The sequence below is a fragment of the Abramis brama genome (assembly GCF_963993115.1).
Source record: "Abramis brama genome assembly, chromosome: 10".
NCBI classification, from domain to species: domain Eukaryota; kingdom Metazoa; phylum Chordata; class Actinopteri; order Cypriniformes; family Leuciscidae; genus Abramis; species Abramis brama.
Genome location: NC_139972.1, coordinates 31696007 through 31755824, shown reverse-complemented (window position 1 = coordinate 31755824; position 59818 = coordinate 31696007). Strand labels below are relative to the sequence as shown.

The 59818-nt window shown below is 39.6% G+C and overlaps 2 protein-coding genes across 2 annotated transcripts; both read left to right on the top strand.

Moving 5' to 3' along the window:
- The first annotated feature begins 32819 nt into the window (after positions 1–32819).
- On the top strand, positions 32820–42662 carry usp16 (ubiquitin specific peptidase 16). The gene is made up of 17 exons (XM_084127580.1): positions 32820–32987; positions 33299–33367; positions 33449–33627; positions 33707–33807; positions 33897–34012; positions 35086–35282; positions 35356–35445; positions 35525–35655; positions 36530–36617; positions 36769–36850; positions 37664–37809; positions 37938–38111; positions 38679–39333; positions 39912–40006; positions 40105–40191; positions 41556–41703; positions 41843–42662. The coding sequence occupies exons 2-17, from the start codon at positions 33319–33321 to the stop codon at positions 41962–41964; spliced, it is 2460 nt and encodes an 819-aa protein (XP_083983706.1). The 5' UTR covers positions 32820–32987; positions 33299–33318; the 3' UTR covers positions 41965–42662.
- Positions 42663–44168: 1506 nt separating this feature from the next.
- ccdc150 (coiled-coil domain containing 150) lies at positions 44169–59212 on the top strand (the record flags this gene model as incomplete). The annotated part of the gene is made up of 24 exons (XM_084127457.1): positions 44169–44526; positions 45817–45983; positions 46663–46779; positions 47177–47306; positions 47387–47430; positions 47502–47594; positions 47924–48031; positions 48325–48449; positions 48716–48893; positions 49831–49899; positions 50081–50173; positions 50242–50325; positions 50537–50635; positions 52626–52691; positions 52781–52905; positions 53262–53334; positions 53419–53531; positions 54192–54309; positions 54441–54599; positions 54709–54777; positions 55413–55544; positions 56735–56821; positions 57102–57239; positions 58499–59212. The coding sequence occupies 24 exons, from the start codon at positions 44169–44171 to the stop codon at positions 58631–58633; spliced, it is 2880 nt and encodes a 959-aa protein (XP_083983583.1). The 3' UTR covers positions 58634–59212.
- Positions 59213–59818: the final 606 nt, after the last annotated feature.

Here is a 59818-nt window from a genome sequence, read left to right as displayed (position 1 = left end):
AAACTTAAAATAATTTATTTCATTTCAACAAAACCAGTTATTGTAGATGTTACCACATGAAGTACATTTTGAATGAGAAACACTGAATGTTCATATTAAAATGATCAGTACACCACAGAACGAACAAGGATCAGGAACCAGCACAGAGAGAAAAAAGACTTGGACTATGCATTTGTTTACTGTAAGTCTAGTTGGTGAGTAGAGTTCCAAAATGTCACTACTGCCTTTTCAAAGACCACTTCCTGTGAACAAAATGATAATAACCTTTGATTATTTCAAATGCAGGATGGGAATTTTTTGTCATATGATACCTGATAAATGTGAAGAGAATAACAAATGGGGAAAATTTTGTGTGTTACTAATAAAATGGAAACAGCATGACAGACAGGAAAATCTAAAAACTAGACAGATAAGAGGCTGTGAAGATTTCCAGACACCCACAGATTTGGTCATGGTAAACATACTGTAGGTCTACACACACTTTAAAGGGATAGTTCACCCAAAAATGAAACTTATCCCATAATTTACAGCCATCCTAGGTGTGTATGACTTTCTTCTTTCAGCCGAACACAATCAGAGTTATATTAAAAAATATCCTGGCTCAGAGGTCAGTGGAACTAGACTCGCATACGGCCGTTGCCAGAAGCCAGTGATTATAGTTTGTAAAGTTATAAATATGGATATTTTTTCTCACAAAAACACATCGCTTCACTTCAGAAGGCCTTTAACCCACTGGAGCCATATGGATTACTTTCATGATGGATGGATGCACTTTTTTTGGCCTTTTTGGCCAAAATCTCAGTTATTCACTCCCATTATAAAGCTTGGAAGAGCCAGGATATTTTTTAATATAACTCCAATTGTGTTCAGCTGAAAAAAGAAAGACATATACACCTAGGATGGCTTGAGAGGGTGAGTAAATCATCAATCGAAAAATCATTTTTGGGTTAACGAACCCTTTAAGATACTACACAATTCAATAAAAGTCTGGAACTACATTCTTCTGAGGTTCATGTTGAACCCAAACTCATGTTTACTGTGAGGTCTTGTGCAAGTCTTGGATATGTTGGGTCATGTGTTTTTCACAGAAAGCTCTCACAAGCAGGAACTTGATGGTTGTGCTCCTAATTCCATTGTCTCAGCTGTGAGAGTGAGACACAGGCAGACCTTAATACTGAGTAACAGTGTGTAATCTGTGACAACTGGATTTTACAGTGCACTTAACAGTGCTTGCGTGTTATATACTGCCATCTAGTGATGTAACACACAATGAGGCGCAAAAGACCACTGAAAATTAAAGATTAAAATTATGAAAAAATGTACTCATTCTCAAAAAGCGAAAGGTTCTGCTAATATTCAAGGAGTCAATTTTAGAGACTTCTTGAATGAAAATAAACCCACAGTATTATGGGTGTTTAGTTTTATTATGATGAGACATCAACCATCTGTAAAAGGCATACTTTTATAATATAACAGTTTATTTAAAAATTATGAGAGTTTGACCCCATCAACTTATTTGAATGATCTGAATTTATTAAGTGTCTGAAAATCCCCTTGTCCCCATGGCATTTATAGCAAATTATTTATTTAATCATTTTGGTTTCCAGGATAAAGCATTAGTGCAAGGTAAAATGAATGTCAAAGGTGTTAAAAGCTTGTTTTATGAAAATTATGGAAAAGCACATTCTAAGGTCAAACTTCAGAGTAAGAAAAGGCTGTTCAAACGTGCATTATTACATTGTTCAATGCTTGAGTGAAAGATTATCACAACAAAAAAAAATGGATTTGATGTTATAATTTATTGATTATAGGCTACTCTATCCATCCATCCACTGACTTCTTCTAAATGACCATCAAATCGGGCATAAATTTGCCTGAAACTCCTGTAGTGTAAGCCAGGCATTAAATCTCGATTATCTTGATGGTTTAGATTATTTTATCAGATTTCCCTGTGGAGTTAGGTGTGTTAAGAGTGACCGAACCTGCTCGGAAGAACGTCGGAGCCGCCTCGATCGAGAATCGTAAATATTCAACAGCAGGTTCGGTCACTCACCTAACTCCACAGGAAAATCTGATAAAATAATCTGATCAGAAATACTTGATGTGTGGGGGGAACCCCGAGGACAAAAGTGCATGTAGCCTACTCTGTAAAGCCTGGAACACACCAAGCCGACGGTCGGCTGTCCGGCAGTTTTTGTGCGTCGGCCAACTAAGTTTTCTCAGTGTGAAAACTTGTGTTAAGTTTTTCGGCAGAAATTGGTCCACGTCGGCTTTTTTTTCCGGCCAATTCGACATGTTGAATCGGCTTTGGGCCGTCGGTGAGAGAGAGAACTTTGTTTGGCTGTTCAGCTTGGTGAACGAGTCAGTGCACGAGAATAATAGAAACGGCGAGCAAAGAAGTCAAAACGGTACCGATAGGCTGTTCTAATGTTACGTCATCTTACCTGAGCGTTCCTTGGCGAATATTTCAATAGTAACACAACTACACAGTCGGCTTTCATCAGCGCTAGTTCGTCTGCGTCAGCTTGGTGTGTTCCAGGCTTAAAATGGATATGGACATCAGAGATGGAGGATCAGCTTGTCAATTTGAGGCAATGTTCTGTCAAAAGCATTCCAAACACTATCATAGCAATTTCTTCCTGCATATCGCCATGTTTATTCTGAAGTCTCAAAAAACTCTGTTAGTGTGTGGTTGTCTTCTCGCGACACATTACATTGCAACACACAACACACTATAGGAGCAAAACTGTTAAATCTAGGATTTTTTGTCCTCATGTTTGTGGTCTCTTACATTTTGAAAGTCTTATGAGATTTTAAATATCTTTAGGTGTGGCGACAGCATTAAATGCATATCTTGGGTCTTTAGTGACCCGGGACGTCATTCACTACATTCCTCCTCATTAATTTTTTTAAGTTAGACATCAACCTTCTTAGTATTCCTCAATCAATTCATTCTAAACAATATAATAAGAAAAATTAAAGTATAAAAGAATGCCTGTTTTCCCATTCATTTTTGGTAAAAATTGCTGTGTAACAAAGTATAAATATTAACAAAGTATAAATATAAAGTATATATTTTTTCTGCACAACAATAAATGAACCTTTGATGACTGAATAAGTGCAATTAATTTAATGTCTGATACATAATGATGAAGTGACGTTTCACTCATTGTTACCGCAGGCAGAAAACAAAAGAATAGGAAGTATCATCAGCAAAACTTGAAACGGCTCAGAGATTTACTGCAGAGCAAGTACTGAACGCAATCAAATATTAGGTGTCACTGTCACTTGATGCTGGATCTGATGAAGAAGCTGTCAGCGATCAAATATTGATTTTGAAGATATTGAAATAGTTTTGAGTATATGTTTGAGATGGCGAAATGGCGAATATTAACCAGATGTTGAATATTCTGGGAAATGGGCTCTGACAAGGACAGTGATGATGGTATAAAACATCTGCTCAAACTGAACCCTTACAAGTTCCAAAAGGTAACCAAATATGCTTTATTTTTTTCTTTATTTACTCTAATATCAGGAGAGTTTTATATAATCATGACAGGTACAGATTGATAAATTTGAATAGAGTAAAATATGTCAATACAAGCATTTCAGTCAAATAGTTTATACATCAAAACCTTTTTTTTTAAGTATCCCAATTCCCTGGGAAAACGTTTCTCAACAGCACACCAGTTTAAATGTTGGACTGTTGTTTGGTCTGTCCATGAATACACATACCAAATATGCTACTATTTAGAAATAAACGCAAACAAAGTAAGCTTATTCTTTATCAGCTGTTTCATCTGCAATACTGCAAGCATTATAAAAGTGCAGTGACCCTTGCCTGATCCCGAGAGCCAGTCCTCCAGTCCAGTGTCAGAAGGTGAGTGAGGACAACTGAACAAATAGAGAACTGCTGTCATGTTATCAGTTACTTGCTAGTTAATCTATAGACTAAATAGACTTCATCTATATCTTGTGTAGAACCTGCTGCCCAGCTACACTCATGTCTGCTCAGAGAGAGAGGGGGGATTGCAAGTCCAGTTCCAGTCTTAAAAGTGCCACAGAGTATCCAGTCTTTTTGTTTTGTATCTATTTCATTTATCACGTGTGTTTTTGTTTATTACTTAATAAAAAAGTTCATGTGAGAACACGTAGGGATTCTTTTGTTTTGTCCCTTAGGGAATGGAGAGAGGGGTGGGCGGTTGGGGGTCCGCCCATTCTTTCAAGAGGCCCCAGATTACCTAGCAACAGCCCTGCTCTCTTCTCCTATGTAAGATCACCAGAGTGCTGGAGTCTATCCCAGAATCTCAGGCTGAAGAGAGGGAAACACTCTGGGCATCATTGGTGTTTACACGTTTCACAATCATTAGAGATGCGTGCTAGAGCGGCACGATTAATCATTTAGAGTTCGCAATCTCGATTCAAACACAAACAGTCTTTCCAACCACACTGTATCATTATTTCTGTGTTACAAATATTCAAATCATCACAGAAGTACTAGGATAAAAGTTCATAGTTCGGATATAAACACTGATGTTTATCGTAGCGATTAAAACACTGTTTAATAAAGAAACTTGTCACTTCAAATAAGGATTGTATCGATTACATCGTTACACCAGTAGGTGGCGACAAGTGACTGTTAAAAATGTATTGGTCACTGAATCACTCATTCGAGAGATCTGTTCACAAATGCTGATTCATCCAGTAATGAAACAAGTGAAATATTTATGAGTGAGTCATTGAATCATTCAATCAAACCGATTTTTTTGTTTAGTTGTCTATTCAGAATCATCGGAGAGTCGGGATCTCTATTTGAAATAACAACAAAAAAACGTAATTTATCCAGAATAGTGCAGCTCTAGTGCTTACGAAGCAAAGCGAATCTTACATGCTTATTATTCTTCCGTACAAACTTCGGCGCATAACTCCCCAGACAGCAACATAGTGTCGGCCCAGGTTCGGCCCACATCTGGTACACGTGGATTCCACACGGCCCAAACATGGGCCATATCTGGGTCGACACTATGTTGCATAAAAGTCCTAGCACATGACACCTCAGTCTGTGTGATCATCCCGCACCGATTGTCACAGACTGAGGTGTCATGTGCTATGACTTTTATAAACGATCGGATGTACGATGTTTGAAGAGCGGGCGAAAAATCCTATAGACTTTATTGTTTTTACTATATTTTGGATCAAATAAATGTGAGCACTAGAGCACTTTGTGAGCACTAGAAACAACTTTTTTTCTTTCATTTAAAAAATGATATGCTTTTTTTAAAAAGCTAATATTAGGCCTGTATTCCCAAGCATTCATGCATTACAAAGTGTTGTGGTCAACACTCAAAAAGGGACTTGGCAACTAATGGGTTAAGCTTTTTTCAAAGTCAAAACTGTCTCCGGGTTTATTTCCAGAAAGTGGATTAATGATAATAATAACTGTCATGGACTGCATTTCCCATCATCCTCCCTGGCACCTAACCATGCACACCTGAACTCATCTAGCCCTCATCACCAGCACTATATAGAGCTGCACACACACTCCCTCCTCAGTCATTAGCCGTTTCTCAATACCAAGTACGCAAAGTTCGGACTTGAGTCCTTGGTAGTTCGGACTTGACAAGTTCGACTCAGGAGAACAAACTCCCGAGGACGGGAGGACACAAGTCCGATAATTCTGAAATGGAACAGCGGCGTAGGCTACTTGATAGCGTCACTCAGCTCGCTCTGGCTACTCCGGTTATCTCTTTATGTATATCTAGGCTACAAATAAAACAAAATATGTTATAAACCACCACTCTGCCTCTTTTCATTTTAAAAAATCTTAAACATAATGGCCACACAAATGTGGTTCAGGCAACGCAATTGATTATCTTCATTGCATATTTATAACACGAAATATAAAGCACAACCCTGACTCTTTTTGTTTTCATTTTAAAAAATATGATAAATAAAAAACATTATAATATTGATCATTAAAACTAACATTTAGCAAAAAGAGACAGGGTTGTGTCATTTTATTTTATTATATATGTACATACAGCAAAGAGAATGTAGGTGTCAGGTTTGGCATAGACGAAGCAGACAGAATGGTAAATTAAATGCTTTAATTTGCAGAATGGATCGGTACAGCGAAACAGGTGAGTAAACAGTAAGTTGAATTTCAGATGATAGCTTAACTGAAGTGTAACCAAGTCTCTCTCTCTCTCTTGCAGATGATGAAGGAGTTCCTTAGAAGACGGAATGGTGACTGGCTGAGAAGATCGGGATCGAAGGTAGGTATACAGGTAAGTATGGCAGAGAGTCTGTGTCATGTGTAGACGAGATCAGAAAATGACTGAATGTTTGTAGCAGGTATATATGGGTGAACTGATGATGAGGTCCAGGTGACGGTGATTAGTAATCAGGTGACAATGAGCGTGTGAATGACTGAGTGGGCGGAGTGAGGGAATGAGTGGAAGGAGATGGTGATGGAATCCTGACAGTACCCCCCCTCCCGAGGTGGCTCTTGACGGCTGGGAAGAAGAGAGATGTTGCCGGCGGCGAGGTCGACCACGACCCCGGGTAGCTGGGCGGTCAGGATGGTCAGAATGGAACTGGGAGAGTAAGGCTGGATCTAGGATATCATCACGGAGCACCCAGGAACGCTCCTCTGGACCGTAGTCCTCCCAGTCCACCAGATACTCCAGACGGGGACCTCGCCGCCGGGAGTCCATGATGGATCGAACTCTGTAGATGGCCTCTTCTTCCACAGGAACGGGAGGAGGAGGCACGTCATCCGAGGTGGAATCTGAGGGAACAGAAGAGACTGGGTCAGTGAAGGGTTTGAGGAGAGAGACATGGAAGGAAGGAGAGATCTTGTACTGAGGTGGAAGGTTGAGTCTGTAGGTTACTTCGTTCAACTGCCTCTGGATGGTGAAAGGTCCAATGAATCGAGGACTCAGCTTACGGCAAGGCAGGCGGAGGCGAATGTCCCTCGTCGATAACCACACCTTCTGACCAGGTTGGTATTGGGGTGTATTGGCTCGTAGACGATCCGCTTGATCCTTGTGCCTCCGCACTGCCTGTTGTAGATGCACATGAGCTGAGTCCCATACCCCCTCGCTCTGATGGAACCAAAAGTCGACAGCTGGAACCTCCGAGGGCTCACCCGACCAAGGGAAGAGAGGTGGCTGATATCCGAGGAAGCACTGAAAGGGGGTGAGCCCGGTGGTACGCTGAGTGAGGGAATTCTGAGCGTATTCCGCCCAGGGGAGGTTCCAGCTGTCTTGGTACTGGTGGCAATAAGTTCGCAGATTACGTCCTATCTCCTGAATCTTCCGCTCAGTCTGGCCGTTGGTCTGCGGATGATATCCTGAAGAGAGGCTGACAGTGACCCAGAGGAGCTTGAAGAAGGCGTGCCACACCCGGGAGATGAATTGGGGTCCCCTGTCCGAAACGATGTCTTCTGGAATGCCGAAATTTCTGAATATATGATGAAACAATGCTTCAGCTGTTTCTAAAGCCGTGGGTAAACCAGGTAAAGGTATCAGCTTGCAGCCTTTGGAACATCTATCCACAACGACGAGCACACAGGTAAATCCACCGGATCTAGGAAGGTCAGTCATGAAGTCCACTCCGATGTGTGACCAAGGGCGTCTGGGTATAGGTAGTGGCACAATTTTACCCTCAGGTAGTTTCCTGGGAGTGTTGGTGATGGCGCAGACTGAGCAGCCACGGACGAACCTGGAGACATCTTCGGAGATGGACGGCCACCAGTACCGCTGACTGAGGAGCGAGAGGGTACGCTTGCTACCTGGATGTCCAGAGCCCGGAACTGTGTGAGCAGAGTCCAGAAGGGGAGTACGAAGATGTTGAGGTACGAAAGTACGCCCTTCTGGACCTCCCGGCGGAGCAGGATGGCGAGAATTTTCCTGAGAGATTTGCTGGTCGATGTCCCAGAGAATGGGACTGAGGATTAAGGCTGGAGGGAGGATGGTTTCAGTACTGAGGTCCTCTGAAGATGAATGATGGAGTCTGGAAAGAGCGTCTGCCTTGCAATTCTTACTTCCCAGACGGTAAGTAACAACGAAGTTGAATCGAGTGAAGAAGAGTGCCCAGCGGGCCTGGCGAGGATTCAATCTTCTTGCCTCACGAAGATATTCCAAGTTGTGATGATCTGTAATTACTTCGAACTGGTGATTTGCTCCCTCCAGTCAATGTCTCCATTCTTCTAAAGCCAGTTTTATGGCTAGCAGTTCCCGGTTGCCGATGTCGTAGTTTTGCTCCGCCGGGGATAGCTTTTTGGAAAAGGCACATGGATGGAGTCTGGGAGGCTCACCCTGCCGCTGTGACAGCACCGCTCCAACCCCAGTGGAAGATGCATCGACCTCAACGATGAAAGGAAGTTCTGGATTGGGATGGATGAGAATTGGTGCTGTCGTGAAGACTTCTTTGAGGCGATGGAAGGCTTGGATAGCTGTGGGATTCAAGGACAGAGACTTGGGTCGATTCTTTAATGAAGATGTGAGAGGAGCACTGATGAGACTGTAGTTCTTGATGAATCTTCTGTAGAAGTTTGCAAAACCGAGGAATCTTTGAAGTTCTTTGACAGATGTGGGTAATGGCCAGTCTTGGATTGTTTCCACCTTCCTCTGGTCCATCTGGATACCATGCTGATCTATGATGTAACCCAGGAACTGAACAGAGGTGATATGGAACTCACACTTCTCCAATTTCAGGTAAAGCTTGTGTTCTCTCAGTTTCTCTAGTACTTGAATGACATGACGATGGTGTTCAGCAATTGAAGATGAATAGATGAGGATATCGTCAATGTAGACAATCACAAAGCGGTTGAGGTACTCACGAAACACTTTGTTCATGTACCCTTGGAAGACCGCTGGAGCGTTGGACAGCCCGAAGGGCATAACCTGATATTCATAATGGCCAGATGGGGTGACGAACGCTGTCTTCCACTCATCTCCATGCCGTATACGGATCAAGTTGTATGCACTCCGAAGGTCCAGTTTCGAAAATATGCGAGCCCCACGCACCTGCTCCAAGGCAGCTGGGACCAGAGGAAGGGGATAACTGTATTTGACGGTTTGAGAGTTGAGATGACGATAATCGATGCAGGGCCTCAAGCCTCCGTCCTTCTTACCCACAAAGAAACTTGAAGCGGCAGGGGAGGTCGATGTGCGGATGAACTGTTGTTGTAAAGCCTCCTCCACATACTCCTCCATGGCCTTCTGCTCCGGGATGGACAGTGGATAGATACGACCTTTAGGTAGAGTGGCTCCAGGTAGCAAGTCGATTGCGCAGTCCCATGGCCGATGAGGTGGTAGTTTAGTAGCCAGTTTCTTGCTGAACACATCCTGGTACGCCTGGTACTCTACTGGAATCTCTACTTGATGCTCTACTTCAGGGCTCTCAACCGAGGTGGAACAAACAGGAACTTTGGACCTCTTCTGAGGTGTCGAAGATGAAGAAGGGATTTTCTTGATGGATGATAGACAGGACAAGTGGCAGGACTCACCCCAACGTAATACTTCACCAGATTTCCAGTGGAGCGTCGGCTGATGTTGAACTAACCAGGGGCGTCCCAGGATGAGCTCAGCGGTGGACTCCTCCAGCACCATAAAAGAAATCTCCTCTGAATGAAGACAACCAACATGCAGCGTCAGAGTAGGTGAACAGTGACGAATTCGACCTCGACCCAGCGGTTTTCCCTGGATGGTTTGTACATGGAGGTCTTGAGAATTGCGATGTTTGCGGATGTTCAATTTTTGGAGAAGCTGTGTGGAGATGAAATTCCCCGCCGATCCAGAGTCAATAAGGGCTTGCGCTGAGACACAAATACGAGAAGTTAATACATGCACAGTGGTGCGATTTAAAGCTTCAATTTTAGGTGAGACTTGAATTGTACTTACCGCTGGGCATGGAGGTCGAACAGGGCAAGAGCTGAGAAGATGATTATCAGATGCACAATAGAGACAGAGTTTATGAAGAATTCATCGTTGACGCTCTGAAACTGGACGATGGGCGGAGCCGAGATCCATAGGCTCTGGTGCTGGAGGAGTGACTGATGGAACCGTGGGCGGAGGACATACAGTGGGAGTCGGAGAATCACAGGCTGATAGTCTTTGCGAAACTCGAATGGATTTTTGAATTAATTTCTCAATTCCCAGACTGTCGTCGTAAACCACCATCAACTGACGAATGTTAGGGTTCAAACCATGACGAAAAGCTGTGATCAATGCTGCCTCATTCCAACCACTGGATGCCGCTAAAGTGCGGAATCGTAAAGAGAAAGTACTCACAGAAGATTGGCCTTGACGAAGATTGTAGAGTTGATCATGTACTGATAGATCGGCAGCTGTTTGACCGAAAACTTCTTTGAAGTGTTGTATGAAACCGGAGAGGGATTTGACGACTTCCGAATCCGAATTCCACAGAGACTGTGCCCACTGAAGTGCTTGCCCAGACAGAAGTGAAATGATGAAAGCAACACGAGCTGAATCGTTGATGAATTGATGTTCTTGCATGGAGAAATACAAAGATACCTGAAGTAGAAATCCACTGCAGTCCACCGCCTCACCGGAGAATGTCGCTGGTTGGGCCATGGGACACGCTGAGGCAGTGAACGAAGCAATGGGCGCTTGAGGAAGTGAAGCTGAAGAGGTGTGTAGATGAATGGCGATCGGATTGACAGGTGAACTCGCTGTGGATTCCGAAGGATTCTGCATGGTGGTCTGATCTTCTGTCAGGTTTGGCATAGACGAAGCATACAGAATGGTAAGCTAAATGCTTTCATTTGCAGAATGGATCGGTACAGCGAAACAGGTGAGTAAACAGTAAGTTGAATTTCAGATGATAGCTTAACTGAAGTGTAACCAAGCCTCTCTCTCTCTTTCTCTTGCAGATGATGAAGGAGTTCCTTAGAAGACGGAATGGTGACTGGCTGAGAAGATCGGGATCAAAGGTAGGTATACAGGTAAGTATAGCAGAGAGTCTGTGTCATGTGTAGACGAGATCAGACAATGACTGAATGTTTGTAGCAGGTATATACTGTATGGGTGAACTGATGATGAGGTCCAGGTGACGGTGATTAGTAATCAGGTGACAATGAGCGTGTGAATGACTGAGTGGGCGGAGTGAGGGAATGAGTGGAAGGAGATGGTGATGGAATCCTGACAGCAGGCAACATGTATAATAAAATATTTTGTATGTTTTAAATATATAAAATAAAATGACATAACCTTTTTTGTTAAATGTCAGTTTTAATGATCAATAATAGCCATTATAAAAGTATAAGTAGCCTAAAAGGTATAAGAAGTTATACAATAATAAAGCAAACGATTCAGTCAAACAAAAGTCAGCTCTCTAGGCTACAATGTTAAAGTTAAATAGACTAAATAAAGCTATAAAACTTCACTTTGCCCTCAGCTTAACGTTTTGCCAGGGAACAAATTATAGATTAATGAGACAAATAAAATAAATAAATAAATAAATCGTCCGTTAGATATACACAAGACGATTTAGATCTCATGTTAAACCACTAGACTGGAGACATCCGAGCCAGCGGCAAGTCAGCAGCACTAGCCGAGGAAAGGCTGTTCTCGGCGGGGTAGGCCTACATGAGCGCCGAGCGTCCGATTGCCTGGTTCTCACAACTCCGAAAACGTCAGATCAAATTTTCAAATAGGCGCTATCTTTATAAATAAACCAAAGATTTGAGCATTAAACAACTACATTCTCGCCTGAAATACTCTTAAAACTACATTTCGTGACACAATTACATCAGTATTTTTAAATTACGCAGGGTTTCTCCTCCGCTATTGACGCTTGCTGGTTGGTGTGAGATGCATTCTGGGATACCTTGCTGTCTCAAGTCCACACAAGTCACCTCTTGATGCATCCTCGGTAAAAGGGGCGGATCAAGAACACATCCGGGGATTTGAACTGGACTTGGCTAGATGTGAACTTTGAATTGGAACAGTACTTGGGCAGCGACTGATGACGTTTCACAAGTCCACAAGAACACAAGTACAGACAAGAACGCATATTGAGAAACATATTTTAAAATTGTCTGACCTTGTCTGATGCAACAAACTATTTACCTGCTTTATGATCCTGACTACCTTGCTAGCTACTGCTGTTACTTTATCCAAGTCTATCTCCAGCCATACCAGTCATTCTCCAGTCAACCCTCGCCTCAACGTTGTCTGTAATAAATATAGATATATAATTAAATATGTGGATGGTAGTTCTCATATCTGGCTATAATATTTTGCAAATAATTTTATGGAATTATTAAAAAATAAAGAAAACTATTTTTTTAACAATGTGAACATGCATTTTTCTGGAGATGCCTGAATGGTTTGATGAAGCATTTGACTTGCTGTAGGCACATTATAATAGACAACCACAGACCTACATTACTATGCATTGTGAAGAGTCGGTGTCAAGGTCCAGCACACTTCTGAATGGTTGGTGCCAGTTTTCATAATGCATTTCAGAATGGTAGGTGTCACTTTATAATGGTTTATGGCATTTGTCTATCATGCTAGTTGACAATATGAAGTACCTGATTGGCATGTGTCAGTTTGTGGTGGCACATACCCCTGCTGGTTTCAGCAGGTCTGTCTACATTATTTTATAATTCCAAATGACACAGCTGAACTGTAAATCCTACGGAAATAGAGAAAATCTTTTGAGTTATCAAATCAACTGTGTATTTACAATATGTATTTTTAAATACATTGTAAAAATTATTTTAAAAAAGTAACTTATAATAAATATAAACACATACAACGGGCCCCGAGGCAGATATTAAATATGGAGAAGCCTAATGGTTGTAGTAAAAATTACTCTGGGGTGTAATAAACTCTATATGTTTGAAAGCATTGTTCATTGTTCTCTGCCATTAATGTTACACCATCTACACAATGATCGGCAGACAGCGGCATGTCTCCACAACAATGTCAGTGGCACATGAAGCAATCCATTGGCGCACAGGTTTTAGTGGCACATGATACAATCCACCAGAACATGTCACAAGTTTTAGTGGTGTATGCCAATATACTACCAGATGCATCACTAAGCATTGCAGCATAAGCCAATGGCTTTTGTGAGTAAAATGCCATGCCACGTAATGTTAAAACCGCCTCTCTAAACCTACCTGTTTGAGTTTTACCTCAGTTCTGGTCATTGCATCCAATTCACTCACTGTGAACATTATTTTCTGCAAAATAAACACCTGTAACATAAACTGATCATAGACATAAGCACCTAACATAAGTACAATAAAGATTATTCTCATTGATAGACCCCTAAACATTATAAAGGCTAAAGTGTCACTAGACTATTTTAAAATGTATACATAAACATATACATATACATAAATACTTAATGTATATGTGTTGTGTATGCACAGATTAATATACAGTAAATACAATACAAGCATAAATGTCTGCACACCTTGATTACAGGCACTGTTTTAATGGCATGTGCGAACTAAGACACTGAACACGTAGCTTATACTTCTGAACCAGGGAACCTTCTGATCAGCACCAAACGTAGATCCATGTACAACAAGACTCGACGAAGAACACAAGAAACACTGGGGATTAAATACACAAAGGATACTAGGCAAACAAGACACACCTGGGAATAATCACAGAACTAATCAACTAGAAAAAATACAAAGAACTACAAAAATGGCACACAGGACAGGGAAACAGGAACAGAATCAGGGTAAAATCCAACAAAGTCCAATAAAGTCCAGGGAATACGTAACAACGTCATAAAGATTTCCAGATTGGATTACATTCCAGTTCAATTAAATGCTGATTGGATATATTGTCTATTTTGCTTACATATGAAAGCTAATGCTGTACATTTTAAAGTAAACCTTTTAATTGGGTAAAATGCCAAAACAATTTAAAACTTTTTAATTACATTTTTATTTTAAAACAGGGCCTGTTTTCCTTTTAAAAATGTACATGTACTGTACCTGACATACCCAAACGAATCGATATTGAATTGAATCAGAATTGGATTTGAATCTGTTACGATCTGCTCCGAGACTCGAAGGTAAAGATCCAAACGCAGCTTTATTTAGGGGTAATCCAAAGAACAAGCAATAGGTCATACACTGGAAGGCAGTCCAAACAAACAAACAAAACAAACAAACAAAACAGGCAGGGACCAGAGGCAAGAGAGTAATCCAGGGACCAGAGGCAAGAGAGTAATCCAGGGAACAGGGCAAGATATCCAAAAACCAAGAGACACAAAACCAGGGAAAAACACTCAGAAGTGCAGTGCAACAACATACAAAACTTCGCAGTGAGTGATGAGGTGAACCAGGCTTATATGGGGTGAACTAAACAAGAAGATGAGATACAGGTGAATGTGATAATGAGTGCTGATGAGTCCAGGCAGAGAATGATGGGAGATGTAGTCTGTGAGTGAACATGAGAGTCAGGTGTGGAGTGCCCTCTGGTGGCTCTCAAGGGCACTCCAGCTGGTTATCGTTACATAGCCCCTCCCCAAAGAGCGGCTTCCAGACGCTCCAAAACTGTCCAGGTGGGAGGTGGCCCGGAGGCGGATCCGGGGGCGGGATGGAGGGCCAGGTCCGTGGAGCGGAAGAGGACCTTGAGACTGCGGTAATACGGGAGGCCAGGACGGAGCAGGCAGTGCAGGCGACCAGGGCGGAGCAGGCGGCCAGGGCGGAGCAGGCTGTGCAGGCGGCCAGGGCGGAGACGACCCTTCAGGCGGCCAGGGAGGAGACGACCCTTCAGGCGGCCAGGGAGGAGACCATGGCACAGGAACAGACACCGGCTCAGGCACAGGAACAGACACCGGCTCAGGGACAGGAACAGACACCGGCTCAGGGACAGGAACAGACACCGGCTCAGGGACAGGAACAGACACCGGCTCAGGGACAGGAACAGACACCGGCTCAGGGACAGGAACAGACACCGGCTCAGGGACAGGAACAGACACCGGCTCAGGGACAGGAACAGACACCGGCTCAGGGACAGGAACAGACACCGGCTCAGGAACAGACACCGGCTCAGCGGCGGCCATCTTTTCCGAAGACACTGGCTCGGCGGAGACCATCTTGTCCTGAGACACTGGCTCGGCGGCGACCATCTTGTCCTGAGACACTGGCTCGGCGGTGGCCATCTTGTCCGAAGACACAGGCGTGGTTTCAGCCATCTTGTCCGAAGACACAGGCGTGGAGTCGGCCATCTTGTCCGAAGACACAGGCGTGGAGTCGGCCATCTTGTCCGAAGACACAGGCGAGGATTCGGCCATCTTGTCCGAAGACACAGGCGTGGAGTCGGCCATCTTGTCCGAAGACACAGGCGCAGAAAGAGGAAGAGGAACAGATTCAGGCTCAGTATCAGGATCAGATTCAGGCTCAGGAACAGAGTCAGTCTCGGCGGGACGAGACTCTTGACGGTCGGACGTGACGTGAAGCTCAGTCTCTGGATCGGCAGAAGTGACGTGAAGCTCAGTCTCTGGATCGGCAGAAGTGACGTGAAGCTCAGTCTCTGGATCGGCAGAAGTGACGTAAAGCTCAGTCTCTGGATCGGCAGAAGTGACGTGAAGCTCAGTCTCTGGCTCGGCAGAAGTGACGTGAACAGTCTCTGGCTCGGCAGAAGTGACGTGAACAGTCTCTGGCTCAGGATCAGCGCGCTCTGAGCTTGACGGGACCAGCGGCGAGGGCTTTGAGCTGGGTAGGACCAGCGGCGAAGAGGACTCTGAGCTGGTTAGGACCAGCGATGAAGAGGGCTTTGAGCTGGAAAGGACCAGCGATGAAGAGGGCTCTGAACTGGACGGAACCAGCGGCGAAGAGGGCTCTGAGCTGGGCAGAACCAGCGGCGAAGAGGGCTCTGAGCTGGACGGAACCAGCGGCGAAGAGGGCTCTGTGCTGGGCAGGACCAGCGGCGAAGAGGTCTCTGAGCTGGACGGAACCAGCGATGAAGAGGGCTCTGTGCTGGACGGGACCAGCAGTGAAGGCTCTGTGCTGGACGGGACCAGCGGTGAAGAAGGCTCTAGCTTGGCGAGCATGTCGCTTGCTGTCTCAGGCGCGGCGGGCATGACGCTCTCAGTCTCAGGGGTGGCGGGCATGACGCATACTGCCTTGGCTTCGGCAGATTTGGCGTGAAGTGCGGGCTCGGCTGGACTGGCGTGAATTGCAGGCTCGGCTGGACTGGCGTGAAGTGCTGGCTCGGCTGGACTGGCGTGAAGTGCTGGCTCGGCTGGACTGGCGTGAAGTGCAGACGGTGACATGGCGTGCCACGGAAGGAAGCTCTCCAGACATCTGGAGAGTGCCTCTCTCCAATCCAGACCGGAGAGATCGGGGAGCTCCCTCGGGTCGACCTCCTTAGCCCCCAGCCGGTAACACAACTTAATTGCCTCGTCCCCCAGAGAGCAAGAGGCAGCGAGAGGAACAAACCCCCAGGTGTACTGGAACAGATCGAGGCTATCCAGGGCCAAGGCCGCGATCTGTCCAGCGAACTCCCAGCTCATGCTGGGAAGATCAGGCGAGATCCGTACTGTTGGATTCCTGGAGGTCATAGCTGCTGGATCTGGGTGTGGCGAAGTTTTCTGTTACGATCTGCTCCGAGACTCGAAGGTAAAGATCCAAACGCAGCTTTATTTAGGGGTAATCCAAAGAACAAGCAATAGGTCATACACTGAAAGGCAGTCCAAACAAACAAACAAAACAAACAAACAAAACAGGCAGGGACCAGAGGCAAGAGAGTAATCCAGGGACCAGAGGCAAGAGAGTAATCCAGGGAACAGGGCAAGATATCCAAAAACCAAGAGACACAAAACCAGGGAAAAACACTCAGAAGTGCAGTGCAACAACATACAAAACTTCGCAGTGAGTGATGAGGTGAACCAGGCTTATATGGGGTGAACTAAACAAGAAGATGAGATACAGGTGAATGTGATAATGAGTGCTGATGAGTCCAGGCAGAGAATGATGGGAGATGTAGTCTGTGAGTGAACATGAGAGTCAGGTGTGGAGTGCCCTCTGGTGGCTCTCAAGGGCACTCCAGCTGGTTATCGTTACAGAATCGAATAAAGAACTTGTGACGTGAAATTTAATTGATACATGATATCTGTGTCAATACCCAAAGCCAGGTTTACAAGCTGTTTTATTGATCTTTCCATGATTGAAACATTGATTGAGCGAATAAATGAGAGATGACACATTTCAGTAAGTTGTACTGTATCTTTCTTCATACCATCTGATGTTCATTCATGTTTATTTTGTGACATAAGTACAATTTATGTCTTTGCTTTCTTCTTTTCAGCCTCTCCATGTTTCTTGAAAACTCAAATTTCTTTTCGTCTGCAATTACAAAATCAAGACGTGGATCAAAAAGCAAATTAAATTTGACCAAATAAAGAAAAAACAACAGTTCTGCTTAGTTACTAGACATTTACCAAGCTAGAGAACATACAACAAATGGATTAAGACCAAATAAATTGTGAGCAATATGTATGTGTGCATGTATATTCATTCAAATACAAGACTCATTCAGACACCAGCAAAGATTCGTTCAGTAGATTCAAAGGCAATGAAATGCTCTTCCACAGGCCACACTTGAATGCTACCGACTCGAATGCTACCGCTTATATATATATATAAACTGTAAATGATGATAGAGAAGCATACAGTACATGTAACATATCCACCTTGTTCCTGACGACCTTACTGCGTTTTGAAGTATGGGTGGCACTTCCGGTTTGGGAAACTTCCATTGAAAAAGGCTGAAACGAATCATTTCAAATCATAAGGTTGCCCTACAAATAAAGCTGATCCTCAGTTTGACTGGGTGAGCTGTCAATTTTCCTTCATGGTTTATTTTCAGACATCATGAGAATAACGTTATACTTGGTATTTTAACGTGACGTTATAACAAGAATATCTATGGCAAGAGCTCTTTTCAGTCACTACATTATTTTCCTCATGATTATTTTCTTTTTTCCCTCTGCAATCCACTGTAAAAGTATGAAAAAGGACAACATATACTGCACATTTGTGGTCTGTTCTCCCGAATTTAATTTACGATATAATCCATTAATAATTCACTGGAATGCACGAAGAATCTCTTGTTATTCTCCTCAAATCCTCACGTCTCTTTCCATGTTTGTTTTCACAGGTAAATGCAATTTATAATCTGTAAAAATGACGGAAATCACTTATGAAATAGTATCACGTAATGCTGAAGTTAATGAACATTTTTGATTAAGGCAACATAAGTTACATAATACAGATATGTATATCACTACAGTGACATTTAACCCGTCCGTTATTGCTGTGAAAAGACTTGCGCTTTTGGGGTTATTTGGTCTGTTGAAATACCTTGTTGATGCTTTTACACTTTTAAATTTCCTTTTAATGTTAATGATGGTTGAAGGGTGAGTAGATTAATGTCATCTCATTGTGACACTTTTTTAACGTATTGCGTTCATAGAGCGAGCCTTTTTCACTGATTGTTTACAGCTTAATGGAAGTTACACCCATAATTCGCACAAAGCGTCATGGGGCGTAGGAATAAGGTGGATAGAGTTTATGCTGCTCTAATTGACTCACTGCTGATATCAAGTGTTTACATTTAAATGAGCCTCAACATTCTGTCAGTCCAGCAGCTTGGGTTGATATCTGAAATCAACACAACTGTCCCTGAAGCCTCGAAGCCTGATCACACGCGTTACAAACTCTACTATTTGAGAAGTTTCATCAGTTTGGTATGTGTATCTTCAGTCATCAGCATGGAGCAGCGTCGCCTGAGAAGATCCAGGACTATCAAGTTGTATGCACTCCGAAGGTCCAGTTTCGAAAATATGCGAGCCCCACGCACCTGCTCCAAGGCAGCTGGGACCAGAGGAAGGGGATAACTGTATTTGACGGTTTGAGAGTTGAGATGACGATAATCGATGCAGGGCCTCAAGCCTCCGTCCTTCTTACCCAAAAAGAAACTTGAAGCGGCAGGGGAGGTCGATGTGCGGATGAACTGTTGTTGTAAAGCCTCCTCCACATACTCCTCCATGGCCTTCTGCTCCGGGATGGACAGTGGATAGATACGACCTTTAGGTAGAGTGGCTCCAGGTAGCAAGTCGATTGCGCAGTCCCATGGCCGATGAGGTGGTAGTTTAGTAGCCAGTTTCTTGCTGAACACATCCTGGTACGCCTGGTACTCTACTGGAATCTCTACTTGATGCTCTACTTCAGGGCTCTCAACCGAGGTGGAACAAACAGGAACTTTGGACCTCTTCTGAGGTGTCGATGATGAAGAAGGGATTTTCTTGATGGATGATAGACAGGACAAGTGGCAGGACTCACCCCAACGTAATACTTCACCAGATTTCCAGTGGAGCGTCGGCTGATGTTGAACTAACCAGGGGCATCCCAGGATGAGCTCAGCGGTGGACTCCTCCAGCACCATAAAAGAAATCTCCTCTGAATGAAGACAACCAACACGCAGCGTCAGAGTAGGTGAACAGTGACGAATTCGACCTCGACCCAGCGGTTTTCCCTGGATGGTTTGTACATGGAGGTCTTGAGAATTGCGATGTTTGCGGATGTTCAATTTTTGGAGAAGCTGTGTGGAGATAAAATTCCCCGCCGATCCAGAGTCAATAAGGGCTTGCGCTGAGACACGAATACGAGAAGTTAATACATGCACAGTGGTGCGATTTAAAGCTTCAATTTTAGGTGAGACTTGAATTGTGCTTACCACTGGGCATGGAGGTCGAACAGGGCAAGAGCTGAGAAGATGATTATCAGATGCACAATAGAGACAGAGTTTATGAAGAATTCGTCGTTGACGCTCTGAAACTGGACGATGGGCGGAGCCGAGATCCATAGGCTCTGGTGCTGGAGGAGTGACTGATGGATCCGTGGGCGGAGGACATACAGTGGGAGTCGGAGAATCACAGGCTGATAGTCTTTGCGAAACTCGAATGGATTTTTGAATTAATTTCTCAATTCCCAGACTGTCGTCGTAAACCACCATCAACTGACGAATGTTAGGGTTCAAACCATGACGAAAAGCTGTGATCAATGCTGCCTCATTCCAACCACTGGATGCCGCTAAAGTGCGGAATTGTAAAGAGAAAGTACTCACAGAAGATTGGCCTTGACGAAGATTGTAGAGTTGATCATGTACTGTTTGACCGAAAATTAGGCTTCTCCAGATATTAAATATGGAGAAGCCTAATGGTTGTAGTAAAAATTACTCTGGGGTGTAATAAACTCTATATGTTTGAAAGCATTGTTCATTGTTCTCTGCCATTAATGTTACACCATCTACACAATGATCGGCAGACAGCGGCATGTCTCCACAACAATGTCAGTGGCACATGAAGCAATGCATTGGCGCACAGGTTTTAGTGGCACATGATGCAATCCACCAGAACATGTCACAAGTTTTAGTGGTGTATGCCAATATACTACCAGATGCATCACTAAGCATTGCAGCATAAGCCAATGGCTTTTGTGAGTAAAATGCCATGCCACGTAATGTTAAAACCGCCTCTCTAAACCTACCTGTTTGAGTTTTACCTCAGTTCTGGTCATTGCATCCAATTCACTCGCTGTGAACATTATTTTCTGCAAAATAAACACCTGTAACATAAACTGATCATAGACATAAGCACCTAACATAAGTACAATAAAGATTATTCTCATTGATAGACCCCTAAATATTATAAAGGCTAAAGTGTCACTAGACTATTTTAAAATGTATACATAAACATATACATATACATAAATACTTAATGTATATGTGTTGTATGCACAGATTAATATACAGTAAATACAATACAAGCATAAATGTCTGCACACCTTGATTACAGGCACTGTTTTAATGGCATGTGCAAACTAAAGACACTGAACACGTAGCTTATACTTCTGAACCAGGGAACCTTTTGATCGGCACCAAACGTAGATCCATGTACAACAAGACTCGACGAAGAACACCAGAAACACTGGGGATTAAATACACAAAGGGTACTAGGCAAACAAGACACACCTGGGAATAATCACAGAACTAATCAACTAGAAAAAATACAAAGAACTACAAAAATGGCACACAGGACAGGGAAACAGGAACAGAAACAGGGTAAAATCCAACAAAGTCCAATAAAGTCCAGGGAATACGTAACAACGTCATAAAGATTTCCAGATTGGATTACATTCCAGTTCAATTAAATGCTGATTGGATATATTGTCTATTTTGCTTACATATGAAAGCTAATGCTGTACATTTTAAAGTAAACCTTTTAATTGGGTAAAATGCCAAAACAATTTAAAACTTTTTAATTACATTTTTATTTTAAAACAGGGCCTGTTTTCCTTTTAAAAATGTACATGTACTGTACCTGACATACCCAAACGAATCGATATTGAATTGAATCAGAATTGGATTTGAATCGAATAAAGAACTTGTGACGTGAAATTGAATTGATACATGATATCTGTGTCAATACCCAAAGCCAGGTTTACAAGCTGTTTTATTGATCTTTCCATGATTGAAACATTGATTGAGCGAATAAATGAGAGATGACACATTTCAGTAAGTTGTACTGTATCTTTCTTCATACCATCTGATGTTCATTCATGTTTATTTTGTGACATAAGTACAATTTATGTCTTTGCTTTCTTCTTTTCAGCCTCTCCATGTTTCTTGAAAACTCAAATTTCTTTTCGTCTGCAATTACAAAATCAAGACATGGATCAAAAAGCAAATTAAATTTGACCAAATAAAGAAAAAACAACAGTTCTGCTTAGTTACTAGACATTTACCAAGCTAGAGAACATACAACAAATGGATTAAGACCAAATAAATTGTGAGCAATATGTATGTGTGCATGTATATTCATTCAAATACAAGACTCATTCAGACACCAGCAAAGATTCGTTCAGTAGATTCAAAGGCAATGAAATGCTCTTCCACAGGCCACACTTGAATGCTACCGACTCGAATGCTACCGCTTATATATATATATAAACTGTAAATGAAGATGATAATGATGATAGAGAAGCATACAGTACATGTAACATATCCACCTTGTTCCTGACGACCTTACTGCGTTTTGAAGTATGGGTGGCACTTCCGGTTTGGGAAACTTCCATTGAAAAAGGCTGAAACGAATCATTTCAAATCATAAGGTTGCCCTACAAATAAAGCTGATCCTCAGTTTGACTGGGTGAGCTGTCAATTTTCCTTCATGGTTTATTTTCAGACATCATGAGAATAACGTTATACTTGGTATTTTAACGTGACGTTATAACAAGAATATCTATGGCAAGAGCTCTTTTCAGTCACTACATTATTTTCCTCATGATTATTTTCTTTTTTCCCTCTGCAATCCACTGTAAAAGTATGAAAAAGGACAACATATACTGCACATTTGTGGTCTGTTCTCCCGAATTTAATTTACGATATAATCCATTAATAATTCACTGGAATGCACGAATAATCTCTTGTTATTCTCCTCAAATCCTCACGTCTCTTTCCATGTTTGTTTTCACAGGTAAATGCAATTTATAATCTGTAAAAATGACGGAAATCACTTATGAAATAGTATCACTTAATGCTGAAGTTAATGAACATTTTTGATTAAGGCAACATAAGTTACATAATACAGATATGTATATCACTACAGTGACATTTAACCCGTCCGTTATTGCTGTGAAAAGACTTGCGCTTTTGGGGTTATTTGGTCTGTTGAAATACCTTGTTGATGCTTTTACACTTTTAAATTTCCTTTTAATGTTAATGATGGTTGAAGGGTGAGTAGATTAATGTCATCTCATTGTGACACTTTTTTAACGTATTGCGTTCATAGAGCGAGCCTTTTTCACTGATTGTTTACAGCTTAATGGAAGTTACACCCATAATTCGCACAAAGCGTCATGGGGCGTAGGAATAAGGTGGATAGAGTTTATGCTGCTCTAATTGACTCACTGCTGATATCAAGTGTTTATATTTAAATGAGCCTCAACATTCTGTCAGTCCAGCAGCTTGGGTTGATATCTGAAATCAACACAACTGTCCCTGAAGCCTCGAAGCCTGATCACACGCGTTACAAACTCTACTATTTGAGAAGTTTCATCAATTTGGTATGTGTATCTTCAGTCATCAGCATGGAGCAGCGTCGCCTGAGAAGATCCAGGACTCATCCCACACACCTAGACTAAAAACACATCTCTTTGACCTAGCATACACATAACACATTATAAACTTCTATAATTCAATGTTAGGCTGCATAGATTAGGTCAGCCATAACCCACATAGCAACATTGTGCCGGCCCAGATCTGGCCCACATCTGGCACTTGTGGAATGCGGATCTGGCCCACATGCAGCAGAGAATGACGGCCCTTGGGTGGCCCACTCCTGTTTACCAGATCTGGGCCACAAGCAGGCCATAGCAATGCCACATGTCAGCCAAGGGCAAAGAAATAAACCAGAACTGGACCTTATCTGAGCCACAAAGTCTGTGAATATTAAATATGGAGTCATTTCAGCCTTAATAAGTCTGTTAACAAGCAGAATCACTGAAGGAAAGAAGAGAACAGAAAAAAGAGACGAGCAGAATCACAAGAACTACAACTGACTTCAGACACAGTCTTAGATGAAATTCACTGAAGATAAAAGAAGACATTAAATCTGTGAAGATCTCAGCAGAGGAGGATTAAACAACTCCACAAACAGCATTACCAGCTTCACTTATTACTAACCAGACTGACTTTATTTCTGTCAGACGTCTACAAAAGTTTTATTGAGAATTAACAGAGGATTAACTCTAATGTGTTTCATTTGAAGTCACCATAACAGTGGTTAGTGTTTCCATTAGTTGGGCTCTTAACTCTTGTTATATCTATTGTCTTTTTTTGGCTGCTATGGCAGTGTGTTTGTTAAACACATTTGCAGCAGCAAAGAAAGCTAAAGTGAAACGAGATTGATGGTTTTATAATCGTCATGAAGTAACCTGTTTGACTGCTGTCTTTGGAATTTAACTTGTGTTGATCCATTAATATTTTCACATCACAAACCCTGTGTTACTGCAGCATGAGATCCAGAAATATTATAACAATCAGTTAGAAGATTTTATCAAACATGAGCACGAAAAAGCCAGTTTCGTATGACACACACAGACATCAACAATCAGTGTATGAATCTCAACAATGGTGACAATCAAAAGTACCTTACTGCAATGCATGCTGGGTACCAGCATAGTACAAAACTCCCAGCATGCATTGCAACATGAATAAATTATGCAGCTGAATTGTCCTATTATTTTGTTTAATTCTAAATATTTGCTTTTATTTTTTGCTGTTGTTTTGTTGTGATTTTTTTTCAGTGATGTTCTGAATTGATCGGTTTATCAAATATTTGTGATTGTCACCATTGTTGAGATTCATACGCTGATTGTTGATATCTGTGTGTGTCAGCATAAACTAATTTTTTGATCTCATGTTTGTTAAAAGCTTTAAACTGACTGTTATAATATTGATTATAGATCTCATGCTGTAGGAACACAGGGTTTGTGATGTGAAAATATTAATGGATCAACACAATTGTTAGATTCCGAAGACAGCAGTCAAACAGGTTACTTCATGACGATTATAAAACCATCAACAGATAATCATCATCACCTGATCTTGTTTCACTTTAGCTTTCTTTGCTGCTGCAAATGTGCTTGACAAACACACTGTCACAGCGGCCAAAAAAGACAAAAGATATAACGAGTTAAGAGCCCAACTAATGGAAACACTAACCACTGTTATGGTGACTTCAAATGAAACACAGAGTTAAACCTCTGTTCATTCTCAATAAAAACTTTTGTAGACGTCTGACAGAAATAAAGTCAGTCTGGTTAGTAATAAGTGAAGCTGGTAATGCTGTTTGTGGAGTTGTTTAATCCTCCTCTGCTGAGATCTTCACAGATTTAATGTCTTTGTTTCTCTTCAGTTGATTTCATCTAAGACTGTGTCTGAAGTCAGTTGTAGTTCTTGTGTTTCTGCTCATCTCTTTTTCTGTTCTCTTCTTTCCTTCAGTGATTCTGCTTGTTAACAGACTTATTAAGGCTGAAATGACTCCATATTTAATATACACAGACTTTGTGGCTCAGATAAGGTCCAGTTCTGGTTTATTTCTTTGCCCTTGGCTGACATGTGGCATTGCTATGGCCTGCTTGTGGCCCAGATCTGGCAAACAGGAGTGGGCCACCCAAGGGCCGTCATTCTCTGCTGCATGTGGGCCAGATCCGCATTCCAGAAGTGCCAGATGTGGGCCAGATCTGGGCCGGCACAATGTTGCTATGTGGGAACCGGGAACTCTTCCCATAAATCCTGATGTACTCGGTACATTATAAGAAGAATGGCGTCTACTAGACCAGTGGTTCTCAATTCCAGTCCTCGTGACCCACTACTCTGCACATTTTGTATGTCTCTCTTATCTGACACACTCAGTTCAGTTCATGGAGTCTCTCCTAATGAGCTGATGATCTGGTTCAGGTGTGTTAAATAAGGGAGACATACAAAATGTGCAGAGCAGTGGGTCACGAGGACTGGAATTGAGAACCACTGTACTAGACTAATATTAGTCTCTCTGTTTATCCGAGGTTTACCGCAGTCCGCCGGATCCAGGCCGTATCCAGATCTGATGAAGGACCTGCGCCTGGACACGACGACAGCGCAGTCCTGAAGTGTCAACTAGTCTCTCCCCTGTGAAGGCCTCGTTCCCTTCCCTTTACCTCTGTACAGATAAAACGTTGTCAAAATAATTCCAGTTCACATGGCTACGTGGAACGATAAATAATTCAATTTAAAAACTTTCTCCAGCTTGCTTGATGGGGCTTTGCTTGTTTTCTTTTTACTAAAACGATGAGCATCATTAACGCTGATCTTCGAAGTATCCTGGAGACAGTGAGTGTAGTAAGTAGCCATGGTAGCCATTGCCATTGCCATAACCGGAAACGACTGATATGTAATAAGTAGAATGCAAAAGTAGTTGTGCAAGTAGCGCATTGTTGTATTTATTAGATCATTTTATAATTTTGTAATAAAATATACATACTCTTCATTGAGGAAAACATCTAATGCTGTTTTATAAGAGAAGTCACGGACAATTGCACAACAGGTAGGATCCAGTTTATGGCACTTCTCATTCATTTCTATGGTCTCTGCAAACATTGAAAACAAATGTCTCAAAATAATGTGGGTGTAGCGTGTGGGACGCAACATGAAGACACGTTAAAACTCTCCCTTAAACTGTGTGAAATACATGAGGACAGAGACAGAGGAAACAACTGTGAAGGAATTTTTTAATAATCAATCATAATTTAAATGTATTTTTCTTGCAGGATTAACATTTATATGCCTCTGACAATGAAATGTCTGGATATGTGTCTGAATATAACAAAAGAGGAAATATAACCTCATGACCCTAGCAACAAACATAAGAATTATACATATGAAGAACCAATCATTGGATAAAAATGGTGTTATGGATCATGTCATTTTTGCACTTATTACTGTTGTACTCTTTTTGTCAGGGGGATACTCTCTGAAATTGGTCTGAGATCCTCCAGGCCCTGATTAAAGCATATTCAAAGGCATTGTCTGGGGTCTGTCTGATTACAGCTAGATACTAGAGATCTTTTGCTTCTATTTCCAAGTGACTGTGCTTAAGTGAAGACCTTAATCCCAAGTGAAAGTGTTCAAAACGTTGTCCGACTTGAAGCAGATGTTGAAGAGGAGACGCCTAGAAGATTATAAGTGTCAATAGGAGACGTCTCAATTTGAAGGATCTTTGGAAGCCTTCGTTACGCGTCCTTCATTCACCTCATTTTTATGGATGCTGTATCAAGTGCATCCTTCATGTCCTTGAATCAGCCACAATCATTTGCACACATTCCAATTCACGAAAAGAACTGATGGAAAATGAGTCAGCAGTGAGCTTGTCTGAGTTCAATATGAAGTTTAAGACACAAATAATGTTTTTCGAAGATTTAGGCATGCTATCTTTTGTTTTGGTGTAACTTAACACTAAACTGCCAATAATACGCCACTTGGAGACCACAGACGGCTGTCATTCACTGTACTGCATTCATTTTTAATACAAAGAATTTTTTTACAAAACTAAGTTTTAATAGTAATTTTCTGCCGTGACCATGGGGGCAGTAACGTGTGACGTAGACATGCGCACTTACTAGACCATCTCATTCTAGCGTTTAATGCTAGGAAGACTTGGAATAGGAAGGACCAGTTTAAGAAGCATCCTGATACGTGCTCCGAATCACTGGATCGAAACAAATAATTCGCAAACGCTTCGAAGCTTCATGAAGCTTGTTTCGAAAGCGCCAATCATTTCTCGAGTTCCGCAGTAATATTTACTCTGACAGACATATTTTTTATGTGTTCTATGTTTTTTATGCAATTTTATGCAAATTAATGTCGTTCCATTGATGTTTCATTTTAGCATTTTGACTAACATTATTTGAGAGAACGACACAGTCTTGTGATCCAGTTACTTTCCCCCCTATTCGCTATTCCCTATTACTCCACTAATCTAGTCCAATTGAAGGAGTGAATGAAAACGAGTGAGTGAATTCGGACACTGAGTGCGTCGGAAGGGCTGCCGCTTTTGCATAATTTGTGCTTGTTGTTTAATAATAATTTTGAACTTAGCAAACTGACAGCTCCAGTAGTAATGAAAAGATTTATCCTGAACTCTGTCATGGAAACTATGTATAAACCTTAATTAAACAATTTAATAGTCAATTAAAAAGGAATTTATATCTGTATGATATTACACTGAAAATGGCTGGATAAATGGATGATTCAGCTGTGAGCGCCATCTTCAGGTCAGACGCAGGAATTCATTCGGCACGACCGTCACAGAGTGCATTATGGGTATTTTCTAGCCGTTGAGCGTACATCGGTTGTACACTTGTTATTGCAGTGTATTGTGGGATGTATGAATGAGTGCACTCAATAATGTCCACTATGGTTTCGAGCAAAATGGCTGTTCCCTAAAATAGTGCCCTATTTAAGGGTATAGGGGGTGATTTCGGACACAGCCTTTGTGTTTGTTTGTCATTTCCATCCAGAGTCAGTGTTGGAGGACAAATTCAGATTTCAACCGTTCAGCTTCATCATGGATGACATACAAACATCCAGAGACCCAGAGATCCTACAGGGCCCCTATTATGGATTTTTGAAAATGACCTTTCATGTAGTGTGTAACATAGCTCTAAGTGAATGAAAACATCCTGCAAAGTTTTAAATCTGAAAGTGCACCGTATATAAAGTTATTGTCTTTCAAAAGTAAGAGTCGACTCTGAGTCAATTAAATGAATTGTTTTTCAAACGAGTCATAAGTCGTTTCATTGTGATGTAAAGACGAAACATTAGCATATTGTCCACCCACTTATTGCACGCAGACACCAGGGAAAACTTGAATCTCAAACCAGCAGCTGATTCCTGTGGATACTGGATAGCATCATGTCGAGAAGACGCTATGCTCTACAATGTGAAGGTAAAGCCAGTTTTTTTTTTCACTGCCCAAGGACGAGCATGTGAAGAATCAGTGGTTAAAGTTCATCTTTACCACGATATCACAGCAGTATAATCCTAAACTTTTGCTGTGTTCCCTTTATTTCACTGACGACTACTTCTCAAATCTCGGAGTTCAATGCAGGATTCACAAACTGCTTGCCTTCGAAAGAAGGTGTTCAAAAAAACTTAGTTTTGAGTTTTATATTGTGTAGGTGTCCTGCTAACTGGCTAACTCACGTTATCACTGTCTTACTGAAATACTTCTGCTAATCAGTTGTGGGCCACGATTACCTATAACTGTGTCTATTAATGCAGATTGTCTGTCGTTCTCACTACTTTGAGGAAATATTTGTTTTACCAACGTTTATGTTACATCAGATCATTCACGCTAGAGCTTGGCTAATGCATATGTTGCCGGCAAAGTGTGAAATCCCGGTATTGTATAGAATGCCTATGCAATGTATAGAATTCCTGATGTTTTTTGCCAAAAATACATTACCTAGGCATTCTATAGCATGCCAGATTACACACTTTGCCGGTAACATATGCATTGTATACATGCACTGTTATTGATACAGTTTCCACGTGTTCACCACAATATATTAGTGATAATATATTATATAATAAGTTTAGCAGAATCAGAGTTCAGCTGTGTGTCAATGAAGAGTGACGAGTCTATGGATCAGTCATTAGATTTTAAGAGTGGAGATATACAGACTGATCTCAGGTATTACATTTACATTAAAATATGTTTTATAGTATGGCATTTTTGCATATTAGAGTTATATCTGTAGTATTGTGGCCTATACAAAATATGTGAAATTGTTGTACATTGTTTATAGGTATTATTTAGTATCCCATGTTTTACCGCATACAGAGCTGCTCACATAGAGACAGATCTGTGAAAATACTCAAAAATACAATTTTTGTAATAACGCTGTGTAAATGAAAAATCATAAAGCACTCTTTAAAGTGAGTGTTTTAGTCATAAATTATTATGTAATTTGTTAAATACAGCAATTAAAAGAATCAACTTTAATCTCTTTGTTATAGTTCAGTTCATCAGAAGAGATCAGAACCAGAGTCCAGATGTGTGTCTATCAGGAGCGACGGGTCTTCAACACATTTAGATCAAACTGATGCAGTTGAAGTTTCAATGAAGTTTCAGTGTCTGTATTAAGGAACAGCAAAGCAGGGAAACCAGACTCCACTGAATGAGATCTACACAGAGCTCTACATCACAGTGGAGAGATCAGTAATGAGCGTGAGGTGAGTATCTGCTCTGAGAACAAAGTGAATAACAAACTACAAACACCTGAATTACAATTCACATTGTGTCTTAGTTCTCTACAGGTTGAGACATTGTGATATCACAGATGAAGGCTGTGTTGCTCTGGCTTCAGCTCTGAGATCAAACCCCTCACAGCTTCGAGTACTGGATCTGTCTGAGAATAAACGATATACAACATTTTAATGCAGCCAGGTTACAAATTATTTTAAGTTGAATCAGCTAGTTTGTTTTTGCTGTGTAGGGAATTCAGGAGTAAAGTTGCTCTCTGATCTGAGGGATGATTCAAATTATAGTACATAGTACATTTTTATTTAAAACTTCTAAATTAGTCCAAATTCAGTAACACGCCTCATACTGTACGTGTGTAACTCAAGAATATAAGATAATTTAGCTCCACTTTAGTCTTTGCATTTTAAATTGTGTTTAATAAGAGTTTAATTCTATATGTGACTGATCAATGAATATATGAATATTTTCTTCTCTTACAGTGTCTCTGTGTGTAAGTGATTAAGAGAGAGTTGTCTTTCATTTGCTGTTATTAGTCTATTAGCAACAATTTCTCATACTCCATTTGTGACTGTGTGTGTTTTATTGTAAGACTCTCAGTATTTGGACGTCAATCTAGTTTCCTCAGGATCAGCTGAGGGTGAATAAGGAGCTGCTACAGAGACTGAAGAGCCAGTTTCTTTTATATGTAAGGCCCATTAAAATGAGTGCTGAAAATAGATACTTTGAACTGTATCAAATTTGAAACAATGTAGATAGTGTTAACTCAATATACATGGCAAAAAATGAAAACAAAGTGACAAAAGTTAAACACTCACATTTAAGCAACAAGCCATTGACAGTGTAAAAATAGATTTATTGTGCAATACTGATAGCGTTGTTTCCTATAACAGAGTGTCTAATTACACCAAGTGCAAATAGCCCGCCTTGTTGACTGTTGTTATTTACACTAACTCTGCCCACCATTGTCTGATTGAGCCAGACAAAACTACAAACGAAATCCCGCTGACAACAGCATTAGTGGCGTTGAGTAAGACGAGTGGCGTTAACTTTTGACCCAAGTTCAAAATCCGCCTTTTTCCGAAATTGTTTTTCTCCCATTTCCCATTATTAGCTCCAGAGAGACGTTGATTTTAAATAAAAAATTAGACAATATTCGATAAGTGGAAATAAAGTGCCTAACGGATATTTAATGGTACAAATAAAGGGAGAATGTGATTCCTTTATCAATGTAGCATTTTTAGCATTTTGTTTTTACTTTAATAGGAAGAGTTTTTACAAGTTTTACTTTGAGAAAACAAGAGCCTGCTACACAAGAGATAGATGCTGTAAATGTGTCTACAAGCAGAGGGAGACAAAGCTTATGCAAATAATTTCACTGAATTTTTTTTTTCTTTTCTGTAAAATATTATTATTATTTACCTATTTTGTATAGTTATGTAGGTTTCCACCTAAATCTTCACATTCTTTTACTGTTTTTTATTTTTATTTTTATTTTCCCTCCTGCCTTTGAACACAGTTAGTAACTAATTTCTACATTATTCCTCTTGATGGAAAGCATTTCTGAAGCCAACAACAAAAAGCAGTGATGAGACAGTTGCTCATGCTTAATTCCACACATATTAAAACGAGGTAATTCTTTCAGTGAAAATGAACAGGAATCATTCTGATAGAGGGTATTAATTATTTCCTAAACTGCTCACTTTAACGATAAAGCTCAATGTGTCAACTGCTTTATAAAAATGAAGAAAAAATATAATTAATTAGAATAAATATGTGATCAGATTCCAAAAGCTCTTCACAGGTTTGTTTATTCTTCTTCTAAAGCTCCTGTTCTGGTTCATGCCTGGATAAATGTGAATGAATGGCTTCTGACTGCCATGTGTCCTTAATTTAATCTAGTGTTAAACATCTAGGGAAAACGTGAAGGAGTTGAATGAAAAAAAAATTTAAAAAATGTTTTCTTCTGAAGATTAGATGATTGCAAGGCTAGATTGGACAGATGGCTGCAAATACATATTTCCATATTTCGCCAAATACTCCAATTTAGTAAACAGTATTTGTCGAAATATGGAAATATGTATTTGCAGCCATCTGTCCAATCTGGCCTTCTAATCTTCGGGGAAAACCCCTTTTTTTTTCATTCAACTCGTTCAAGTTATCTTTCTGTAAACTGGCAGTCTTTGGTTTTGTGTTCATGGGGAAATTTTCAAAAATGGTGGTATTGATTTTGTTTTGTGGTGTGATTTTTCTCTTCACAAAACTGATCTAGTTTTTATTTAGGTTTTTACACACTGTAAGTTCTTGTATGACCAACTTTACTCAACATAATACAGCTGTTTGGAACAACAGCTCTGACTCTTTTAGAATCAAATCACTTTTTAGAGACTGAATGGAGAGACTAGGTACTAGAGATTCATTTTTCATTTTGTAAATGCAAATGGGTTTTTTATTTTTATTTATTTTTTGTAGAAGGTATAACTTTCAGTGTCATTAGAAACAATTTAGTACTGTATACTATATATATATATATATACTATGTATATTCCAAATTTTGTTCATATATTAATATTTCTAATTCCGGCATGTGGGTGCAATTTTGACAAGTTTTTAAGCCATTTCCAAGATATCAGAATATGTTCTTCTTTTTATTGTGTTGTAGCTTGTAATGCAAAACACTGTTATGTGTTTTATTTTATTTAATAGAAGACACATCTTTGGCTCCTGTTTTGTTTACATTCACTTTCCTTTTGGATTTTGGAACAAACAGATCACGTGGTGTTCAATCACAGAAAAGCCTCGGTTTGTATATGTATATTTGTTTATTGTCCTCTATAAAATGTGTAGTCACTAGGTGATGGTTCCGTCTTGACAAGGAAAGACGAGAAATGCGTGTCCTTGTCATTTCTTAATTTATTGTTTCAGTCAGACTCTTATTTTGAAATGAACCTCAGCGGCGTCGAGCGTCACCCGGAAATACTCTAAGCAGCCGCTGAACAACATGCTTTACACTGGTGTTTTCATGCGGTTTATTTCGCTACAAATGATTTAAATACGGAAATTTGGATGGATGTAATTCCGTTTACATATTTTTAAATGACTTTGCTGGCCTCGTAAGTTTACTTAAACTGTTTGTGTCATGTTTTTTTCATCTGAAAATAACAGCTGTCGCGGTTTATTTGTATTTTCAGTGGTTTAAACGGAAACATTCATGACTTATTCCTCGTGACTTGATCTTTAAATTGATGCGACTGTTACTTTTCTCAAAACGTTTTTGTATCAGAGATCTGTGTTTGCTGACACACTCATAAACGACCATCATCACATCAGTGAATCACTGGTGTTTGTGTTAATATAAAATGATTATGATGTACTGATATGACTGTATGTTCTGTTAATATGCATGTATTAAAACCCCTCCCAGGTGCTCCTCTATAAACCAAAATGGGTAAAAAGAAGGGGAAAGACAGAAGTCCTAGCACTGAGACACCAGGTACATGTGTGACAGCTGGCTGTAAATTAAGTGATTTTAATCATGAAACCTCTTAACATGATTCTCCTGTTGCTTTGTAAGGGGTTTCCTGCACTCACATCCGCAAAGGAATAGATAACAGCTTCCTGAAGAAAGCCGGTCTAAATCTGAGCTCGTGCCAAGACTGTGAGCCGAACAAGCCTGTTGAAGACCAGATCTCGGAGGATGAAATTGAAAGAGAAAGTCCACCTGTGTGGATGTGCCTGAAATGCGGCCACAGAGTAAGTGATCAGGTGACTTAGTTATGACATGTTGCTATTGGCCAGCCACACTTAAACACTATGTTGTGATCCTCGTCAGGGCTGCGGGAGATTGGAGAATCAGCACGCGATCAAGCACTACGAGACGCCTCGATCCGAGCCACACTGTTTAGTGCTCAGCCTGGACGTCTGGAGCGTATGGTAAGTCACACACACATCCTCATCCTCACTGAAGTGTGGCAGGGTTTGTGTGTTCAGACCTCTTTCCTTCTGCTTGATGTGCCGTCAAGGTGTTACATCTGTGATGAAGAAGTTCAGTATTCCAGCACGGGTCAGCTGGCACAGCTGATCACAAACATAAGAAAACAAGTGCCGACGGATCCTGGCAAGAGCACCTGCAACAAAAGTAGGTGCCAGACAGTTTTCAGAGCCACGTCCACTTATTTAACATCAGCAGCAGTTGACCAATATGTTTTTTTAAACAAACATGTATTTACACATGTAACATGTAACGTTAGCTAGAACTATGCAGTCAGCGTTAACTTTGGTGAATTCAACATATAACGTTATGTTTCTAGCAGCTAGCGATCAATCTCTATTGTAAATGATCAAGCAAATTCACAGTAGGGCGACAATTTGTGTGAATGATTGTTTTCATCCACTGTTTGTTCTGAATTTGAATGTTTATTTATAGGCTATTGACAACTTTGACTAAATTTGTTTACGCCGCCGCCGCTGTTTATGCTCACTGGGAAACGCGAAGCTAACGTTATCTTGTTATTATTGCGTCCTGTATGGGAGCTATAGTAACCTCAGGTGGCGAAACGATTTTAAGATAATGTTTCTCTTTTTCTGCATTCTGTTCTGCAATATATAAAACCCTTTATCTAACTTGGCGACATTACACATGGAATGAAGTATCAGTAAAACTTAACTTTGTTTGTGACTACTTTGACTTTCCTTTATGACGGAAGGAAGGGGAGGAGGGAGGAGACGGGATGAGGAGGAGGCAGGGTCTAGCTAGCCTCCGTTTTGTTTGACAACAATTCGAATGTCAACAAGAGGTTTCGACTCCCGGGATCGCTTAGAGCACCTTTAAAACTGCAGTGAACCAAAGACAGTCTCAAAAACGTGTTTGAAATCGCTGGTGTTTCTGACGTCACAAACTACCTTGTAACCAATCAGATCAACGAGTGGATCTCTGAGCTGGTGTGAGTGAGTGGAGGCGGGGCTAATTTGCGTATAGAACCGCATATATGTGTATTTCAAGGGGAAAAAAAAGTTTAAATATGTCATTTTGGTGATCAAAGGTGAGTTTTAAGGGATAAAATGATTGACTACAGGAGGACTTTAACAGAATATACTATGTAATATTTGAAACCTATATATTTTAGACACTTTATTTTGGCTATTTTGAAATTTGTTTACTAAAAGCACATGGTTTCATTTAAAAAAAAAAAAGCATAAATTTGCCTGCAGAATGTAAGAAGGAAGAGAAACCTGCAGAGCAAACACCGGATGAAGAGAAAGAGAACAAGGAGAACAAGAAGAGCAACTCTAAACACGATGACAGTCCCAAAAGGCAGAAGGCGGCGGCGGCAGGAAGCTCTGGTGTCGTGTGTGTCAGGGGTCTCAGTAATCTGGGCAACACGTGTTTCTTCAATGCAGTCGTGCAGGTACAGAGTCAGGCTACACATTGCTGCATGTAAACCAGCTCTGCAAACCCTGATGTTCTCGTCTCCCTCTCAGAATTTATCACAGACGCAGTTTTTGCGAGAACTGCTGAGCCAGATTTCAGATGAGAAGAGCTGCTTCACCATCACACCATCATCTGAGCTGGTACTAATGCTGACCCTCATTATGTTCAGTTTATGCATAAATCTTCATCTAACAGCATATTTTCACATCATGTTTTCAGGAACCTCTTCAGATCCAGCTGGAAAGACCCGGGTCACTCACACTGGCTATGTGTCAGTTACTTAATGAAGTCCAGGATACCAAGAAAGGTGTTGTGACCCCTAAAGAACTCTTCACACAAGTGTGTAAAAAGTAAGTAGCAGCACAAACATGTTCCTAGCACAGCTGTATATATGTATATTTATGTATATATATATGTATACATGTATGTGTGTGTCTCGTTTGATAGTTTAGTCTTGATGATCGTGAGAAACTCTGATCTGTTATGTTCAGCTTTGATCACAGGAATAATTACATTTTGCAATATATTAAAATTGAAAATAGTTATTTTAAACAATATTTCACAGTATTACTGTTTTTACTGTATTTTTAAACAAATTAATGCAGCCTTGATGAGCATAAGAGACAACAATTCTGGATAAATTATGAACCACCATTTATTTTTTTAAATAGAGATTACGATTCTCCCAGGATTCTGAATAGACAACTAAAAAAAAATAACATGTAATTTTTCTTAGAGGTTCTGACAAAATCTTAATATCTGCAGGTTTGAATGACCCTCATAAAGACTTTGTTTCATTACTGGATGAATCAGCATTTGTGAACCAATCTCATGAATGATTGATTCAATGACACGTACGTTTTTTTCCACAACCAATTGTCAATACAATCGTTATTAGAAGCACCAAGTAACTTTCAAACACGGATTTCCTCTATTTTGATCTCTTCCGAAGACATCAGTGTTTATATCCAAAATATTAACTTTTATCCCAGTACTTGTGATATTATTATAACAGAAATAATGATACTGTGATGTTGAAAAGACTGTTTGTGAAGCTGTTTCATACTTGCTTATGACAACTGCTCTCTCTGGCTCAGCGGAAGCGCCAACGCAGATTTGAATGTTCCGGTGTGATTTTGTAAAAGGTTTAAAAGACACAGGCGAATCGTTGTCGTTGAATCGAGATCGCAATCTTTTAATGATTCCATTATTTGTTGTACACAGAGCTCCACGCTTTAAAGGCTTTCAGCAGCAGGACAGTCAGGAGCTGCTGCGGTACCTTCTGGACGGCATGCGGGCAGAAGAAGTGAAAGTATAAACCTCTAACAGCACATGAACACAGACCAGATGAACTCGTGTCTGCTGGTGTCCCTTTGCCATTGATTTTGCCATTGATCATTAAGGAATGTTTGAGACATTTTAGTGTAACCGTGTCCTGTTTGTTTATTTTCTGTATTTTTCAGAGAGTAAATTCTGGAATTCTGGGGGCTTTGAAAAACTCTGGCAAAAGCTTAGAGGCCGAGCAGACGAAGAAGGTTACTAAAGGTACCAGATCAGATTACCAGAATGACAAATTCTATATTATAATGGAATGATTAAAGGGGTGCTTCTCCGCTGGCAAAATGGGCTTTCAATAAAACTCGGCTGCCAATGCAGTAGAAGGTCGATAAAAGTTTTGAAATCGGTGCTATCTGACTTGAGAAAACAGAGAAAAAAGGCTGTTGTCATTCCCCTTTGCCAAATAGGTAGGAAAACTTCAACACCCATAATGCACTGGGCATGTTGCAGTCCAAGGCCACTCCCACCAGTCTGCTATGGATACGCTTGAACAGAGTCAAATATTGCCTTGCTTTACTAGGAAATACTTCTTAGCAAACTTTTAGTCAATGTTGTAGTCAGCATTTCAAACTGGATGATTACAAACAGCCATAGTGTTCCACTTTCACCATAATGCTGTTTAAAGAGTAGACAAAATAGAGTTTTCATTGATAAACCTACTCTTACAATAACTATTCGGTTAATAAACTCTGTTGATCCGACTGTCTGTGGGCGGGGATACAAAAATGCAGAATTATCATCTGTAGTTTTCATGAAAGGCCTGTCAATAGTCAGCCGGATGACACATTTTGCACTATCCGGTGGACTTTTGCTGACAAATAAATGTGAATTTATCAGTCCAGGTAACATGGAGAACGAGTAAACATTGTTCATTTACATAAATTACTGACATTGTAACAATACAGAGCAGGTTGAAATCAGCAAAGCATTTTAAGGCAAGATTAAACCCAAAGCTTGTTTATCATAACATGAGTATTATTAAATTTTAACTTTGACTTTCTGTTGCATCGTTTTCACCAGAGTATGAGAAAAACGGTGCACCCAAGAACTTTGTGGACCGAGTGTTTGGTGGAGAGATGAGCAGCACGGTGATGTGTAAAGAGTGCAGAACTGTGTCTCTGGTGACAGAGATGTTTCTGGATCTGTCTCTTCCTGTAGCTGATGAGGTAAGATTCATTTAACTGCTTTATCCCTCAAACACTTTGGCTCTTCCTTCTGGCAAAATGCTCATAGTTGCTGTTGTAAAGCGTGAGCATGTTCTGGGGACGTGAACTGATTTGAGTCTCTCCTCCAGGCCTACAGGAAGAAGAATCAGAAGAAAGTTGCTCAGTATCGCAGCAGCGTCAGTGACGATGGAGATCAAGACAGCACTACATCTCTGGCCAATGGGAATGAAGACATGCCTACAGGAACAGGAAGCAAGTACCAGCAGAAGAAAGCCAAGAAACAGGCCAAGAAACAAGCCAAGGTAAAGACACGGTGTCAACATTTCAATTAAATATCTCAATCATGACAACTCTTGAAATAGTTTAAGCATGTTATTGAATAGGGCAATGTTAATGTAATTTGGTTTCGTCAGATTAGATCTGCTTCGCTGCTTCTGCTGTTGATTATTGCTGCTGCTGCAGAGCAAATATAAACTTGCTACTGCCAATAGATACACAGACATGTTACTGTGAGCATGTAAGATATGCTGCTGATGCATAAAGAGACAAGCATAAATCCCATAGCAGATCTAGGCAGGTGGAGCTGGGGGAGGTGGAGGGTTTCAGAGGAACTTAGCTTACAGCAAACAATGAACCAGACTATTTAAATGTTAAACAAGCTATCTCATTGGCTGCAGGATCAGTAGAGGTCAATCAGCTTGTACCATGTGGTAATATATGTATATATATGTATGTATATGTATGTATATATATGTTTTTTTTCTCCCTACATGTTTTACACATCATGTTCCAGTGACTTATTTTTCACAGTATCAAGTAGAATACCGACCATCTGCGATACGCTTATTTGTTGGCTTTTGTATCCATAGACTCAGAGACGACAGCAGAAACTGGGCAGTAAAGTCACTCTGGAACCTCTGCCCAATCAGAGCACAGCTAGCAGCACCGATCCAGCGGACGGCTCCGTTCACAGTGTTTCAGAAAATGGCAGTGCTGATGTGGAACCGGTTAAAAACAGCCAGGAGGATTTGATCCTTGAGAAACCTTCCGCACAATCACAAAATGAGGATGAAGATGATGAGGAACCCGAGCAAGAACATGCTACTGCTGGCAAGAACCGCTTCACTGCCTTATCCGAAGACCAGACCTCTGAAGATGTGTCTATGGAGGGAGACAAAGTGGAAGAGGTGAATGAAATTGAGGAGGAGGACGGTGCTGACCAGCTTTGTGCTGAAGAGGATCAGTTAGTCAAAGAACTGAATATTATGTCACTAAAAACAGCTTCAGAAGGTGAAATGGAGAATGGAGATGATGACTCGGTTGACGTTAAAGAATACACTGTGGTGAATCAGGATCCTGAGCTCGCCTTTCACGCACTGACCACCAGGGAGGCGCCAGAGAAGAAGGAGTGTTCGGTGGAGTCCTGTCTGTATCAGTTCACTGAGGTGGAACATCTCACCGAGAACAACAGACTGATGTGTTTTACCTGTACAAAACGGCAGCCTGGACATAAAGCCTCTGATGGTACTGTGCTCACCTTTTACAATATTTATATAATACCTGAACAAAATTATAAACGCAACACTTTTGTTTTTGCCCCCATTTTTCATGAGCTGAACTCAAAGATCTAAGACTTTTTCTATGTCCACACTCTCAAATCTGTCTAAATCTATGTTAGTGAGCACTTTTCCTTTGCAGTGATAATCCATCCACCTCACAGGTGTGACATATCAAGATGCTGATTAGACAGTATGATTATTGCACAGGTGTGCCTTAGGCTGGCCACAATAAAAGGCCACTATAAAATGTGTTTTATCACACAGCATTATCACAAGTTATTTATTACAGCATTTATCACAAGTTATATACACATAATATATACATATATATATATTAGAGTATTTATAGATAGATAGATAGATAGATAGATGGATCATAAATAAGAATGGCACATTGTTTACCTGTGTTTGACACTCTAGTTTTTTTGGATCTCCTTACCTAAGATAAACCTTTTTTTGTTTGTTATTGAACACAAAACTTAGTTTATCATAAAGCTCAATTGTGACAGCAGTGTGTCTAAACTGATTTTTGTCACGATTCAGGTGGTAAGAAAGCTGTTTACAGAGATGCACTGAAGCAGATGCTGATCTCTCATCCTCCAGCAGTGCTCACACTTCACCTGAAGAGATTCCAGCAGGTAAAACACCTGGTTCCTCCTGTCCCAGACCTCACCACACTGATACACTCAAAGGAATCTCCATTTAGACCCTTGTTTTGTCATTTGTTCGCCTGTAGGTTGGATACAGCGTTTGTAAGGTGAACAGACATGTGCAGTTTCCTCAGATCCTGGATCTTGCTCCTTTCTGCTCTTTAAACTGCAAGGTGAGCAAATGATCATTTCTGGATTAATTGAGAATTGAGTGTTTAAAATTGAGATCATGGTTCTCCAACGATTCTGAATGGATAACTAAACAAAATAATAATTTACTAGAGGTTCTGACAATGAACCTCTAGCAATGTTAACTGCTACAGTCTTTCTAAAAAATATTTAATTTGAATATTATTTTTTTTTTTATTATTCAGTTTGAACGAATGATTCAAAGACTCACTCATAAAGATGTCACCTGTTTCATTACAAGATGAGTACGTTTTTTTGAATCTTGAAAGAATGATTCAGTGACAAATACATTTTTAACATTAACTTAAAACTACCTAATGGTGTAACTGGGTAGTAACTGATTACATGTAATCAGATTCCAAAAATGTAGTACTTGCAATTAATTATTTTACATTTTAAAATACTTGTAATCAGACTATAGTTACTTTTCTATTGATTACAGATATTCTCACAATGACCAGAAATTATTCACAATTCATTGATTTAAAATGTTCCTTTCTATACAAGTCTACTGCTTACGTTCAGATGGTCTTCCAGGTTTGTGTAATCGCGCACACAGACCGGCATCTTTCTTTTTTTTCCTTTTTTTTGTTGCATAATGCAGATTTCATGCAAATAATTTTTGGAAATAATTATACTGTGATTTGTACTCTTGTCAAAAGTACTGAAATTTGAAAAATGTGGCAATATCAGCACTTCCCTCTAGCATTTTGAGCGCTGTTGAATGGATTCTTAACCTCTGATTGGCCATTGTCACAGACATATATGTTGAGCGCGTGAACACAATGGCCAATCACAGACATATATGTTGAGTGCGTGAACACAATGGCCAATCACAGACATATATGTTGAGTGCGTCAACACAATGGCCAATCAGAGGTGTTTAAGAATCTGTTCAACTTAAATTTCAGTACCAACTTGGTAGTCGGTACTTTTTGACAACTCAAACTGTGATGTTGAAAAGACTGTTTGTGAAACTGTGTCATACCTGCGCATGACAACTGCTCTCTCTGGCTCAGCGGCAGCGCCAACGCAGATTTGAATGTTCGCTGTGATCACAGGCCACTTGTCAAAGGTTTAATAGACATGGCTGAATCATTGTCCTGTAGGAATGAGATCGTGTGGGTGTTTGAATCGAGATTGTGATCTTTTTTACGATTAAAGGAATAGTTCACTTTAAAATGAAAATTCTGTCATCATATACTCACCTTCATGTTGTTTCAAACCTGTATGAATTTCTTTCTTCTGCTGAACAGAAAGGAAGATATTTAGAAGAATGTCAGTAACCAGTCAGTAAACCATATTTTTTTCATATGAGCAGTGCATCAAACCCTGTTTGTGTTTTTAGGGTGTGAAGGAGGGAGAAACGCGAGTGCTGTATAGTCTTTATGGCATAGTGGAGCACAGCGGCACCATGCGGTCCGGACACTACACGGCCTACGTTAAATCACGACCCTCCACGCACAATTACGTAGAAAACGGTTCAGCTGCTGGTTGTGAGTATAAGCGCTGTTGAGTCCGAGATTTCAATGAGCTTTATATATGAACATGCAATAATGTTTGAATCACTATTGCATTTAGCTGGAAACCCAGTGACATTATTATTATGATGTTCTAATATTCCTCTTGTCGCAGGTAACGCTGAGGCCAGTAAAGGATCATGGTTCCACGTCAGCGACAGCAGCGTCCATCCGGTTCCGGAGGCCAAAGTGCAGAGTTCCCAAGCCTACCTCCTGTTCTACGAGAAGATCTCATAACCCACGTGAGGACTGAGCTTCAAAATAAAGGGCTGCTGGTGCTTCTTTCCGACTGCTGGGACATCCTCTTTTTTTTTTTTTTTTTTCTCTGCATTATCAGCTGCTGTTCAGGGGAAAGTTTTGATTCATGCAAACATGACGCAGAACTTACTTGCGATAATTTCTGTTTTTTTAATTGAAGTTAATAATGCTCAGTGGGGATTGGAAAGTGATGAAATGTTTTTCTAACCTCTTGATCATCATGGTTTGATGAGGCTTTGAAGTGGTCATTTGCCTCATACAGCATTTCTCAAAGTATCTGAGTGTCCTGCACAATCTTCCGGGACTGCTGCCAAGAGAAATAGTCATTTTGAGTGAATCTCATGAAGAAAAGTCATATTTCACCCTAAGACCACAGGTATATATATAGATTTGTAATGGGAAAAAAAAGACTTTAAATAAAAGTAATGAGAATTGTAAGGATATGTACTTAATTTACCCCTGACAATTAAGTACATATCCTTACAATTCTCATTACTTTTATTTAAAGTCTTTTTTTTTCCCATTACAAATCTCATTTTTAATGATGTGATGCACTTAATGATCATGGAAACATTTTTAAAATTTAGTCAGTGTCAATTATATTCAGTACATTCAAATAATGTGATGTAAACATACAGCTGTACTTAAAATAAATAAGTAAATAATGGTCTTAGAAACAGGTTTCATTTTCTTTATTCAAAATAATAAATTTTTTGACCAAGACATGACTTTACAGCATGGGATTCATACCATTTTAACAATTGTAAAACATAAATATATATTGGTACAATTTTATATTACATTAAATGCCTTCCTGCCCTCAAATATAATGGCATTCATGACTCATGAGTCAACTTCAATATGCAATTTCAATATATGAACAGATTCTGAAGACTTGGTTTTTAGATTTGTTTGTTTTTATTTAGGATTTATTTTTTTTGTTCAAAAAAACAACCTCAGAGCACTGAAGCTCAAAATAAATGATTACCTTCAAATAAAATGTTTTTTGTTTGTTTGTTTTCTAACATTTTAAGAAGCTAAAATACTAAAATAAAATGGACAATTTTATCTTCTGACAGTTCAAAACAAGCATCCAAGCGTCTCTTGAAACCTACAAACAAGAGAAGTTCATGGTTCATAGACACGAAATTATATTGGGCGGCACTAGCTAATACTATTTTCTGTTAATAAAAGTCTTTCCTCGAGGGGGCGCGTGACGGCCCGAGAAGAATATCAGTGTTTTTGTCTGCAAAAAAGTATGAACTTTTCAATCTAATAAACGAAAGGTTTGGCTTCTGGTGTACATTTTAAAAATCTGAAGTATCAATCGCTGCAAAATTATTGAACAAAACGCCCGTGTCCTTGAATCACAAACTACTGTGATTTTTTAAGAAACCACGTGACAAGACCGTTCTCTCAAAGAGTAGGACGAGCAGTAATTTACTCCAGAATAATGAATATTTAAAGCTACTAAAGTTGAAAACACCCAGTGAAGAGTAAAAATTGAACTATAATTGGTCAGGTCTGATGTTATGCACATTAAATTAGAACTTCCGGGCCACTACCTAATCAGCATTTGCCACTCTAGTTGTGTGTGTGTTTTCGCTATGGCGGGAGTTTAGAACCGAGCTCGAGAGGGAGCGGTCTCCACGGTAACCATCCATGCCGGAAGTGCCGGGCTCTCTAAAGGTAAGCAACAATAACAGATACAAATGAAATCTATTCCGCATTCAGTTAATATAAACGAACAGTTTATTTAAATTCTCGGAGTGTGACTAAAATGTAGACGTTTTGTTGAGAAGATTCGCCGATGTCACTTAACGCCGGAGCGTCTTTGTGCGTTTACACTGATTTAAATCCCATAATGCCATATTCTTTGAGAAGGGTTTTCAGCTAACCAACGACATTTAACGTTACATTAAATTATATAATGTATATTTACATGGTAACATTAAACAATGCGTCAATGCTATCTGTCTGCCTGCCTGTCTGTCTGTCTATCTATCTGTCCATCTGTCTATCTATCTATCTATCTATCTATCTATCTATCTATCTATCTATCTATCTGTCTATCTGTCTATCTATCTATCTATCTATCTATCTATCTATCTATCTGTCCATCTATCTATCTATCCTGTCTGTCCAATATCTATCTATCTATCTATCTATCTATCTATCTAGTAATGTCCAGGCCAGTGATCTGTCCTCTGACTGTGGGGGCCACGGCTCCTGAGTCTCTCTCCGTGTTACAGAGGCGTCTTCAGAAAGCGGAGGAGCAGACGGAGGAGTTGAGGAGGAGTCTGGGCTCTTTGGGAGCGTCTGCAGATCAGCTGCTCGTGAACTCTTCAAACTCCTCAAAGCGGCGTCCGGTCAGTCCTGTGAACATCCACGGGCCCCTGAGTGCCACAGGAGAAGGTTTGCTATGGAGGCAGAGTGAAACGCTCGTCGCACGCGTGTGCAGATTAGAAAGTGTTTTGCACACTCTGAAACTCACCATCTTCCGTCTGGAGATGAACAGAGAGCTCAATCCATCTCACACAGGTCAGCACGCCTAATGTATGAAAAAATAAATTATATATATATATATATATATATATATATATATATATATATATATACACACACACACTGACGACCAAAAAAAGTCACTTTTTGGATTTAAATTGGCAAATGCTTAAGAGTCTATGATTGGATCAGTATTACAGTGATGATTATGTTTCTAGCATGTTATATGTTTGGCAACAGTTCTTCTAACACTAACTGATGTGTGTGTAGCTTTTCATTTCTTATACCACCATGTAGGAAGAGACACATCATGGCCATATTCCAGGATGACAATGTCAAGATTCATCAGGCTCAAATTGTGTAATAATGTTTGGAAGAACCATATGAACAGGGTTTGAAACTTGTCTACAAATTTTTTAAGTTACCGGCCATTCAGAACTTCTATCAGCCAAAAAGTAAATAAATAAATGAACCAGATTAACCACGTTACAGCATATATATATATATATATATATATATATATATATATATATATATATATATATATATATATATATTTATAAATTATTCAAACAACATCTTGTCATCCAGCCATCTCCTCCCTTCCTCTTTCGTCCTCATCACCAAAAATGTGTTTTAGTTGGACAGATCAATACAGTACAAAGAACATCAAAAAATGTTAGGATGTCTTTCTGTTTACCAAATGCTTTTTAATATTCGCTATTGCTTCAATGCAAATGAACAACTGCGCCGTTATTTGTTGCGGAGTGACGGTCATGAGGAGACTTTACAGAGTGCTGGACTCTTGCACTGTCAATACAAGATCTCGACCAAAGATTGATGCACCTCTTGATGGAAATAACATCACATTTATTTCCATCAAGAGGAGCATCAATATTAGTCACTGCAATAATGTATGCAAACACACACACACAATGCTGGGTAGTAACTGTTCACATGTGATCAGATTCCAAAAATGATTGCACACACAGACCAGCCACTAGTCATGTGACTATCATTGAAAACTGAGACCCATAGCATTTGATCACTGGATTTATAGAAATCATTTCACTTTTAAAGAGTGATTTCTCAACATTGCAATATCAAATCAAACTCTTGCCTAACACATTCATTATTATTTGCATCATCACTCATTTAACCGCGTAACCATCCACCAATAGTCTATGGAATAATTTCAAAACTGAATTTGTGTGAGCAGTAATCCAGTAAGAGTGTGTGTGAGAGAGTGATTTTTGCACTTGTTTTGTCTGCATTCATCTGTGGGCCCTGCAGGCGACGAGTTTGTAATCTCCCCTTTGTGTGTAGCGCGATTAAGCGCCCTGCAGGAGCAGCACGAGGAGGAGCAGCGCTCTTCACACCGGGACCTGCTGCACGTACAGGACGAGCTGACGCAGGCCTGTGAGGAGAGGCAGGAGGCGCAGCGGGAGGTGCTCAGACTCAGAGAGGCGCTGGAGAATACCAGCTCCGCTAAAGTAAAATAGCTATGGGCTCATTCATTAATTAATGTCTACATGAAAATAGTTGTGCTTTTAATAATTAATTTATCACACAATAAAAAATGCTAAAATGTGTTAAAACAACGTTTTAGTTAATAGTTACCTGGTTATCTGGCGTTCAAAAATGTCTTATGTTCACCAAGCCTGCATTTATTTTATCAAAAATACAGTAATATTATGAAATATTATTACAATGTAAAATTGTAATATACAATTTTATACAAATATACAAAAATAACTGGTTTCTATTTTAATATGTTTTAAAATACAGCTTATTCCTATGATGGTAAAGCTGAATTTTCAGCATCATTACTCTAGTTTTCAGTGTCACATGATCCTTCAGAAATCAGTCTAATATGCTGATTTGATGCTCGATAAACATTTCTGATGTTATCAGTGTTAAAAGAATAGCATTTATTTGAAATCTTATTTGAAATCTTTTGTAACATTATAAATGTCTTTACTGTCACTTTTGATCAATTAAATGTGTCCTTGCTACATTTTAGTATTACCGTAATTTAAAAATGTACATCCATTATTTTTCTCCAGAATGTTTTCATATTTTTCTTGGTTGAACTGATTAATCTAAATAATGTCATAAATATGTTACTTTCAATCTCATTTGATAGTTCATGACCTCTGAATCTGTTCACAGAAGGAGGAGCAGATGGCGCAAGAGACCGCAGCACACTTGGTGGCTGAGCAATCCCACAATGCACTGCTGCTGAGAGTGAAGGAGATGGAGAGAGTGGTGGAGAGGGAGAGAGGCCAGGTAAACTGGAGGAAAGGACTAGAAAAGGTTCACAGTATATCCTCGTTTACTGCGATCTTACTTGCATATTTAAAAAAAAGACTTGTCTGATTGATAAATATACTTGGAGAAACTACAGTAGTCAACATTTGAAGTGGATCAAAACCTTTCATCAAACTTATTCATGAATTTTGAACAATACCTGTTCTTGTCTTAGGACAACTTTGGTGAACTTTTTTGATCCACTTCAAATGTTGACTACTGTAGAATATCTCTTTACACCAAGCAATGTTCAGAGCAACCAGCTAGAACACCATAGCAACACCTTAGCAACCATCCACAATACCCTGGATGTGTTTTATAGCCATAAAACGCTTAATTTAATCTTTCTATTCACTATTTGCTGGTGTCTTGTCAGGTAGAAGCTCTTAAAGTAGACTGCCACGCCTTACGTACTGACGGACAGGCAAACAGGGCGGAGCTAAAGAAGAGGGAGGAGCAAATCCTGTGCCTCGAGAAAGAGTGTCAGCAGCTCCGAGACCATTCCAGTCAGAAACACTGAATTATGGGACATTTAATCGTGGTTTATGCTACTGTATTGTGAAACTAAAATGTTGTTTCCTCTCAGGAGTGAAAGAGACTCTGATATCACAGCTGAGCAAAGAGATCAAGGTACGAGCACATGTGTGTTAGAGACACTGATGGCAGTAATGACACGTCTCATGATGTCCGTGTGTGTTTAGAGCGTGAAGACGGCTCTGCAGAAGCAGCAGCAGGACAACAGCAGACTCATCAGAGATGGACGAGACCTCAGAGCAGCTGCAGATCAAGTTCAGGTACACACACACACACACACACACACACACGGTTGTGTTCTCAATGGTTCTCAATTTTGTGTGGTGATTGTAATAGTCAAGCTCAAAAAAAGCACATAAAAAAGTACCATATAGTAGTGTGTATGATTTATTCGCTATATTCTTTAATCTTCTGAAGTGATTTGAATAATTTGTGTGGAAAACCGATTGAAATGTAGGTTTATATACATTTATTTAGCTTTGTTTAGCCAACAACATTGTTTTTATTGATTAACTTTCCTGTTCTGGTGTAAAAATCTTTGTGCATGTTATGAATAAAGGTTAAAAGTCATCCTCTCTCTTTCTCTCAGGTGTTGAATGAACAGTTAGAGGTTCAGTGTTCAGAGCTGAGCACTGCACTTCACTCATTAACACTGGAAAACACTCGACTACAGACAGAGTATCAGAGCAACATCAAGGTAGTTCAGTTCAGTGCCAGTTTTACTGATATTGGCATGGAAAACAATTGGATAATCTATTGCCAGTTTGTTTTCATCTTAGCTGCGAACAACCGAATTAGTGCATTAATAAGTGCAAAATAAGTTATATTTAACCAGTAAAATAACATTAGTTCAGTTTATACTCATTAAGAAGGATAAAAATGAAAATGAGTCAATATGGCAGTAATAGTAATACTGAACAAAAGTTTGCTGATAGTGATTATATTTGTCTCTCACACACACACACACACACACACACACTGTTTGTTCAGGCGGAGCGAGATCGTGTGTCTAAACACCTGAAGGAGCAGGATCTGCTTTTAGACACAGCCAGGAGGAACATCCAGGCTGAACTACAGGTCACGATATCAGAGAAACTCGTCCTGCAGAAAGAGCTGTGAGTTACACACACATTCACTACTACAAAACTAAAAACAGCAGGGAAAAGACGAACACATATATTTTGTTGCTGACGTCAAAAGCTGTATCCCAGGTTTTGATAACCATAACCATATTTTGGCTGAAATTCATCTTCAATTCAGTCAGATTAGGCAGATGGCAACATGTTGCATGAAATGCCATCATCTTTGAAAACCATGAACAAAACTACAAAAGATAAAAGAAAATATGACTGTAAACAAGCTGTTTTATTTGGTCTACAAGGGAGGCACTGAAGATGGATCATTCCGAGCTGCAGCAGAGCTCCACTGTTTCCCAGGTGACAGCTGTCAGTCATCAGCAGATGTTGGAACAGACCATTCAGAGGCTTCAGGGGGAGCTCAGTCGTGCTGGGAGAGATGGAGAGACCCTGAGAGAAGAGAGAGAGCACATGAAGAGTGAAGTGAGTTGAATTGTTTTGTTGGTGTCATTTCTCAGGCTGAAAGGAAAGGACACAAGCACTGATGTTTACATGGGTATGAATTAAACTGATAGTTCTGGCACTAAATTATAATTGGATGAGGCACATTTGAAGCCATAAGAACAAAAACAATAATCATAATAATTATGATTGTTATTATTTATTATTATTGTCATAAATATCACAATTATCATTATTATTTATATTATTATTGGTGGTGGTATTATTAGTAGTAGTATATATTGCTATTAATATTGTATTAATTATTATTATTACTATTATTTATTATTATTACTATTAATACTGTTGGTCGTGGTGGTAGTAGTAGTAGTAGTAGTACTAATATATTGTTGGCAAGGCAAGGCCTATTAATTTTATTAAATAAATGTATTTGTATTATTAATTATATTAACAATATTAATAATTAATTATATTAATAATAACTATGACAACAAAAACAATAATATTAATAATATTTTATTAATTATACTTGATCAAATATATATAGATAGATAGATAGATAGATAGATAGATATAGATATATACACACATTAGTAATTTATCATTATTTTAAGATTATAATTCATTTGATCATCAAAGTAGTAAATAATGTTTAATAGTTAATCATTAGAATAATTATAATACATTATATAATTTGTATATACAGTATACAAATAATAATAATAATAATTTATTTTTAATAATGCAGGATTATTATTAATAATACTTTTAATTATTCTAAATCTGCAATAAACCAATGTGGATGTGAATTATCTCCGTTATGATTTTTTTTTTTTTTACATTATGCTTGCTAACAACAGCAATGCTAACAGCTTGCTAACAGTACCTTTGAAAAAACTGTACCGCACAACCACTTGTGGCCCGTTGCTTTAATGAACTCTTAATTTCCAAATCTCAGATGAACTCTGCAATCTCTTTGCTGAAAAAAGAGAAGAACATTCTAGAAACACAGCTGTCAGATATCAAGGTACTGCTGACCAAATGTGAGGTCACTTCCAGTCTTTCTTTATCTCATTCAGGAGATCAAACTTTTTTTTTTCTCTTTGTTTGCTAGATACAGAATAGAGCTCATTTCACCTACTCTACAGATCAGGGTAATATTGCACCAGCTATTACCATAACATCATCTTCTCCCCTGTGATGGACAGGTGGAGCTGACCACAGTGAACTCAGCACTGCAGAAACAGAAGGAGGAGAACGAGGAGCTGATGGAGAGCCTGACAGTCATGGAGCATCAGCAGGTTTGAGATCAAAAGATCACAGACGCACGTCAAAAGAAAATGTGCATGTAACACTCTTTCTCTCCCAGGTAACTCACCGTCAGGTAGAACAGATGCTGTGGGACTTGACAGACAGCAAGAACAAACTGGCCTACGAGAAGGGCAAGTTGCAGGTCTGTGACACACACACACACACACACTTTGTATGTATATGGATTTATTTCACACATTTTGCACAGTGTGTCATACAATGATGCTCAAACAATCATATGATGAACACATACATTATATAAGCAAAAACACACACCAGGCTTCTAATAGACTGTGTGTGTGTGTGTGTGTGTGTGTGTGTGTGTGTGTGTGTGTGTGTGTGTGCGCGCACAGGCACGAGTGCAGCAGATGGCCGCTGAACTGAAGACATTGAAAGCAGACTGTAATGAACACTGTCAGACTAACACTAAACTGCAGTACAGTTACACACAGGTAAACACAAACACTCGTCTAACAAAACCACTGCTGTTTCACAAGCTCAGTGTGTCGCTCAGGTGTGTGACACCGTGTTTACACCAGACGCGAGCCGCAACAACAAAAAGCCACAAAAGCAGATAAAACACATTATAATCAGCGACGCTGTCTACACTGGATACGTTGCGACGCGATACGACAAAGCCCAGTTCTATTTGTGACGTAGTCCAAGCGCTCGCGCTACTTCTGAGACGAAGAACAAATAGATTTGCTAATTAAAACTCTCAGACTGCTCAATTAATAAAAGGCTCATATACTGTACTTCATCCTCATCCAAAAAGACTAATATTTATAAATATTATCTAAGCAGCAAACTTGCCTCATTTAAAAATCACCAAATACTGATTAACAGGTAACCCATATGGTACCGTTAAAATGTGACCGCTAGATTCCTGACATCAGAAAACAAAACATTATCATTTGACACATTTAAAAAAAAAAAGCAGAACAAAAGAAAAAACACAGTTAGATGATACCATCAATATACACTCACCTAAAGGATTATTAGGAACACCTGTTCAATTTCTCATTAATGCAATTATCTAATCAACCAATCACATGGCAGTTGCTTCAATGCATTTAGGGGTGTGGTCCTGGTCAAGACAATCTCCTGAACTCCGAACTGAATGTCAGAATGGGAAAGAAAGGTGATTTAAGCAATTTTGAGCGTGGCATGGTTGTTGGTGCCAGACGGGCCGGTCTGAGTATTTCACAATCTGCTCAGTTACTGGGATTTTCACGCACAACCATTTCTAGGGTTTACAAAGAATGGTGTGAAAAGGGAAAAACATCCAGTATGCGGCAGTCCTGTGGGCGAAAATGCCTTGTTGATGCTAGAGGTCAGAGGAGAATGGGCCGACTGATTCAAGCTGATAGAAGAGCAACTTTGACTGAAATAACCACTCATTACAACCGAGGTATGCAGCAAAGCATTTGTGAAGCCACAACACGCACAACCTTGAGGCGGATGGGCTACAACAGCAGAAGACCCCGCCGGGTACCACTCATCTCCACTACAAATAGGAAAAAGAGGCTACAATTTGCACGAACTCACCAAAATTGGACAGTTGAAGACTGGAAAAATGTTGCCTGGTCTGATGTGTCTCGATTTCTGTTGAGACATTCAGATGGTAGAGTCAGAATTTGGCGTAAACAGAATGAGAACATGGATCCATCATGCCTTGTTACCACTGTGCAGGCTGGTGGTGGTGGTGTAATGGTGTGGGGGATGTTTTCTTGGCACACTTTAGGCCCCTTAGTGCCAATTAGGCATCGTTTAAATGCCACGGCCTACCTGAGCATTGTTTCTGACCATGTCCATCCCTTTATGACCACCATGTACCCATCCTCTGATGGCTACTTACAGCAGGATAATGCACCATGTCACAAAGCTCGAATCATTTCAAATTGGTTTTTTGAACATGACAATGAGTTCACTGTACTAAAATGGCCCCCACAGTCACCAGATCTCAACCCAACTCCATCAACTGCAAGATGCTATCCTATCAATATGGGCCAACATTTATAAAGAATGCTTTCAGCACCTTGTTGAATCAATGCCACGTAGAATTAAGGCAGTTCTAAAGGCGAAAGGGGGTCAAACACAGTATTAGTATGGTGTTCCTAATAATCCTTTAGGTGAGTGTAAAACACATAAAACCGAAAGTAGGAATATGTGATGTGTATATCTCTATTATAAGTTTCTTAATATATATATATGACGGCCCACATTTAACAACATCCATTCTGTGTTCACAATCTTGGCTTGCCTAGTAATAAAAGTAATAAAAGCAGGACGTTTCAGTGCTTTAGAGTAGTAGAGTAGTTTTGTAGCAGTAGAGGCTGTTATTGAATCATGGAGCACTTAAAAGCTGCAAAATGGTGATATAAAAGAAAATTATGGCTAAAATTATATGTGGGCTGCTGAATTTAACACTCTCTTTCATAGATGCAGATAGAAAATCAGACACTGAAAGAGCAACTCGGTGCGCTACAGCAACAGCACAGAGACACAGTGAGTCTTTCTAAAGAACGAGAATTGAAAGCAATGAATTGCATTAACAAAAGATCACATTTTTATGACCGCGTGTGTGTGTTGAACAGAATGAAATAGCGCAGACTCTGGAGAGCGTCCTGTCGTCTCATGCTCGTCTGCAGCAGAACACACACACGCTGCATGCAGAGCTGAGAGAAAGAGCACAGGAACTGCACACACTCAGGAGAGAGAGGTGTGTGTTTGTGTGTGTGAGAAACTATAAGACGAGACACGTCTGATTAAAGGAAGGGGATCGTTGTTTATGTTGTGCTAGCCAATTATTGCAGCCGTCTTGCACTTGTGGCATGGATGCAGCATCACATAAGTTTTCAGTTTTTGAACTTTACAGCTCAAATAACACATTTTTGTATGAAACAATTAAATAAAGTGCTTTGACATTTATTCATTTCTGGGGAATGTCTTGCTGCATAGACTTCCATTATAAGTGCATTACTGTAAATATGATTGTTGTTTGTTTTTACTAAGTCAGTGTTTGTCTTTGGTAATCAGCAGTGTGTTTGCCTGTGTGTGTGTGTGTGTGTTTGTCAGACTGCAGGCTATAAAAGAGATTCAGAGGCTTGAAACTGAAGTAGAGAATCACAACGCAACCAATAATGAGAAGGTATAACGCACACAAACACACCGATGACCAAATAAATAAGAGATGTGATCAAAGCGTTTAAATGTTTTCACGGTCACGTTGAAGGGGGAGTCTTTGCGAAAAGCACTTGATGACAACAGGACACTTGCTCAGAGTTTAGAGCAGGCCTTACGGGAAAACCAAAACACACAGGAGAAACTAAACACCCTCGGCGAGAGGTGAGGGAATATATGTTTTATCAGCAATAAAACAATGTCACTTGACATTAGGATGTGTGTTATTCTGTACTTAGAGATGCAACGATATTATTAACAATTCTGGCCGATACTGATAAGCAGATAATTATGTTCATGTAATGGCCAATAATAAAGTTCTGTATTGTTTTATCTAAATAAAAAATAAAGATTAAAAACTTAAATTTGTATCAATTGCTACAAATTTAGGCATCACAACATTATGAAGTACAGTACGAAAAATGGATGGTAAAATAATTATTTTAAGATACACTTAATGACGTTAAAGATTAACTTTAAATGGCTGTTCATGCAATATAAATATGTAAAATTCAATATAACATCAATGTTAATTCTATATAATATATGTAAAAATAGTGTAAAAGAGTATGCACAATTAAATATCTAATACTGACTGATATAGAGGCAATATCAACTAATTAAAATGTAAAAATCTCTAATATTGGTCAATAATTGATATAGTGCAGATATCCTGCATCCCAATTTTTTTGCATTGATCTATATGTCTATTTGTGTCTGCTTATTTATGTATTTACCAGGATCCAGCTATGTTCAAATCAAAGGGACCCAGTTGTTGTTTTCCTCCATGTTTTCTTGAGTTCATATTATACATGATTGCATCAGCAGGGAGGCGGAGCTTAAAGAGGCAAGGGCAGAGATTCGTCGATTGACGGAATGTGTAGATTCCCTCAAGAACCGGCTCAACAGAGAAAAAGACTCTAGGAGGAAGTCAGCACAGAGGGTAATATTAAATACATGTTTTTATTCTTATGTAAATTAATTGTCTTGTGATGTAGTTTTCAATGTATAGCACTTTTAACTACTTACTTTACAAATAAGAATGACTCTGACTGACTCCTGTTTTCTATATAGCTGAAGAAGGCACTAAATGATGCATCAGCAAAGTCAGGTGACCTCTCACAAGCCAATCAGAAGCTACAAGAGAAGGTGTCTGAGCTGGAGAAGCTGGCGTCTCGGTTGAATCAGTATCTGGACAACAGAACAGCTCTGAACCACTCTCTGAGAATCAAGGTGTGTCACTTTACCCATGGTTCACCTCACATCTGTGCTGGATACAAGCTCTCTCACTGTAATACCAACATAAACACAGTTCATTGCATCGTCTTGCTTCTCCCAACAGGATTTGGAAGCAGAAATTGAAAGTCTTGAAGAAGCTAAGGATGAATATAAGAGGAGGAGTTATGAGCAGGTGTGCATCCAAACTGTTTCAAAAGTTTGCATTTCAGGCCCCCAAAACCCCCTTGTCGTGTAAATGAACGGCCAAAATGCATACTCTCTGTTTTTGGATGAAAATGGTGTCGTGTAAACGGCCCTTCATTTCTCAAATGTTCGCCTCCATGTCACAATGCACTTTTTTTGCTCTATAAATTAATGGAACGAATAACTTTATATTTTTTATCATGCATTTCACTGTGTATTATTCTGAGCATAAAAATGAACACAATTTAATTATTAAATGTAATTAAAAATTAAGATATATTTAGAGTGATTTTGAATCTAATACTTTTATTTTAGCTTGTTATTCATAATTAGCATGATTATTCATAGTTCTCATGAAAAAAAAATACATTTATGTATAATGCATAATAGACTCCAACCATAATTGTCTTGATAGATATTTATCGTTTAAGGCAGAGACTTTATTACACCAGCACTGCTTTAATATTTTAAAAAGCTTAAAAAGTTTGCTTAAAAGTTGTATTTCTAAATGCATCCCCTTTAAAGCACAGCTGCTAAAAAATATAACCTTACTTACTTACCGTCCTGTCCTGACCCATCTTTACTAAAGATGTCCTCTCACAGTTTGGCATGTGTGTGTTTCAGTCTCAGTGTCTGCTGCAGATGCGCTCTGAGATGGTTACTCTCCAGTCTGAGCTGCAGTGTCTGTCCTCCACACAGCAGGGGGAGCTACAGGCCGAAAGAGATCTCAATCACACCCTACAGGAGCAATGTCAGGTCAGCGCTCTCTTTTTCACCTCAAGGCCCCGATTTACTCACAACGTTCTTCTTCGCTCTTCGCTTTGGGGTAAAAAGTAGTTTGTAATACGTGAGCAGCGATATACTGTTAGCGAACGTCCAGATGCTGTTCACACTGCGTTTAGATGATTTTGTAAATATGTGCTGCACACTTTCCTCTCAATAACAAAATAAACACAACATAAATGACAGCGGTGTGAAAACGGGGACCTAGAGGGACTGAACAGAAGAAATGAACCGGAGAAGATTTCCACATCAAAGAGGGCGGAGCCTCTGTGCACACCTACCTATTACATCATCGCCACTGACCAATGGTAGTTCAAAGGTGTTCACCAGCCAGAGCAAACTTTTCCAGAACTTTTGTTGAACTTTGTTTGGGCCTGAATTTGTTCAGAATTACGTCACACCAAGTTCGTTCTTTGATATCGCTTGTGGTGAAAATTAAGCTTTTAATGTTGTTTATATGTCTATGTGGTGTTTTTAATATGCTTTAAGACAAACCATGTGCAAATTCATAAGTCAACACCATTGCTGAGTATTTTCTCCTTAAAACTGCAGTGAACCAAAGACGCGGTTTAGTTCGCTGGTGTTTCTGACCTCACAAACTACCTTGTAACCAATCAGGTCAACGAGTGGATCTCTGAGCTGGTGTGAGTGAGTGGAGGCGGGGCTCATTTGCATATTCGTAGAACCGCATATACTAAATGAGGCAAGGGTGTAGAGTTACATTCAAGAAAAAAAAATGTTTAAATGTGTCATTTTGGTGATCAAAGATGAGTTTTAAGGTATAAAATGATTGACTACAGGGGGAATTTAATTATACCGGGGCCTTTAAGCATGTGGTACTGTCTCAAATTGTGCTCTCAGTCCGCGTGGTTCATGTGATACTACTTCACGTGTTCACTTGGTGGATCAGGAGCCATAAATACTCCTTTCTTCTTTCATCTTTTTTTTATCGTTTTCTGTTTGCCTTGTGATTCACTCTCCATGTCTCTGATTTTCCTTCCTCTGTGCAGTCTCAGCAAGCTACTGTTCCCTTCTTCTTCCTGTCTGTTACTCCCTTCAGGGCATCAATACTGCAAGACCAACAAAGTGCTGGATAAATGCCAGTGTGTGAATAAGTGATCAGGGGTTTTGTGCTGAATGGTGCTGTTAATGTGTTTGTACAGCACCTGGAAGAGAGTTTGAAATGGCTCCGGGACGAGAGGGATGAGGCAGAACTGAGAATCCGGGAAGTTTGTCTGGAGTCACAGCAGGTAAACGAACCCCATTTGCAACCATTTATACATCAGCAATAATAATAGGGACATATGAAGTAAGCCAACTGAATCTGAATGCTGTGGTGTTTCCAGTAATGATCATCTATCCCTTTTTCCAAAGTCTTGAAATTATTGCTCAAAACCAAGTCAGAATTTAAATTGCCGCCTCCTCCTCTGCTGATCACAGCCAGTGTTGAAATCATGCGAGCTCTCCAGAGGATGGACATTTCTTTTGCCTTTGCCTTTGATTTGATTGCTCTGTTTCTCTGTTCCTCAGATCACAGAGAACATGGTTGAGGACCACAGAGGACTCCGCTCGGGATCGGAGAGCTTTAACTGCGAGGATGAGCCACAGAAACTCGGGGAAAGCTTATGGAGGACGGGGAAAGACGGCACACTGTCCACTCCTGCTCAGGTAGCAAATGAGACACATAAATTTAACCATTTTATATTATATTTGTTGAAAATCCATTTATAAGGGTCCTAGTGATCCATGTGTGATCAACTGTCCAGTCAAAAAATGACTTATTAAATGATTATTTTGATGATACATTTTACTACATTTGTGTGCATGGATTAACTTTTATTCAGCAAGGATGCATTCAATTGATCATACGCGACAGTAAAGACATTTATGTTGTTAAAAATATTTATATTTTAAATAAATGCTGTTCTTTTGAACTTTCTATTTATCAAAGAATCCTGAAAAGATTTATCACACTTTCCACAAATATATGAAGCAGCACAACTGTTTTCAACATTGATAATAATCAGAAATGTTTCAAATCATCATATTAGAATGATTTCTGAAGGATCATGTGACACTGAAGACTGGAGTAATGATGCTGAAAATACAGCTTTTATCACAGGAATAAATTACATTTTAAAATATATGTGACCCTGGACCACAAAACCAGTCACATGGGTAAATTTTTTGAAATTGAGATTTATACATATAAATAATAAATAAGCTACCCATTGATGTGTGGTTTGTTAGGATATGACAATATTTGTCCGAGATACAACTATTGAAAATCTGGAATCTGAGGGTGCAAAAAAATCGAAACATTGAGAAAATCGCCTTTAAAGTTGTTCATTTATGTTTGCGATTGTGCTGCATTCACTCACAAAAATAAATGTATATATTTACGGTAGGAAATTTACAAAATATCCTCATGGAACATGATCTTTACTTAATATCCTAATGATTTTTGGCATAAAAGAAAAATCGATAATTTTGACCCATACAATGTATTGTTGGCTATTGCCACAAATATACCCATGCTACTTGTGACTGGTTTTGTGATCCAGGGTCACATATTAAAATAGCAAATAGTTACCTTAAATTGTAAATATATTTTACAATATTATTATTTTTTTTACTGTATTTTTGATCACATAAATGCAGCCTTGGAGAACATGTTTTAAACAGTAGTGTAAATTAAATATACATTTAAGTAATATATATCTCTTTATAAATGTGTGTGTGTGTGTGTGTGTGTGTGTGTGTGCGTGTGTGTGTGCGTGTGCGCGTGTGTTTGTGTACACAGTACATATATTTATATCTCACAATTTGGTCCCGACCTCGTCTCTGGTCCTGAGGGTGATTATTTTACCTCAAATGTCAGGTTTGTGTGTTTTATTCCTGACCTGAAGGTTGTACTTTGTTATTAGACCCACGTTTGCTTTTATGACCCTAAACTGGAGCCCTGGGCCTCAGCATTACAGCGCTGGGAGATGAAGAAGGAGCTGGGAAGCATCGCCGGCAGTTCCAAACACACAAGACGCGTACGCACACTGACCAGCTGATAACAGCCTCCAGGGGTCATGAAGAAGTGCATCAACAACTCATAGATCATGGAGAAATGAAAGCAGAAATGAAAGATCTACAGTTGCTGTGTTTGTATATGCTGGGAAATATCAAGCATGTTTAACAAATTCATTGAAATATATATTAATGCTTTTGTCATTACTTGAACATAAAAAGTGCACTTGCAAAAATACATTATGTGTGGATGTAGAAAGACAGAGAGTTTTGACAACCAGAAAAAGATCGTCATGCTGCTCATAAAATAAAAAACAGAGCCACAAATGACCTAATTACTCACAAATGACTCATGTTAAACATGTTATTTCCCTGCAGCCCGCAACAATGTTAATCCATCACAATAATACAAGGTCAAACTCCTACACCTGCAAAGTGCAAAAATAACTACAAGTGTAAATGAAGGCTTGCTGTTAGAAAGGGGCAACCTGTTTTGTATGTGTATATTTTGGTATTATATTTATATAATAGTTTTTATTGCTATATCACTTTTTGTAATGTCAATAAAGCCGCTTGAATCTGAAAAGACAATACTGTAATAAAATTATTATATTTACACGTGTGTGTGTGTGTATATATATGTACCCCCCCCCCCCCCCCCCCAAAAAAAATGGTTTTAAGTCAGTTATTTATATCTTTTGCCGTAGTGTGTCAGTAGGAAATATCAGTTTACATTTCCAAACATTCTTTTTTCCATGAATTGTAATAATCCAGTGAGATTTCTGTATGCACAAGGAATCTGACAACAGCCAGGATGATCTGATCTCACCATCATCGAGTCTGTCTGTGATTACATGAAGAAACAGAAAAAACTGAGACAGACTAAATCCAGAAGAACTGTGGGAACGTCTCCAAGATGCTTGAAGAAACCTATATTAACATGCTTAAGACTTTTGCACAGTACTGTATATATATATCATTATATATTATATAATTGTGTAATTCAGTGCTCAAAATTCTCATTTTATTTAGTTAAGCACAAACTGAACAGCTCCGATCTGTACAACCACTGGCCTTTTTTAAACCCCGCCCACCACTTATATGTCAGCCAACCAGCACACATAAAAGGCAAAAGAGCATACGTACTCTGATTGGCTCAAAAACGTGGGCTGCTCCTCTGGTTCTTATTCACTGTTTACAGTCTAGTGCTGTTACAGTATGGAAGCTTG

Bases quoted from the DNA above. Each gene is read 5' to 3' on its own strand.
- usp16 (XM_084127580.1), top strand. From the start codon at position 33,319: ATGGGTAAAAAGAAGGGGAAAGACAGAAGTCCTAGCACTGAGACACCA. The intron at 33,808-33,896 runs GTAAGTCACACA...TGTGCCGTCAAG, and splicing joins CTGGACGTCTGGAGCGTATG to GTGTTACATCTGTGATGAAG. The intron at 36,851-37,663 runs GTACCAGATCAG...CGTTTTCACCAG, and splicing joins GACGAAGAAGGTTACTAAAG to AGTATGAGAAAAACGGTGCA.